At 40.5% G+C, this 72,089-nt stretch overlaps 1 protein-coding gene across 1 annotated transcript; it reads right to left on the bottom strand.

Annotated features, from left to right (window-relative positions):
* Positions 1-29,051: 29,051 nt before the first annotated feature.
* On the bottom strand, positions 29,052-54,197 carry TM9SF2 (transmembrane 9 superfamily protein member 2). Its single transcript, XM_080283924.1, has 15 exons — positions 53,946-54,197; positions 48,294-48,361; positions 44,696-44,792; positions 43,796-43,931; positions 43,376-43,497; positions 42,777-42,900; positions 41,656-41,801; positions 40,084-40,263; positions 39,286-39,430; positions 36,876-37,053; positions 35,434-35,593; positions 34,645-34,908; positions 33,121-33,292; positions 30,873-30,993; positions 29,052-30,037 (listed from the first exon to the last, which is right to left on the bottom strand). The coding sequence occupies exons 1-14, from the start codon at positions 54,090-54,092 to the stop codon at positions 30,926-30,928; spliced, it is 2,007 nt and encodes a 668-aa protein (XP_080140050.1). The 5' UTR covers positions 54,093-54,197; the 3' UTR covers positions 29,052-30,037; positions 30,873-30,925.
* Positions 54,198-72,089: the final 17,892 nt, after the last annotated feature.

Here is a 72,089-nt window from a genome sequence, read left to right as displayed (position 1 = left end):
ACTTGGATTGATACAGTTCCATGCAGCACAGATATAAAAGAGTCAATATCATTACTGTATACAGTACATTAACATGGACACATCATTCATCAAGCAGACACAAGCATTCCATCAGCACATCATCATCGCAATGAGAGCTGTGACAATGCTAAAATATGAGGGCTGATGAATCAAGGTCAACTGCAGCATATGGGTTACAGCTGTATAATGATACTGGTGCAAATGAGTATACAGCTTCACAAGGATATACTTCCATCCATTAGACATTACTATCAGAAACATGAGTACATGTTGACAAATCCTACGTAAATGAAATATTGCTCAAATTTGGTATTTCCTGTTATAAGCAGGACTGCCAACTGATCTTGAATGTGTTTCAAATTTCACTTCCTGTGTGTGATTAAATCTGACACAAATCTGTATGATTACATTTGGTCCATTGTATAAGGAAGCAAATACCCAAGTGAACGTAAAATGTACCGGTAGCGTGAAGGATGAATTATCAGTATATGATGGTATGTGTAGCAAGAGAGATGAATTATCAGTATATGATGGTGTGTATAAGGGATCTGTTTTTAATTCCTGGTGTTTATTATCATGCTTAATGCACTAATGAGAAGCTTCAGGACAGCCTCCCTTGGGAGTTGTAAGTCAACAACTTAAGAGTTAAGGATGAAAGGGAGGTGACAAAGAGATTTAGGTGTGGAGATAAAACAGAGCCAGAGACAAGAATAAATGTTGATAAAACAAAAGCGATGATCACTCAAGGAGAAGGGGGCACTGTGGTGATGGGAAGTGTGTAATACTGTGCTGTGTTGGAAGGGTGCTGGGAGAAATTTTAATTTTATGTAATGTATGCTACACCTGGAACACAAGAGGTGCACCAGAGTCAGAAGGCTGTAAGATACACTTGGTTTAATAAGCACTGAGTTATGGATGAACTTGGAGAGAAGACCAGATGTATCAGGACTGACTTTTCAAATATGAAGAGGACTTATGTTACTAGTGTGATTTTGGCTATCTATTTAACAGGGGAAACTAAACTTAGCTTCACTGCTTGGGTTGGAGTGAATGAAAATGTTTAGGGAACTGTTACCTCTCGTTACATAAGAGAGAGAGAGGGGGGGGGGGACTGAAGCACCAGCTGATCAGGTTGGTACTGCTGAAGAGGATGGGAATGCTGGTGGCAGAAAGAATTGGAGCTCCTGTTTCACTAATCATCAGAATATGCTGACCTTTTCAGTGTGACACTAACATGGAGAGTTGGCAAGCATACTCTCCCAAACACTTGTTCTATATCTTGTGCACTACTCTCCATGCACCTAACATACCACACAACATACCCCACCATGCCACAGGGGTTGACACCAGCAAGGGCATGCGGCCATAAAACTTTGCCCCCATTACCGAGTGGCTGACCTGAGGGGAGGCATGACACGGCCTTCGCCAACATAATTTTTGGAACCAGGGTGGGATGGGGTTTGGACCTGTGCCAAAGGGTACAGGGCACTGTGGTTCCCAGGCTGCCACTTCAACCCAACAGAGAAGAGACTGAACCTAAGAACTGCACCCCAGGAGGCTGCCCATCAGTGGGTGCATGATGGTGGGACAGTTGCAGTGCCAAGGTATGCTTGGAAGGTGTCCCTGCAGCTGTCCTGGCAGGGTGCCCTGAGGCCATTGCCACACCCATAGCCCACAGCTGGTGGGCTATGGGTTCCAGGTCCCATGCATGGACTTAAGGCTGAGCACGTGGGTGGGGCCTGTGGTATATCTCTCCCTTTTATTTTATGACACTACAAAAAATGATCACAAAATGCACAAGCCTGAGAAAACTACATCACCCAAAGAGAATAATGTGGCATCTTGGAATATGGGTAGTTTGAGGGGTAGGGCAGGGGAAGTAATTGAGGCAATGAGTAGGAGGTAGGTGGATGTTGGTTGAGTACATGGAAGGATCAGTCAGAGTGATTGCTGGAGGGGATTGTACGTATGAGCTATTTTGACAAGGAAATGCAGATGGATATGATGGTGTGGGTGTGCTAGTTATGGAAAAATGGATGGAATGTCATGAATGACAGGATTATAGTAGTGAACATTCTGTTCAGTAGGCTCACAATTTCATTTATGTCGATGTATGCTCCACAGGCTGGCTTGGATAATGTAGAAAAAGATAGATTCTGGGTCAATGAATTCATATGTGTAGTAACTGGTATGAGGTATGATGAGACTGTAGTTATGGGAGGGGACTTACATGGTCATGTGGATGAAGTAGCTCAAGGATATGATAGGGTACATGGGGGAATGTGCCTATGGTACAAGGAATGTGGAAGGGGAAAAGATCCTCAAATATGGGGAGGCAATGAAAATAATTGTGTGCTACATGCATTTTGGGAAGAATGAGGGCTGATAGGAGATAGGTGATGTTAAAGTTGCAGGGAGTGAAGAGTCTGCGCTGCAACACAAATTACTGATAGTGACATGGTGCTTAACTAGCAGGTGAAGAAGAGGACCTGTGCACTTAAGAGGAAAATATGTAAGTTCAAAAACCATGCAGTGTGGAATGCCTTCTACAGTGAGATGACCAGGGTGGTGGCTGAACAGGGATTTTGACATAAGTGTTCATGAACAGAACACAGCTCTCAAGAACAATCTCCAGAGAGTTACTGATTCAGCAAGTGGATGGACAAGGGGTTCCAAAAGACATAAGGCAACATGGTGGTGGGATGAGGATGTAGAAGATGCAGTTATGGAGAAAATAAAAAAGCGTGGTAACAAAGAGAAATGCTTAGCTGCTAAGCATACAGCTAGAAAAGAGGTATACAAGGCATCATCTGAGTCTCAGAGACTCTCGACTGGATAACCTAAAAGCAGTGAAAGGAAGAATATATTCAAGGTTGCAAATCAGGTGAAGAGAGAAAACAGGGTTACCACAGGTGAGCAGTGTGTGAAGAATAATGAAGGAAAAGTAGTGGTAAACAGTGAGGATATTAAAGATGCCTGGAGAAAGCATCATAACTGGTTGCTGAATGAGGAGTCTGACTGAAACAGGGAAGGTTTGAAGTCAGATGATCCAGTGTTTGCCCCTCGGTCTCTCACTGATGCTGCTACTGTGGGCAAGGCAATAGGCAGGATGCAGTTGGGGAAGGCAGCAGGTGTATCTGAGTTCACTGCAGAAATGCTGAAGGCCTCAGGAGATATAGTAGGGTTAGTTACTGATTTGATATGATTATATTGTATCGTGTTGTCCCAGATGATTGGCTGAGGAGTGTGAGTGTAAATGTGTACAAGGGGAAGGGTGATGTCCTGGAAAAAGGAAATTGTAGAGAAATAAAACTTTTGAATCAGATAATGACGGTAATGGAAAGAGTTCAGTACTGTATGATTACATAAAGAGTGAATACGATGAAATGCAGTTTGGGTTTATGCCAGGCAAAGGGACCAATGATGCCATATTCATTGTTTGACAGCTTCAGGAAAAATATATAGGAAAGAAAAGGGATCTGCACTTTGATTCTGTTGATCTGGAGAAGGCCTTTGACAGAGTCCCTAAGGAGGTGATGAAGTGGGCAATGAGAAAGCTTGGAATCAACGAGTGGCTGGCTGGAGTGGTTATGGCTATGTATGTGGGTGTTCGCACACAGGTGAGAGTGAATGGAGATTAGAGTGATGAGTCTTCCATGAATGTCAGTGTGCATCAGGGGTCTGTCTTGAGCCCCTTATTGTTTATCACAGTGCTTGAAGCCCACTCACAGGACTTAAGAAATGGACTCCTGTGTTAGATGTTGTATGCTGATGATTTGGTACTGATTGCACAGAATGAAATGGAGGCAGAGGAAAGATTTAGGAAGTCAAGGGATGGTATGGAGCACAAGTCGAAGGATGGTATGGGACACAAAGGCCTGAGAGGAAATGCGGAAAAAACAAAGTGATGATATATAGGGCTGGTGGCTGAACTGTCAGAGAAGAGGGAGAGTGGCCATGTGTGCTTTGCCACAAGGGTGTGGGAAGTAATTCCAACTTGTGCAGCATTTGTGATAAGTGGGTGCATAAGAGACGTATTGGTGTTAGAGGCAGGCCGTGAGATGATGCTGATTTCACGTGTGCGGTGTGTCAAGGAGCGCATAATTGTCAGGTGTGAAAGGATTGATCTTGCTGGTGGATCTCTTTAGTGTGGGGAGTTTCGTTACTTGGGAGACACATTATGTGCTGGAGGTGGGGCTGGAGTGGTGGGTTGGAAAAAGTTCAAGGAGCTGTTGCCTCTTCTGACTTTGAGAGTGCTCTCCCTCCCTGCTAAGAGATCTTTGTACACAGCATGTGATTGGAGTGTAATGCTGTACAGTAGTGAGACCTGGACAGCAAAAGAAGAGGAAAGTCATAGACTCACACGTACAGAAACGAGAACGATTAGGCAGATGTGCAGTGCGTCCTTGAATGCGAGGCCTGGGGGGCTAGGTTTAAGATGGAAGAGTTGAGAGGATGGATGGGACTGGAGTATATTGGTATGGTGATGAGGAGGGATAGATTGAGATGGTGTGGGCATGTGGAGAGGATGGGGGATGACAGTTGGGTGCAGAAAGTGAGAAGTGTGAATGCTGGGGGTATGGTTGTGATACGTAGACTAGACCTGGAACCAGGTCATAGAGTGTGACCTCAGAGAGAAGGGACTGAACAGAGAGGCTGCCAGAGATTAAGCAGCGTGAAGAGCCGCCATTAGATGACCAAGGCCGACACATGCAGGCATGCTGGAGCCTTCAAAAACAAATGAAATTTCACACACACACACACACACACATATATATATATATATATATATATATATATAAGGTAGGGTAGTGGATGTTGGAGTGGCCCGGGTGAGAGAGGATAGTGTTTGGAAACTCCCTGTACTGTTGTTTGCAGATGATACTATGTTGTTGAGTGAAGACGAAGGGGAGCTGCAAGGCTTGGTGGATGAGTTTGGGAGAGTGAGTAAGAAATGGAATCTAAAGGTGAATGTAGGGAAGAGTAAAGTGATGGTCTTTGAGAGAGGTGAAGTCAGTGAATGTACAGTGACGTTGGATGGTGAGGAACTGGAAAATGTGAGTACATTTAAGTACTTGGGTAGTGTGATGAGTAAGGATGGAGGTTTGGAGGGTGAAGTGCTTGAAAGGGTACAGCAGGGAAGAAAGGTTGCTGGTTCTTTGAATGCAGTGATAAGAAACAGGGAAGTGAGCATGGAAGTGAAAAAGTTACTACATGACAGTATTGTGATACCAACTCTAACGTATGGAAGTGAAGCTTGGACGTTGTTGGAAGGACACAAGTCAAGAGTGAGAGCAGTGGAAATGAGTTATTTTAGAGGAGCCTGTGGAGTCACATGGAGAGACAGGCTGACGAATGACGATATAAAGGAGCGTTGTGGTGTGGATGTGGATGTGATAGGAAGCGTTATGAGGAACACACTGAGGTGGTTTGGCCATGTGGAGAGGATGGAGGGTGAAAGACTGACGAAGAGAGTGTATGTGAGTGAGGTGGAGGGGGGAAGAGGGAGGGGGAGGCCGAGGATGAGATGGAGGGATGGGGTGGAGAGGTATATGAGAGAGGGGGTGTGAGTTGGGAGCAGGGCAGTAAAATGGCGGGGGACAGGGCGACTTGGAGGCGATTTGTTTGTGGCCACCCCAAATGGGATTGAGGCGTCTGGCAATAGACAGATAGATAGACAGATATATATATATATATATATATATATATATATATATATATATATATATATATGTATCACTCTCATCTTAAATGTCGAGACCAACTGCCTAGCCCCGGGCTCCTATGCTTCTCATGGGGCAATGTAGGATTGGATGATGGATGGATGGATGGAGATATATATTGTATGTATATATATATATATACGTATACATATATCCATCATCCAATCCTACATTGCCCCAAGAGAAGCGTAGGAGCCCGGGGCTAGGCAGTTGGTCTCGACATTTAAGATGAGTGACCAGCCTCACTCATCCCTGAGTGGCATTACATGAGCAATCAACCCCAACCACCCCTTGCATATAAACCTTCACCGGCTCAATCCGACCGGAGTGCAATATTTACCCACTAAACCACCAGGCGCCAAAATTTGGCTAGATGGTTACCACCCAGAGTGGTAAATGGTTTCCTGGTGTACAGGAAACCATTTAGCTTGTCACTCAGTGTAGAGTCTCCCACAGGCAGAAGGAAAAGGAAAGAATGAAGGAAACAAAGACAGAAGAGGGAGTGTAAAGTCACCCGTAGGCAGAAGGACAAGGAAAGAATGAAAGATAGAAAGATAGAAGAGGATGGAAGAGAGGAAAGGGCAGACACCCGAGAGCAGCAATATATCGAGTGAGTGGATGGTGAGCGCCCCCACCTACCACTATATATATATATATATATATATATATATATATATATATATATATATATATATGGTATATATGTATACACAAGATTCCTTGCTATTACATGTTAAAAAGCACCACTTAAATGAAGGTAAATAACTCAAGAGCTAGAGTTCTAGAGGGAGGTTTTCATCAACGATATTCTGGCACATGTGGGGAATAACCGGGAAAAGTTTGGGAGCCTTCAATCTACAGAAAGCACAGCATCACTACTGTTAATACCATATGTTTTCTTGACAGAACTGTGTCAACTGCTTAACTTGCATACTATTTTGTAAACGATATTCAATAAGCCTTAGTTATGAAGTCAGAATGAGTCTACTTGGTCAACCATCAAATCAACCCTCCAATCCTACTACACTGGGCCATCAACTGAGGTGAAAAGGGGTTACAGATCTTTGTCAGGTAAAAAAGCAGTATAACTGCTCTCCCACACTGAAAATACCAAAACCTTAAGTATCACTGCACAGAGATAATGTAAATGAAGTGGTTGCATCCCTATTCTCTCTAAATACAAATAAAAACCCATCCCATCCCTATTACCCACACAGGGGTGTGGAAGGGCCCGAGGCAAGGCATGCTGCGGTCCAGACTACCTAAGCCGTAGGAGACCATCCTGCGTCCCTGGCAGTGTTATACTGTACATGATAGGAAACCTCTGGTCACCTCTGGGATTGGAACCATGATACATCCAGCACATGGCTTCCTCCGACCAGAGCCCTACCACTGTACAATTGCTTCCCTAATTATGAATTTAACTGGTTCTGACAGCCATTTTATAAAATGAAAATTCTAAAGCCAAATTATTATTTTTCATCAGACACAACTGGGTCACTAGTTTAACTTTAATATTAAATCACAGTTGTATGAAATTTGATAAGTCATAGTTATACAGTAAGAATAAGTTTCCATGGTTACTAGTGAAATTTACCTTATTAGCCGTCAACTGATTTCAAAGATGTCTGGTATAAAGATAGAGCAAATGCACTAAGAATACCAATGGCTTACTAAACACTTGTGCTCTTTAAGTTGAAGCATTCATTCATATCAAGACTAACAATACATATCATTACCGTAGTTAAATGGGTTTGTATGGGAGACAAAATATGGTAATTAGTACTGTGCACAATAATTTGCAGAAATGCTTCTCAAAAAACTTCTTATATCTGAAAGTTCATAACTCACAGGTTCAGAAGTAGAGGAACAATTGTACAACACCCATTAAAAATAATAATAATAATAAAAAAAATAAAAAAATAAATAAAAAAAAAGGTATTGCAGCCTTGGGATCTAAAAAAAAAAAAAAAAAAAAAAAAAAAAAAATCATTATTAGCATAGAATTTTAAGATACAGTTACAAGGCAATATGTGCACTTAAGTCACAAGGTGGCTTAAACGTTACAATTATTCATCCTGTCTCAAAAAATTAACTCCCTTCAAAATAATGAGGTACAACTTTTTTTTATTCTTTATCTCCAGATGGTTTTGTTCAGCTTAGCAAAAACTTTTCAACATTCATTACATTACTTAGTTCACTTTAAATGTAAAAGGTCGACACTAGAAAATCATGCTAATCACAAAAACTTATTATGGAAAGATGCTGGACCACATCCTGCCACAGAGCTGTCAGAAATAGGCTGCAACGGACGAAAATTTCCACCCAGTCAAGATGAACAGACCACAGAGTTGAATAAAATCATTTGGTGGTATGTGATTTAAATAAGTAAATTTATCCAATCGAAGGGGCTATGTCTGGTGTAATATTTTATTTCTTTTAATGGGTGAATGAAAAAAAAATCTAGATAAATACATATATAGTTACACTTCTCTACTTGTGTTCCTATCACTGGCTATTGAAAAATGTGTTAAAGTACCTCTTTTCATTTTCTCTCGGACGTAGAATGAGGAAGATGTGTTAATCTTGGCTAATACTGCTCTTGGTGTGGCAACGTAGCAATCTACAGCACTGCAGTCCTGGAAGATGTAACAAGCATTAGTGGCAACTCTTTAAGAATTCATTAAATACAACATCATCTGTGTTGTTGTCACTATCATCATTCAAACCTCTTTTACCCCCTACGGGTGGGGTGAGGTAGAGTCCAGAAAGCAAGAATATATTAGGGTTCAGAGAACAAGAAAAACTAACAGAGGGAGAAACTAAACAAAAGTACTGTGCATTCAATTAAATTGGCAACACTCTCATTCACTCATAATTCAAACTCCCAGAATCCTGACTCCCTCCCACAAGTATAAACATCCACACTTTGTGCACTTCACACCACCCATCAGCAAATGCCTATTCCAATGACTATCATTCATTGACATATACAGTAATTTACATACAAATGATATGCTTCTCTTGGTCCTGCAATGTTACAGTCCTGAGCAATATACACACCTGCAAAACATCCCACTTGTGTACCCTATGTCTGCATTCACTACTGAAACTTAGTCCTACCCACATCCTTCCAATAAGGAGCATACCAGGTATACCCAATTACCTAAATACATTACCAGCCAATGCCATACCCATAGATCATGAGTTCTGTAGCTGATCTTTTGACTCTATACCTTTTCTCCACTTCTGTACCTTTTCAATCACTTTTTCCATACTCTCTGCTATCAATGAGAGAACATACACATATAGGTGTTCACACAGGCAGCCTTCCCAAGATCTTGTGATAATGCTTCTATTTCTAGCCTAAATGGCTCAGGGTTCAGGACTGATCCCTGATATACCCTAACTTTAATGGTAAACTCTTTACTCTAATTTCCATTAACCTTAACACTACTTCTAACACTTACGAAGATTGCCATTAACCCGCCAACTCCTGTTGACGTATATATACGTCAACACATTTTGTCACTGTGACTCCCGTTGACATATATAAATGTGCAGCAATTGCAAGGTCCCTAATTTGCACAATTTTCAAATTTCGCACGTGATTTTTGGTACATATACACGGGACACCTTCCTCTACAAGATGCCAGGCAGGGTCAATGCCTTACCCCGCATGACCTCCCCTCCTCCACATGCCATTGTCTCGGCAATTCACCTGTTACCAGTGACCTGGCCAGTAAAGACATGTCGTGCCACGGTACGAAATTCAAGGCCAGATTGATTCCCCAATCGATGACAATGTGAAGGACAAAGTTTACGTAGTATTAGATGAGACAGTCAGAAATGATGATCAGATAATTTTGCCAAAAAAGGTAAGGTATGCTGATGTGTTTGGTGAGTGAAACAATGCTTATATTGCCTGTATTACTGTGTGAAAACCAATATACTCTCGTACTACATATAAATTCGTACCAAATGAATAAACAAATACCGTTTATGAGTGGTGTGGAATAGTTACCCTCCCATAGAACTCATTTTCTTTGGAGCCAGCCTGATAGAAAATACAGTAAGGTAAGGGGTACTGCTACCTGTATTCGGTATTTTAAACCTCAGGTGAGCGATTTCTCTATGAATTTTCGATGTTTCTCACCAAAAGTGGAGGTTTGAGGGGGGGGGGGAAAGGTCAGGATTGGGGGGGGGGGGGCAATGGTGGAAAATTGGTCGGGACAGGGCGGGTTAATACCCTAGCAACCAATCCACAACTTCCAACACTCTCACTGGCCACCTTTTAGCTTTCCTAGACTGTCAAAATATTTTTCCAGGTAAACAAAAACACAACACAATCTCTCATCCTCAGCCAAGCACTTCTGCATTTCCGTAACTACACATGTAAATACTGGTACCGTATTGCATCCATGGTTCCCTTGCTAGGCATGATACTGAATGCTCATTAATATGTTCTTCTGATATCAACCTTTCCATTAACATTCCATCACTTTTATTAAATGATCCACCTACTTCAGTCACCATCATTATCATCATCACCATCCTCCTCCTTCTGAACTCTTTTCCCACCCAAGGATGAAGTAAGGTAGGATCCTGAGAGTAATAAGAAGCCTGACAAAAGTAGAACTATCAACTTCATGCACTAAGTGACAAGCCAAATGGTATAGGAAACCATTTACTATGCTAGGTGGTAATCATATAACCAATTTTGGCACCTGGTGGTTTAGTGGGTAGTTATTGCACTCCAATCGGATTGAGCCGGTGAAGGTTTATATCCAAGGGGTGGTTGGGTTCATTGTTCATGTAATGCCACTCAGGGATGAGTGAGGCTGGTCACTCTCATCTGAAATGTCGGGACCAACTGCCTTGCCCCAGGCTCCTATGCTTCTCATGGGGCAATGTAGGATTGGATGATGGATAATGGAGCAACTTCATGCCCAAGTAAATGAGCCACACTCTCATTCACTCACCATTCAAGCTCTAACCCAATGTACTGACAGCCTTAACATCAACTTCAGACTCCTGTAATTTCAACAGTCTAAGCCATCACCCTTACTTTTATAGCAGGTTACGAAGTAGCTGGTCCCCCAGTCCTTGGGCAGCACATTACTGTATTATGTTTACTAGGTCGGTAATAAGTTCAATGCATAGCTCGCCAGAAGCTTGTAAGATTTCAGTCACGGTGCTAGATATGCCTGCTGCTTTACCACCGTGCATTTTAATTACGGTACTGCCTGCTTGACACATTCCTGCTCAGCCAACCTGTAGACAAGATTAGCTACATTAAAATCAAGCTTTACTATTAATTTTGGAAAACAGTGCATGTATTAATAATACGGAACTTCTAGAAAATATAAGAAACATTACCGTACGATTAGCTCTGGTGAATATATATTGAGAAAAAGCACATAAATGGGGTGCCAAAGAAAGTTTGTGAAGGTGAGATAAAGGGTAGTGGTGGGAGAAGCATACTTCATGTGATATGGAAGAAGAGAATGAAGCAGTTGCACTGGTAAGAAAAAAGAAAGAGGAAGAGAAATGTCCGAGAAACTAAGAGGTTTATGGGGACCAAGTAGCCTGAAGGAATTCTGTCAGAAATTAAGCAAAGCACTTGGTATAAAAAAGATCTCCACCACTATAAGTCTATGTTAAAAAAAAAAAAAAAAAAATGCAGTAATTAAGAACGTGCCCAGATTAGAAAACAAAGTAAGAATAGGCCTGACTTTAAAAAAAAAGTATCCTTCTTTCCTTCCATCCTCGTGTCTTTCTTTCCTTGTCCTTCTGCCTATGGGTGACTTTACGCTCCCTCTTCTGTCTTTCTTTCCTTCATTCTTTCCTATTCCTTCTGCCTGTGGGTGACTCTACACTGAGTGACAAGCCAAATGGTTTCCTGTACACCAAGAAACCATTTACTACACTGGGTGGTAACCATATAACCAAATTTTGACACCTGGCAGTTTACTGGGTAATTATTGCACTCCAATCGGACTGAGCCAGTGAAGGTTTATATCCAAGGGATAGTTGGGGTTGATTGCTCATGTAATGCCACTCAGGGATGAATGAGGCTGGTCACTCTCATTTTAAATGTCGGGACCAACTGCCTAGCCCCGAGCTCCTACGCTCCTCATGGGCCAATGAAGGATTGGATGATGGATGGATGGATTTCCCAGATTATAAAAAAATAAAAATAAGAATACAGTAAGCCAAAATAAAAATCTGATTACAAATATGCCTAAGATAAATTGACTTACAGGATAGGCCTAGGCTAAAAAAAATAGTGATTAAGCCTATGCTAAAAGGACCTCGAGTGCTTAAGGATAGGCCTAGATACCAAAAAACTATAGGTCAAAATAGGCCTCGGATAAAAAAAAAGGGATTGGAAATAAGCCTGATATTTAAAATATATCTAGTTATAAAGAATAGGCCTAACAATAAAAAACCTCCAATGATTAAGAACAGGCTTAGATTTAAAAAAAAAAAAAAAAAAGGAGGCATGATTAAAAATAATCCTAGTAAAAAAAAAAAAATGCTGCAGTGATTAATAATAGGCCTATGAAAAAACCCACAACAACAGTGATTCAGAAGTCATGGAGTAAAATGAAGACTTAAAGTGATGAAGAATAAGCCTAGGTTATGGGGGGAGAAACTCAAGCCTCTCTATCACCAAACAAACAGTGATAGGCATTAACTATCATAACTGTTTAGCTCTTATAAGCACACTCAGTCAGGTGCTGGTGAGGGATGCCTTCATGTAGTGGCACTGATATAGCCAAATGGCTCAACATAAACATTCCTCAACTGCTTGTGCATCCCCAGAAAGGAGGATGGTGGATTGCAGGAAAAGGGTAGCTAATGGCTGATGTACACTAAATTCATGTTTCAGATGAGCCTGGGGGTGCAACTACTGCTACAACTATTAACACACACACAATTAACACACACACACGCATGCACGCACACGCACACGCACACACACACACACACACACACACACAGGAAGAGGAAGAATGTAAAACTTTTTTTTGGAGAGTGATGGATATGAAAGGATGGAAGTGGTATGTGAGGAACTAGAAGTGAGGGAAACAAGAGGTATGGATATGGCAGCGAATAAGAGACGAATGAGTGCCGTAAATCTAAGTATCATGTATAGTAATGTGGATGGGTTAATATCCAAGAAAGGGGAAATTGGAGACTATATAAATGAAAAGAAACTTGAAATTGTTTGCTTGGTGGAGACCAAAATGCCCCAAGATGTTGATACTAAATTATATGGATGGAACAGTTATAATATTTGGAGGAAAGATAGAGAAAGCAAGTTTGGGGGAGGTATAATGATTTTAACCCGCAGTGACCTAAGAGCAAAACATACAGAACCTGAAAATACCATGGCTGAACTTTGGGGAGTTGAAAGAGAAGAGAGTTATGGAGAAAAAGTAGATATAATAGTATTTTATATGGCTCCTAAAACTAAGGCATGGACAAAAGATTATGAACAGTTAATAAGAGAATCCATTATTAAACTAAAGATGATACTGTACTTGAACAAAGAAATAAAAGAATAATAATGGGAGATTTTAATTGCAGAGAAGTGGACTGGGAAAGTATGGATGCTGGGAGCAATGAGGAATCATGGGGAACTAAATTAATGGAACTGGTGATGGAAAACATGTTAACCCAAGTAATGAAAGAAAATACAAGAATTAGGGCTGACGACGAACCATCAAGGCTTGCCTTAGTATTCACAAAGGACCCAAATGATGTGAGGAACATAACCTACCAATGCCCCTTTGGTAAAAGTGATCATCTGGTTATTGAGATGGAAGTGGTGGGAGTAAGGGAAGGAGAAAGGGATGAAAAACACAGGACGAATAGATGCAATTATGGGAAGGCAGACTTTCCTTCCCCGAGGAACTTTTTCCAAAATGTAGACTGGAGTAAAATGAATACGATCACAAATGTTGACGAGAAATATGAGTTTCTGATACAAGTGTATAAAACAGGAGTTAGTAAATACCGGTACTATATGTTCCAAAATTTTCCGTAGCTATGGAAAGGGAGAAAGAATGGTTTAACAACAGATGTAGAGTGGCACATGAGGCAAGAAAAAGAGCATGGAATAAAGTGAGAAAAGGTATGGTAAAAGGGCTTAGGAGGAGTACAGGCAGGTAAGAAATGAATATGTAAGGGTGCAGAGAGAAGAAGAAAGGAAATATGAAAAAGATATTGTAACTAAATGTAAAAAGGAGCCGAAACAATTTTGTAGGTTTGTGAATGGTAAAATGAAAGTTAAGGACAGTATAATATGATTGAGGGATGGAGATGAAACCTATGAAAGAGAAGAAGAATTGTATAAAAATAATGAACAACAAACTGCAGTCAGTCTATGTGCTGGAAGAGGAATTGAGGGAACCTGAAATAGAACCCAGGGTGACGGGAATGGCAGAAATTACAGTGAATGTGAATGAGGTGCTGCAGCTGATAAGGGATTTGGATGTAAAAAAAGCAATGGGACCAGATGGTGTGTCTGGATGGATCCTGAAGGAATGTGCAGACCAGTTAGCGCAGCCTGTTTATGTCATCATTAAGACTTCACTGGAAAATGGACAGTTACCTGAAGATTGGATAATGAGCAAGTGTTGTGCCAATCTTCAAGGGAGAAGATAGGGAAGATCCACTCAATTATAGACCTGTATCACTTACTAATACTGTTTGTAAAATCTGCGAGAAAATTATTGGAAAAAGATGGATAAAGTACTTAGAAGAAAATGAAGTGATAACACCAAGACAATTTGGTTTTAGGGAACGACGATCATGTGTTACTAACCTATTAAGCTTCTACAGTAGAGTAATAGATGTCATACAAGAGAGAGGGATGGGCAGATTGTGTCTGTCTTGACCTAAAGAAAACATTAGACAGGGTGCCCTATAAGAGACTGCTGTGGAAGCTGAAGACCTTTGGAGGGGTGCATGGGAAACTATTACAGTGGATGGAAGATTATTTGATAGGAAGGCAGATGAGAACAGTTATAAAAGATAAGGTTTCACAATGGAGAAACGTGACTAGTGGAGTACCCCAGGGCTCTGATTTATGTAAATGATTTACCAGAGGGTTTAAATAGTTACATGAGTATGTTTGAAGATGATGCTAAAATCATGAAACACATCAAAGGTACTGATAGTTGTAAAGAACTGCAAGAGGACTTGGACATAGCTGGAGCCAGACTTGGAAAATGGATTTTAATGCCAAGAGGTGTCATGTATTAGAAATGGAAATGAGTGAAAAAAGACAGCACTGGACATATACAATGGGCAATGAAATACTGTAATTTGTAAGAACAGATGAAAAAGACTTGGAAGTGACTATTCAGGATGACCTGTCACCAGAAAAACATAGGAACAAAATCAGTGGAGGAACTTATGGATTACTGACCAATATGTGAGTGGCTTTTAATTATATGGACAAGGAAATGCTGAGGGAGTTGATAGTGACCATGATAAGACCAAAGCTAGAGTATGAGGTTGTGGTAAGGTCACCTCATTTGAAGAAACATATTGATAAACTAGAGAGGGTTCAACGGATGGCAACAAGGATGATACCATGTTTAAAGGAACTCACCTACGAGGAGAGACTGGAAAAAATGAAGTTACCAACGCTGCGTGAGAGAAGAGAAAGAGGTGACTTGATCACGATATTCAGAAATTTATGAGAATTGGAAAGAGTCGATAGAGAGGATCTTTTTGTGTTGGATGATGGAAGAACAAGAGGTCATGACTTCACATTGAGGAAAAGTAGATGTCTTAATAATCTTAAAAGGTTCAGTTTCCCGAATAGAAGCATAAGTATTTGGAATGACTTAGACAAGGAGGTGGTGCAGGCAAAGAACATTCATGTGTTTAAAACTAGATTGGATAAATGTAGATATGGAGACAGGACAACATGAGCTTAGCTCAATTCCTGTATACTACAAATAGGTAAATACACACACACACACACACAAAGTACCATATCTTATCAAGCTGATGCATGGTTACATATTGAGAGTTCCTGCTGTTTAATGCATCCTGCAGGGCAAATGGTGGTGCTAGCAAGGGACACCTTCAGGCAGCGGCAATGACTGCCTGGTTATGTAAATGTCCCTTGACTCCTTCCCTATCCCTTGAAAGGGGGACATTGGCCTGCAAGATGGGGAGCAATTTCAGTCTTCAGTCTAGTAGGTTCCCTTTCAGAAAAGCCTGGGGTTATTTTTACTACTACTAATATGACTACAACAACTGTATGGCAAATATTTCTGAATGGATAGTGGATTTAATACTGGTATGTATTTGAGTTCTCTCCTTGTCATTACTGTTGTGACCCCGGGCTCATCTGAAAGTGTACCTGGTGGACTGCAGCCCAATGATGCTTTCTCTCCAGCAGTACACCATCCACCTTTCAGGTGATCAAGGAAGGAGATGAGGGGCATTTATATAACTGGGTAGTGGAGCCACCCATATACCACTGCCACCATAAGCAGGCATCCCACTCCAGCACCTGAATGATTGTACATGTAGCTAAATAATGATGAATTCACAACAAACCTTATACGGTACTTAATGGAGATATGTTCTAACCCCTTCATCCGGTGAGGTTTATCCAAATTAATCTGGCAGCAATTTAGAAAAATCAAATGACATTCTCATCATAGATGCCACCATCAACCACAATTACAATCATCCTTCACCAGTTGTATTAGAAATATTGGCAGAACTTCAGGATTCAAGACACAAGTTGCTCCCACAGGACTGGGGGTACCAAGACAGCCACCAGCCTCAGCCACACTCATCTTTATGCTCCCAGACACAGAGATGAGAGTGACCTGGGGAAGAGTACATGATGAGTATTGTACAGGCTGCCTCTTTTTATGTAGGTTTATTTATAGAAATGAATTTACAGTCTGTAATCTCTAAAAATGGTGTTCAAAAATACTTTTTCAAAAAATTTCCTTTTACGTCTCTAAAGTATCTTTACTCTCACCCTGCCCTAGGGTGGGAAAGGAGGTCCGAATGATGATGATGATGATGAACTATCTCTAACTCAGCATTATTTTCTAGTGTTTTTCTTACCTACACAAAGAGGGATGGGATCTTAGGTGTAACTGTATAACTATCTTTTTTTTAGGATTTTACATTCATTCATTCATTCATTCATCACTTAATCCAGTGTTGCCCTATGAGAAGTGTTGGAGCCCAGGGCTAGGCAAGTTAGTCCTGACATTTAAGATGAGAGTGACTAGCCTCACTCATCCCTGAGTGGCATTTTGTGAGCAATAAACCCCAACCACCGTTGGATATAAACCTGCATCGGCTCAATCCAATTGGAACACCTTAATTACCCATTAAACCTCTAGGTGCCATAATTTGGTTTTATAGCTACCACCCAGCATAGTAAATGGATTCCTGGTGTGCAGGAAACCATTTGAATTGTCACTCAATGTAGAGTCACTCACAGACAAGAAGGATGAGGAAAGAATGAAGGAAAGAAAGACAAAAGAGGATGGATGGAAAGAATGAAGGAAAGAAAGACAAAAGAGGATGGATGGAAAGAAGGAAGGAAGAAATGAATGCGCAAGCACCCAGGAGCAGCACTACTTCGAGTAATTGGATGGTGTGCACCCCCACCAACCACTAAGGATTCTTCATAAATCAGTTTTTGCACAAAATTCATGATGTAGTGTTTCAACAAATCTAAGCTTTACATCAGTAGGAGACCTAAAGTTCTTTGTCCTTTGGCAGCATATTTACTATAGGTCAGAGGCAGAAAAAGAATGCTATGGCTCTATATCCTTTCCAAAACACTTCTTCATACTTAGCACCGTATTTTAGTGTTAATCTGCTGCTGCAACTCAGCATACAAAAGTTGGAGAGATGACAATTACTGGCCCAGTTTGAGAAAAAAATAAATAAATAAATAAATGGTTAGCTACCTGGAAACACACTGAGGTGGTTTGGCCCTGTGGAGAAGATGGAGGGTGAAAGACTGATGAAGAGAGTGTATGTGAGTGAGGTGGAGGGGGGGAGAGAGAGAGGGAGGCCAAGGATGAGATGGAGGGATGGAGTGGCGAGGTATATGAGAGAGGGGGATGTGAGCTGTGGGCAGGGCAATGAAATGGCGGAGGACAGGGCAACATGGAGGCATTTTTTGTTTGTGGCCACCCCTTATGGGATTAAGGAGTCTGGCTATAGACAGATAGATAGATACCTGTAAACACATTGGCAAGCTGATAGAAGGGTAAATGGCTTTTAACAATGATAAATTTGCATCCATAACTGCAATGATCACTTGTAAATTTGCATGTTATTTGTGGGATGCTGGTGGGATTCCAGGCCACTACAGCAGCACAAAGCGGAACAGACAGTACCAGACACCAAATTGCCTCAGCCACACACAGTTTTGAACGTCCACACACAAAGTTGAAAGTGACCTGGGGAATGACCTAAAATTAGTATTGGTGGTCAAAGAAAAGTACAGTATGGTACAGGAAGGACAAAGAGAGAAGTGTCCAGAACCTTTCATATCGTATCGATTATAATGATTCGTCCTTGCACGTGTCAGCCTTGGTCACCTAATGGCAGCTCTCCATGCTGCTCATTCTCTGGCAGCCTCCCTATTCAGTTCCTTATCCTTGAGGTCACACTCTATGACCCTGTCCCAGGTCTTTATCAGTATGCCTCTCACACCCCTACTGCCAATGTTCACACATCTCACTGTCCACACCTACCGGTAATTGTCATCCTCCATCCTCTCAACATACCCACACCATCTCAGTCTACCCCTCCTCATGACAACATCAGGAAACTCCAGTCCCACCCTTCCTCTCAACTCTTCAATCATAATCCTAGACCCCTCAGGCCTCGTATTCATGGATGCACCTCACATTCTTCTAATCAGTGTCACTTCTAAACAGGTTCGGTACAATTTTGGTGAAAAAATACTTGCATTTTACTACCACTGAGGTGGTTTGGCCATGTGGAGAGGATGGAGGGTGAAAGACTGACAAAGAGAGTGTATGTGAGTGAGGTGGAGGGGGGAAGAGGGAGGGGGAGGCCGAGGATGAGATGGAGGGATGGGGTGGAGAGGTATATGAGAGAGGGGGGTGTGAGTTGGGAGCAGGGCAGTGAAATGGCAGGGGACAGGGTGACTTGGAGGCGATTTGTTTGTGGCCACCCCAAACGGGATTGAGGCGTCTGGCAACAGATAGATAGATAGATTTTACTACCTGCCACAGCAATATCAAACTAAAACTATTTTTCTCTTGCTACTTTAAAATGGAATACTCAATTCCATCGACCATCATAGTATTAAAAAAAAAAAAAAAAAAATCCTTAACTGTGGGTTGAAGATGAACGATTTTTTGTCAAACTGCCTGAGTTGGGAAAGCAGTGCTCTCCTACCCCCAGCATTTGAGTTATAATTGAAACCAATACATATAGTTAGAAAATATATAACCAATACAAGTCTCAACAATACTTTGCATTTCTTCACATTTATCTTACAAAATATGACAACTCAGCATCAAAATATTCTTTTTGATTCAAGATGGCTGGGTGCTTGGGTATTTTTACAGTTTTGGACACTCACATTCATTTTTTTTTTTTTTTTTTTTTTTTTTTACACTGAATAACAGAATGGTGATGATTATGAAAATGTAAATGATGATATCCTGCTGGGGAATTTAGGTGAGTAAGGATTATGATAGCAATGATGACAAAATAACTGACAATGCTCGCAATGATGATCCTGTGATAATCCCATAATGACAATAACTAGGCTACTGCTGTTTTCACTTTGACCCTGGCTCAGACTTTCATCTTTTTCCTGCTCAGTGGCAGAAAATGATTGCTACAGCTCTACATCCCTTACATAACACCTCTTTGAGACTAGCACCATGACATTAATTTACTACTACAACTCAGCATACACCATGGACAGATGACAATTTTATGCCTAGTTACACACGAGTGAACAGCCCAAAAAGACAATGCTAACTGTGGCTTTACATCCTTTCTACAACACTAAATTTGACCAGCATCAAGTTCTAAAACAACTCCGCATATAGGATGGAATGATGTTAGTTCTGGGCCAAGTTACAGTAAAATATGAATACCAGGTGCGGACGTCCATTCACTTCATGACAGCTCTCTATGTTCCACGACTTTCAGCCATTTCCTGATTACATCCCACCTCAAAGGCCTTATTTTCTGATGACCAATCTAATTCGACAACATAATTAAAATTTCAAGTACAGCTGACAACGAAAGACAAAGCCAAAAATTACTAAAAACAAACCTCTCTCGGATGACAGGACAGAAGGATTGCTTTGAAAGATGCTGAATTGCTGATCTCATGAAAAATGAGGATAAATAAATAAGACGTGAAATACAGTAAAATAATAGTTACCTATTTTCGTGGATGCACAGAATAATATTATAGTGAAATCATATACGAGAAACTGATGAATTAATGTTTGTTTACACGTGCACCGCATGGCGGGAGATTTAAAATTAAGATCACGTGGTTTAAGCTTTTCTCTTTTGTGCTTTTCATATCTTTTTATATACAAATAAACCTTTCATCAGTGTGTATATGGAGATACTGTGGTGGAATATGCAGAATAAATCGCGAAGGAAGACGTGTTACTAAATCTCCAAAATCTCCACGTGAATGCGCGGGGCATTTAAATTTTTACTACATGATTCGCATTTAAAAACTTCCTAACTCTTCTTCCTACGTAATTTTCTCTGCGTATTGCAACTCAGCGATCGTTTTGCATGCCATGTGTTTAGTTTCAGCATGGATATGGTTTGAATTGATAAAATACGTAAGGCTACTGCGGAGTATTTTCTTCCGTGGCGATTTATTAGCATATTACATACTACATATTACACATTAACATTCACTTGCGTAATGTACAGTACCTGTATACTTAAATAAAATATAAATCTCTTAATATCTGTTATCACTTAACACAGAGTATGATGGACTGATCTGAACATTAAGCAAAGACGTTTACATAAAGCTAATCCTTCCAAGACGGAAAGTACTTAGACTGAACCTCTGCTTATTAAACCGAAGATAAAAGCCACAGTAAAAGAAATTTAAAAGCCAAAATAAATAAATAAATAAATAAATAAATCTGGCGTGACAAATTTAGGAACTAATTAAGGTAATGACAGCAAATCCACATAACTATTGTAGCCAATAAAACTACCATATTCTTAATTAATTAAATGTACCAGCTACACAAGAGTAAAATGTTTAAAATTATAACAATAATCATGTCAGTCGAAGAGGAGAAATTACCTTAACAGCTAAGAATATCCCTAAACTATTCCTAATGGCCAGGAAGTCACTCGTGGGTTAAATAACTGGACTTTTATCTGATTTTCGTCCTTTTCTGGTTATTTCACGTCGTTCAATAAAAACGAGGAAGGTTGAACATCCATTCCATATCAATTTATTTCACGTCGTTCAATGAAAACCTGGAAAATTGAACATATTACTCCATGCATGGTGATAACTCCATATTACAGTGCTATTATTCCAACGCGGATCATTACCGAAGTGTGAGAAAGATATAGATATTAAAATTATCTGGTTTAAATAACGACCGGGTAGTGTAAGATAAGATGGTGGAGTAGCATAAATTCATATATTATCCATCCACTAGGAGAGCAGGAACCAGGATTATGCTCCGGTCAGTGAAGCCGGGAACGAGCAACACCAAGAATGAAATTCCATTCCTCCACACTGAATTCTAAGCTGTAGCAAAATATTCAAAAGTGTGGTAAGATATAACCAGTAAAACTGTGCTGCTATGGAAAGGATGCAGCGCCATATTAATCTAAAGTGACGAAGCTATTGATCTGTGGGACCATTAGGGACATGTTTTAGCAGTTTTACACGGAGCACCATATCCATCATGCCTGTGGAAATCCTTAGGTTGCCACAGTGATGCACATATTTTGCTAGTGAAATGCCTTGAACTTGAAAATTCGAGCTAAAAGAAACCCTCGCTCATGAAACATACGTTAAATTCCTTTGCATGCTGCAAGGAGGCACCATAATTCGCTCTGGCGGCGCCATGCCTGCAAACTTCCTTAAGGTACGAGTGGCCGTGACCTAAGCCTGTGCACAGATGCTCCGCGTGCTTCCTCCCAAAAACAAGACTATTTGAAGGGCGTCGGTCTTTAAACAACCATAAACGCAGCTAACGTGGTTCTTGCGCTCAAAAAACATGGACATTTAAAATGCATCGGTCATTCAACACCATTAACAACTTCCATGGTTTTGAAGCCCGAGAAACATGGCCAGCTAAACAGTGTCGGTCTTCAAAACAACCGAACAATCTACACTTACCTTTCTTCCCGTCAATTCATCCTCTCCACGAGTTCCTGGATCATTTATGACGCCAATTACCCTCTGGAGTAGCTGGATGGTTTCTAATTAACGCAGAAACGAAGGATATTAATCACAACACCTTCTCAAAGTCACTAGCGACGCATAAGAGAGGGAGACTAGAACAGGCCGCCCGCTGTTGCACTACCGAATAAACCCAAAATATTAATAAGTTGCCTGATTACTGACTCAAGTAATTAGAATACTTTACTAGGGTTATCAGCATATAATTAATGACATTTATTGCATTTAAGACAATATAAAGCGTCCAAATGCTGGCATATTTGACAACACCGCAGTCACGTGACATCGGGCGGTAGTGTCAGATTACGCTATTTTCCTACTTAATATATGGCCCAGAAATATTGTAACATAACTTAATTACTTGCACTCCAGCTCACAATGTGAATAAAGCATAAATAACGAGACTCTGTGATATAAATACATATACACGAACACCTTACGGGGTTCTGTGCTTGTACATTTGGCAACACCGCAAGACGTAACGAAGGAAGCCGCAGTTGCGCCTTGTGGGGACCACCAATGCTTATGGCTTCACTTCATAAATGTAGCCTATTTATGAGAACTAGTCGACAATCATTTGAATCTAAAGGTTGAAAATAGCAGAATACTTCGAAGCTGCGACGTGAGAGACTCGAAGGCTAAACTAGGAAAGCATTTAGCAATAACCTACTGTACATTAGACCTGGGAAGAGGCTAGTTGGAATGAGAGTAATGAAATGGAACGCGGACGGCGTGGAGAAAATGAGGAAAAATCAGAGTAATGCAGGAGGTAAGGGTAAGAGGAAAGAAAAAACGAACGGAGAGAAAGGAAAGGAATATAAAATCTTGAGAATAAATAAGAAGATGTGGGAGGAGGAACGATGGAGATATGGATAGTGGTTTTGGGTGGGGGAAAAAAAAAAAAAAAAAAAAAAAAAGGGAAGAAAGTTATACTGGAGGAAGGATGATGGGGAAAAGTGGGAAAGACGAAGTGAAACAATTAGGAAAGGACAAGGTGAAAGTTTTGAAGCGAGATGAATGTAAAGGGAAATGTGTGTACAAGAAAAGATGGATGAGGGACGATAGGAGGGAGGATGGAAGGATGAATGTATGGATAGGAAGGGCGGAATGTGAATTAGGCTATCAAGAAAATGAAGGAATATATAAGGAAATAGAAGAGGAAGAAAGATGCGAAAAAAAAAAAAAATGTACTGAAGAAAGCTGAAGGTATGAAAGAAATTCTGATGGAAAAAAGACAAAGATTAGGAAGGTACAGAGAGACTGTATGCACAAAGAAAGGGAGAGAGGGAAAGTGAGAAGAAGGGATGGAAGGGCTAGACAACTTTCATAAACCCCTGAACTACTGGAGACTCTTCTGGGAATAAAAAAATCATCTAACAGTGGTAAGAATAAACCAAAAAATACATCATCCAGTTCAAAAGGTTAATAGTCTCAACCCTAACTACCTCACATTTCAAGCACTACTTTTAAACACTTTCTTTTTTCTTTTTTACATCTGATTTTATTCAACTTAAGGGATGCTTCTCACAGTGAATAATTTTAGTCTCCATCAACCCCTTCAGAATGAAATTACACTTTTTCATTACATATTGCTACTACAAGGCCATTTTCTCCAGCTTTCAGGAGGCCTCGTGTACTGAAAAGGCTAAAAATTGTCAATTCTACCAGCTTCAATGTATACATACATTAGGTAACTTATGGTAAGTCTAAATAACATCTTGACATGTCTATTAACACTCAGGCTCCTGTGACTTACTTTCAGCTGTATAAAATCATTTGGCATTAACTGGAACATAATAACATAGATGTCATGATCATGAAAGTGTTAGAATGATACCAGCATTAACTCTACAAAGCTATGACTCTCTCTCAGCTGCATATAATAAATTTTGATATTTGCTGGAGTAGAATACACTATAATCCATTTACCATAACTTGACCCAGGTTTTTGTCTTCTGCTACTATTTCACACAGCTCGGTGGCAGAATATGACAGTGATGTGGGTCTACATTCTTTCCACAGCACTCCTTCATGCCCAGCATCATACTCTGGCAATATCTAGTTCTATCTATCTATCTATTGCCAGACGCCATAAACCTGTAAGGGGTGGCCATTTGACTCCGAGTTATTTGTTTTACAGGGAGGGGCACTAACCCTCCACCAACCCACTTGTTGACACGTAGGGAGAATATCTAGTTACAACTCAAAATTCAAAATGAAGAGATGGAAGTTTTAGGCCGAGTTAGAGTAAAAAGTGTACTGTACTACATATTCCCCACCAAGAAAGAACTAATGATACCACTAGTAATGCTCGTACTCCTATTCTGTACGCACCCATTCCCAGTTGAAAAATGTCATCTAACATTTGCCAGAACAGAGTGCATTAGTCATCAACCATAACATGGAATGGAGAAAACAAAGAGAGATAATCATTAATAGAATTCATTATCATCAAACATCAAACATACAAAAATATTAAGAAGAAATGGCCATTATAAATGTGTAGGATCACAAAGGAGAATGAGGAATGTGATCTATTTTGATATATATACTGTATATATGAAAGGTGATGGCAAGACAACCAATAATTTCAACACAAGAACCTTTCAATCAGGAGTCAAGGGCAAGATTAGAATTTCCCCTTTGCTGAATTAACCCATTCAATTCAGTGACAATTTTTTACATTTGATTCTTGTTACCATCCAATTATTTTATTCAATGAAGAGACTTTTGAACTGGAATGGTTAGATACGTCCTTCATCCACCCATCCCCTTTACGAGATCTCCCTGCAGATGTCTTGTGGAGGTACAAAGAACAAAATATAAAATGTCACTGGACTGTAAGGTTAATAACAACAATAATAGCATGGGATAATAACCATAATAAATAAAGTATGATAATAATAATAATAAATAATAATAATAAAAGCCTGACATGCCTAAATTTGTAGGAGAACAATAATGCCAATGATATAAACGTCATTACTAATACAGTATACAAAACTTTTAATACGTGCAATGAAATTTTAACCTGTTACAACAACGACAACTTTACTACAGGGTGAAAGGCAGTACCGAGTTAATATCTGGACCAAACAATCAGTACTGCTTTTTCTGGACCACCCTGTACTTCTCACTATCACCAAAAATTCTATTCAGCGCAGATGCGATCTCCTTGAAGTGAATGCTTTAACCCCCTTCAATCCCATGACATACATACATAGTTCTTCAAGCTACGTCCAGATGATTTTATTCAATTCAAAGGCTCTCTCTCTCTCTCTCTCTCTCTCTCTGGCTATATCTTAATCCGCATTTAAAGTCTCTGCAAAGATGAATAAAACTGTCTGGAGATGGCAAGAATAAAGCACAAAATATACCACTGGACTGATGGGGTATATGGATTTTTTTTTTTTTTCTAACTAGACTGAATAAAAATGCCAGGTGGAAGCAAGCGTAAAACATGACATTGTATTGAAAAGGTTAAAATTTTCACCAGCTGCCCTGCACTAAAATGTGGATAATCTTATAAAAATTCAGCCTCACTGATTTAGCAGACTGAACTACATTGCCTTAACCACTTCACTCTGTTGACATTTTTATTTCATTTCCACCACTTTTTTATTCTGGTTATGAGACTTTTTTAATTGGAGGAGTCAGGTATAGCCTTCATAAGCCCTTTCATTAAAGATTTTTAAGCTGGAAAAAATTGTCTGGGGATAGTCTCATCACAGTGAAAGACATCTGATTATATGCGTTAACATGAAGTTATATTTCAGGGCACAGACCGGCCAATGTGTGTATATGATAAATTAGTCATTATTTATTACTGTCAAAAACTAAGAAGAGAGCCTTTTTTAATTGCAGGAATTAAGCTAAAGTTTCGGTTAACCCTTTCACTATTCAGGGTCCTTCCCAAACTGAATACAATTGTCTGGTACTAGTCTATGTATAATGAAAAATACATCAGAGTGAAGGGTTTACTCATGATAGTAAATAAATTATATTATACATGTACTACTGCATACTAGGGTAAATATAGTATCTCCTGTTGGGTAATGATTCTGAAAAACTCAGTGTGCTAGATTCATGAAAAAATGTTGCATACGTAGTGACTGGAACAGTTATTCAATCCTTCAACTGCATGCTTCAACATCGTCTTAAAAAAAAAAAAAAAAAAAAAAAAAAAAAAAAAAATTACAGCATACGAGCAGCTCAGTTGGAAATGATTAAATCAAAAGTGGATTACAGTTCAAAGGCTGAAAAAGGCTTAGTAGAGAAATATTAACAGCTTGTTATGCACAGGTGCAGTGGAGAAAACCACAGGACTGTACATTCATATGCCACAGTTTTTTCTCACACTTCATCCCTGCCATAGGTTGTAGGGAAGTCATGGCCAGAGGTTACACTGAAAAGAAACCTACTGTTGGCAGTTCTGAGCTTAACAAAGACTTCTTGCTGGCAATTCTGAGATTTTATAGACTTCACTAATACGTCATTGTCAACTGAACCTTGTGTAATGTTACAAGCTTCAAACCTTGCACCTTACACTGGATAACAGATCCTCAGGATTAAATTATGACTACAAATTCCCTCCAACCAGGGCCAGAAATGGAGGGTGAGCAGAAATTATGGCTCGAAGCTGTACAAAGGTGGTACTGAAGAATTACCTTAACTAATTAAAAACTCTCTACATCACTGAACTTCTCCAGCACCCCAAGATTGCTATTATTACTACCAGGTTATTATGACATTATTAACCCCTTCAGCCCTAAGATATCACTGACAGTTCATTCTTCCTACCTCCAGATGATTTTACTCCACTTAGGAAATTATAAGAGGTCTTTTAAACTGGAATATTTAACTGCAGACATCATCAAGCCTTTCACTACTAGGATGCCTCCATACTGCATTCTGAATAAAATTTGGTATGGAAGGGTGAAAAGAGGAGTAATGGAAGAGGAGTGTTAGAGAGAGAGAGAGAGAGAGAGATGTGAAGATAAAACAGTCTAGATGTGGCTCTGTTATGGCCATCACCCACTGGGAAGATTACCAAATGGGATCAAGGTATTCGAGATGATGATGATAATGGTAATAATGATGATGATGATGATAATGATGGGTCAATCTGGTAGCAGCAAGATATAATAAAAATAATATCCTGGGACTGAAGGGGTAAACAAAAAGGAAAGCAAAAGTTACTCACCTGTGCAATAAGCATGAAAATGAAGTACAATATGTACAATAAAAATCACTCTGCACACAGTGAAGGCAAACATACACACACCACAGCCACAACACACCAGTACAAGGTTGCTACAATGGCCAACAGAGCAATCAGCATTACTCTCAATAACAAAAAGAATAACTCATTCACACAATTCAAAGATGCAGACTACAGTATGCTTATATAACAAGATGCTTTGTTCTCCTACGGTCTACCACAATCACTCAATGCCAACTTGTTTTGTGCACTGAAGGCCTTCCCACCTGACTTAAGTGTACAACTTTTCTATGTAAAATCAATAAAATAATATCTCAGGGAGACTTGCATAAAGTAGACAATATATCATACAGGAAGTCCTCACTTGGAGTCTAGGATTTATGAAGGCAAAATGCTACTATGAGTAGAACAATCTTACGTGGGATGCATTTGTTTTGTGATTAAGGGGTAACAGAATTCAAAAACACTCACATTTGATTTAAACACAACTAATGTAAACCATGAGCAATGCTAACCTATAGATTGTGGCATTCTTTCCAGACTGAATGGTGAACAACTGCTACACAATCTCCCAAATGGATGACAAATTAATGTTTTCCACAAGAATTTGTGCTGAGATGCCCTCAGCTGACTATATGTATTAGTATGTCATTTAGTGACATCCATGCTATGACCAAATTATGTGACTGAAACTGAAGGATTTTGAGCCGTGAATAAATAATCTGTGATTAAATTGAAAGATTTTTATACCACATTTACTGTATTTTTACTTCAGTGTCCCTAAAAATTTGTATCTCCTTACAACAGCTGACTATAATGTGCCAATACTAGCCTATGAACCAGCAGACCCATATTAAAACAATGAGCTGTTATCTCAATAAAAACTGTTTGCGGTGAAAATAATAATTAATAACTCATACTTAACACAGTAATTATATAGTGAAATCGCAAGGGACAGGGGACACGGCGACATGGAGGCGATTTCTTTGTGGCCACCTCTCATGGGATTAACGCGTCAGGCAATTGATAGATAATTATGCAGTACAGTATAGTAACAAAAGTAACATAATTACTTCATACTAGACATACTCATACTTAAACATGTGCTGCTGAATTTCATTAGTAAACCTGGCTCAAGATGAAGCTAACAATCCATTATTTTTTGAAAACCAAAGACAGGCAGGAATCCTAACACCAAAGTTTACATGTCGCGTGAAAAACAGGTGCGAATTGGTTATTAACTTAAAAACTTGGAAGTGACTAAGTGAGGACTGCCTGTACTGTGAGCAGTTCAATAATTCTGAACTCTGGGTGGCTTCTGAGCAAGTACCCAACTCTCCCTATCAGCTTATATTATTAATTTAGAATAGGAAAGCAACATACTCTAGTCTGAGAAGAGCTTGGGGCTTACTACATATATAATGTACAATAATTATTACATCACCAATGAATGTACTTCACATGATGGAAAACAAAAAATGGTGAAAAAATATTCTTATGAATCCTGTAACATGTTCTTCTTGTACCCCAAGCTGACATCATCAGTATTTCCCTTCAGTAAATGAACCTGGTATAGTAAGAACTACAGTTCACTCAGGCATAAAATCCGAAAAAAAATAATGAACAATGCTGCAACTACTTGTTATTCTTTAAATGTCCACATTCTTTCCATACACTCTTTCTATGTATGTAGAAAATCCTTAAAGCCTATGTTTCACAAAAACTGAAGATCATCTTCATATTATAAATCCTCACCAACTAATGATTCTGTTTTCCTCATTACTTAAAGTACATAGTTGTGGTAACTGACTTCATATGCCTAGGTCTTCAACCAATTTAAATAAATAAGCAAATGTGTAAACCACTACAGTTTCATAGTTCAACAATCCATTTGTAAAGGACAATGGCATGACTACATCAGGAATATTGTACTCACAATGCCTGTCATAATTATAAATGCAGTACTTTTGTCACACAGGTACAATATTCACGGACCTGAGGATTTGGAAACCTAGCAGCAGCATCTCATTTACTTTCTCAGTAAGTCATCTTAATTTTTTCAGAAATCTGGCAATGAACATACCTTATTGCCCTCGCCCAATCAGATCTTGATAAATATCAGGCACACCAACAGAACTTCTACCAAGAAACAGGGAAGGCTATTACAACTTATGGAACTCTGTGAAATTCCCATATGCTACTTTACCTCTATGGTCAGATGCAATATACTGTACTAATATACAACTCCAACAATATACAAGTTCTGACTGTTTTCAGTCATCCTATTATGAACCATCAATGAAGTACTGTACATACACTGTACACATTATTCACTTCATAATTCTTTATGGCTATCATATTGTACAAAATATCCTTATTCTAGTGATGAATAGTAGAACGTTTTACGAGAAACCAAGCAATAAATAAAAGAAAATATCCGAAAAAAAAAATGGAATCCCACCACTCAATTACCAAGTATACTAAATACTGGTATTAAGCTCTAAACTCTCACATATAATGCCCCCTTGAGGATATCTTCAATTACAGTCCCATTCTTATTCAGCAACTCTCCATGAAGCAGTGACCATCAGTGAAGTATATCTGAGGAGAACAATGTAATACTGTACATTAGCTTAATATGACAAACAGTAATTCATAGAGTACAGTAAATCATTGTAGGTTCCCTTTCCCTGATATTCTTTTTTGCTTCTAAATCCATGATAATTACAGAAAAACTACTTATTAAAGTTACATAATTACTGATGATGATTTGTCAGTTTCCTCAATTTACAGTATCATTCATGATAGGTGGGGGCGCTCACCATCCACTCACTCAATGTAGTGCTGCTCTCGGGTGTCTGCCCTTTCCTCTCCATCCTTCTTTCCTTCCATTCTCTTCTGTCTTTCTTTCCTTCATTCTTTCCTTGTCCTTCTGCCTACGGGTGACTTTATGCTCCCTCTTCTGTCTTTCTTTCCTTCATTCTTTCCACTTCTTTCAGCCTGTGGGTGACTACACTGAGTGACAAGCCAAATGGTTTCCTGTGCACCAGGAAGCCATTTACTATGCTGGGTGGTAACCATATAACCAAATTTTGGCGCCTGGTGGTTTAGTGGGTAATTATTGCACTCCCATCGGATTAAGCCAGTGAAGGTTTATATCCAAGGGGTGGTTGGGGTTGATTGCTCATGTAATGCCACTCAGGGATGAGTGAGGCTGGTCACTCTCATCTTAAATGTCAGGACCAACTGCCTAGCCCCGGGCTCCTACGCTCCTCATGGGGCAATGTAGGATTGGATGATGGATGGATGGATTTAAACGGGAAAAAGCTGCTACATTCTGGAACAAATCATATGCATACAAAGAGAAGATACTGTAACTTATAATCTGAAAATCATAATTCAAATGCTTGAAATTTAATCTCAAAACAATACTTACTTCAAGGAGGGCTTGCGAAGCATATAACGGATTAAACTCTTCTTGGCTACTTTTTAGTCAACCTTGACAACACTGTAGATCTTGCGAACAAACCAGAAGCAGGCCATGAAGCCAATTGTTCCTGTAAGGGAGCAAGTTTAGTCTCTGATCCAAAAATTTCAATATTTTAAACAAAAGAGCTAAGCTGAAGTTAACCTTTCCTATTGTCATTGATGATCTATCTATCTATCTATTGCCAGAAGCCTCAATCCCATTTGGGGTGGCCACAAACAAATCGCCTCCACGTCGCCCTGTCCCCTGCCATTTCACTGCCCTGCTCCCAACTCACACCCCCCCTCTCTCATATACCTCTCCACCCCATCCCTCCATCTCATCCTCGGCCTCCCCCTCCCTCTTCCCCCCTCCACCTCACTCACATACACTCTCTTCGTCAGTCTTTCACCCTCCATCCTCTCCACATGGCCAAACCACCTCAGTGTGTTCCTCATAACGCTTCCTATCACATCCACATCCACACCACAACGCTCCTTTATATCCTCATTCGTCAGCCTGTCTCTCCATGTGACTCCACAGGCTCCTCTTAAATAACTCATTTCCACTGCTCTCACTCTTGACTTGTGTCCTTCCAACAACGTCCAAGCTTCACTTCCATACGTTAGAGTTGGTATCACAATACTGTCATGAAGTAACTTTTTCACTTCCATGCTCACTTCCCTGTTTCTTATCACTGCTTCAAAGAACCAGCAACCTTTCTTCCCTGCTGTGCCCTTTCAAGCACTTCACCCTCCAAACCTCCATCCTTACTCATCACACTACCCAAGTACTTAAACGTACTCACATTTTCCAATTCCTCACCATCCAACCTCGCTGTACATTCACTGACTTCACCTCTCTCAAAGACCATCATTTTACTCTTCTCTACATTCACCTTTAGATTCCGTTTCTTACACACTCTCCCAAACTCATCCACCAAGCCTTGCAGCTCCCCTTCATCTTCACTCAAGAACACAGTATCATCTGCAAACAACAGTACAGGGAGTTTCCACACACTACCCTCTCTCACAGGGCCACTCCAGCATCCACTGCCCTACCTAGTCTTTCTATCTATCTATTGCCAGACGCCTCAATCCCGTTTGGGGTGGTCACAAACAAATCGCCTCCAAGTCGCCCTGTCCCCCACCATTTCACTGCCCTGCTCCCAACTCACACCCCCCTCTCTCATATACCTCTCCACTCCACCAACCTAGTACCTCTATTATTACACCATCCATGTACAGATTGAACAACCATGGAGACATGACACATCCCTGTTTCAAGCCAACCTTCAAAGAGAAAAATTCATTCAGTTCACCATCCACACGCACTGCAGCCTTAGTACCATGCAGTGCGTGTGGATGGTGAACATAAACACAAAGTGTCCTAATACTGTACTCAAATTAATCTGAGTTTTCTATTGATTCTCTGCAACCCTTTTCATCTAACTCAAAAACTCGTATCTAATTCAGTATCATATTATATATGGAGGCAATTTTAATTCATGTTCTTTTACTGTCCTCCCTTCAGATAAACTGTCCCAAAAATGTAAAAACAATTTTGTTTCCAATAAGTACCAGATGAAAAACTGCCTGACTGTGACAAAAATTTAACACTGATTAGTAGCAATACATCTTCACTACTGAAATTACTACTGTTGGCACTGAAACTACCGCCTTCTATGGTAATCTTAACCCTTCTAGGTGGTGACATTTTTAATTTCATTTGTGCTACTTCCAGATTTTTTTAATATAATAAAAGAGACATTAGGAGAAACACATTGAGGTGGTTTGGCCACGTGGAGAGGATGGAGAGCGAGACACTGACGAAGAGAGTGTCTGTGAGTGAGGTGGGGGGGGGGGAGTGGGAGGCCGAGGATGAGATGGAGGGATGGAGTGGAGAGGTATATGAGAGAGGGGGGTGTGAGCTGGAAGCAGGGCAGTGAAATGGTGGGGGACGGCGATATGGAGGCGATTTGTTTGCGGCCACCCCTTACGGGAATAAGACGTCTGGCAAGGGATAGATGGGAAGGACACAGTTTATAGTAAACGTATTAATGAAGACTATACCTAGCCCCTTCAGTATTTACCAAAAAAATAAATAAATAAAATCTCATGCTGAACATAATCATCTGGAGATGGCAACCATAAAATTAAAAATACAACACAGAATCAATGGAATTAACCAAAGAAAAAACATGTAAAGAACCCATTACCTGTGAGCAAGAAGAAGAGGAAGACCATGATGGCAGTGTAGCCAAAATAGAGCATGGTGGAGATGACCCCTTCTATGCTCAGCTTGGTCACAAAGTAGTTGACACAGTAGACAAACAGATAGAATGCAGTGAAGCCTGACGTCAGAAAACTGCGCCACCACCAGTGATAGTCCTGTCATGGGGAAAGGGACTATCTTCAGTTAATTATGCTCTTTCATACAATGAATCAATTTCTAAGTTGTTTTGGACTGAGTTTTGATTGTACATGACTGATGCTCTACCTCTACAAAAAATAATGAGTCTCCTATAATAAACTTCAATCAGTTTAAGACAGAAATCATGTAACAGGCCTTTAAACAGTGGGATATGTCATATGATGAAAAAAAAGGATCACAGTCTCAAAAGAGGATGTCATAAGACATAAGGCATTTTTTCCCTTATGGGGATGACATTACGTGATCCAATCATTAATTACAACCCTCCACCACACCTTACAGAGCTATCCATGTCAGCTCCAGTTACTACAAGGCAGGACACACTATATGTCTTCCATCACGTTTGTATTTATGCTGCTGCACCCTATTGAAAGTCGCGTTTTGCACTGCTATGGCAACATCAAAGAAGCTACTGATGCTTTCCTTCTTGCTACTTGCAGCAGAAAACTTGAATTTTACTATGGCTATTTTAGTTTTCTAAATAACACTTTTACTTCACAGAGTAACTGCAAGTTAAAAAAAAAAAAAAAAAAAAAAAAAAAAAAAAAAAGTCTGTCAGATTAAAGTAGCTCTCTCCAGACCCTGCTGTTTTAAGAACTGAGTTGATTCCTTTAACTAAAGTATGTCTTTTATTTTTTCAGTTATATTCTTGCTTCCACTTGACAGTTTTATTTTGCTCTGGGGGACCTTTCATAATGGCAGAATATAATGGAGATCATTTCTAACCTCCTAACAATGAGTTTTTCCAAACTTAACCTAAACTGTTAGTGGAATGGTTAGCCCCCTCTACTCTGAAAAGTTTCTCCTAAGCCCATTTTTTAGTGAAAAAAAAAAAAAAAAAAAAAAATCTGAAAGAGTTGCTGCAAACTGTTTAACTTTTAAGTAGATTATTCTAAAGTTGAACAATATGTTCTGGTGGTAGGGAAAAAAAAAAAAAAAAAAAAAAAAAGCATCAGAAGGGCTATAAGTCATTAAAATTCTCTAATTACTATACTGTGATGTACCTTTTGTTAACTCCCTCACTTGTAGGGGACTACTCCTAAGCTGGATAAAGCTGCATGGTAAATCATTTCGTTTTTCTTTAACTGCAATACTAAAATTATAATCACATCTTTTGACAGAAGGGGTTAACTCTTCTGTTCATCAAAAACTTCAAAACACACCTAATAAAAAAAGTGCCACTCTTCCTTGTTGGGAATCCTGATACAGAACTTGGCTATGGTATTGTTGATGTGCCAAATCAGGCTTATTTCACTTTCCAACAAAGGCTGGAAACTGCTGCAAGGCAAAAGAAGATATTACTACAAACCTCAGCACAAAGGTGGAAGTAGCAGAGGAGAACAGTGGTCTCTGAGCACGTGACCACCAGAATGAGGAACACCAGGAAGAGGAAACCAAACATGTAGTAAGTCTGTGCGGACCAGATGGAGTTTAGGATGAAGAAGAGCTGGATGAAGATGCAGCCAAAGGGGAGTACGCCCCCCATGATGATGCCGGGCAGGGGCTGTGTGTACATGCTCTGTTCTGGGATCTGTCGTGGGATCTGGTTGGTTCGTACAGGGTTCTCCAGGCACTGTGAGCATAACAAAGGAAAATACATCCTCGATACAGTACCTATTTCCTTTTATTCTTTAAATCCAAATTTTTTATAGTCATTTATGTAACACATGTAAGTTATATTGTGATTAGCCTGCATCCCACATTTCACACTGTAGTTAGTAAAGATACAGAAAGGTTAAATACATTTTAACATCATCACATACTTCAGAAACTGTCAGAAATTAAGGGGTTGTCAATGTCCACCCTCATACATTTAATACAGTCCAGTGTTACTGATATGAAATACTGCACTGTTCTTGGGTACCTCACTATGATGTGGAACTTTAAATTATATTCCTGTATTTCCATGTGATAGTATTTGACTTTAGGCTGACTTTTTTAACTGGAGGGGCTAAATATAACCTTCCTTTGCCCTTTCACTACTACATGTCTTTCCCAAGGTTGAATAATAATAATCTGGTGGTGACTTGATGGATCTGAAAAACAATTAACTGGCTTGAAGACATTAGTAACATGGTCACAAATGGATGAAACCCACTCTCTTCCGGTATCCGAAGAATGAGCCAACAAAGGTAAGCGGGACAGAGACGAGGAACCAGAGAGCCAGTAGGGCCAGCAGGGTGGTGAAGGGGATGGCTGCACTGGACTCCTTGTACCACAGTATCAGGTTCATAATGAAGAACAATGCAAACACAATGCTGAAAAAATGGACAACTTTTTATTACTGCATATTCTTTTCAATTCTCACCCAATTTTTTACTGTCCAACAGGAACACAAAGAGCCAGGGCTAGGCTACTTACTCTAATCATTTAAGGATTATTACAAACTACACAGCTGAGACAGAAGACATTCAGCCATCATTATGAAGTGATGCATATATAGATGTATTCCTAAACACCTGACGCGATAGTACTGGGCTGGATGACAGATGGATGGACAAGTATGGTTATCATACAAAAATGTGAGTTAGAATTGTTTAACTTTTTCTTCAAATAACAGCACAATCTGTTACTGTATTCGTATTTTCTGACAGGTCATGTCAGCTGGCTTTATCCATACTGGTTATCTGCTCAGTCTGTGCAAATCTTCTTGTCTGAAAACAACAGCAACAGCATGTACTCAGACATGCCAGTATACCAAAAAAGTATTTACACACTCTTTCCACACTCAAAGTTACACTTCCTACCAACTGTGACCCATAAGGGTTTCATTCCACAGGCTGGTTGGGGGTTCATTGCTCACATTATGTCATTCAGGGAAAAATGACTGGTCACTCTTGCCATACATGTCTGGACTGAGCAGTCTATCCCTAGATTTCCAAGATCCTGAAGGAGCAGCAAAAGGCTGGATGATGGACGTAGAGTTCTAATTAAATTCATAGCAGGAGAAGTCCATATCAATCTGCTTGCACAACTCTGATATGGTTGTGAAGGGTACTGGCAGTCTTCATAGCTACGGGATGAGTTATACAGTATCACAACTCTTTGCACACAACTCCTAATGTAAATTGGGAACCAGCTTCACAAACAGCATTGTAAGTTAACAGGGAAAAAAGGCACATTTATGGTAAGTGCCAGCCTTTTTTTTCATTCATTCATTCATTACCTAATTACATTCAACTAATCCACATAAAACCATCTTACAGCCCCCTTTTGCATTCAAACTAATCCTGGACACACACAACTATCATACATTTACAATTCTCTTTTATATTCATCTAGCCAGACTATACTCTTAAACTTACAACTCTCTTTTGCACTTAACCAACCACGGTCACATACAACTAACTTACACTTACTGCCCTCTATCCATTCAAACTAATCCAAGAAAACCATCCTATACTTACAACCCCTTTTCCATTGTGACTAACTATGGATATAAACAACCATCTTCCACTTACAGCCCTCCTCTCCATTCAAACAAATTCTGGAGATATACAACCGTCATACAATTACAAAGCACTGTAGCACTTAACTAACCCTGGACATAGCATGGAGGTTAGGAGTACATTGGTCTTCCACTTCTCCCCGCCAAAGCTTTTGTAGAGACGAGCAGACACGTAGCCAGCAGGGAAGCCTAAACACACATAAAGGACCATTGCACAGGTCATGAGTGCACCTCGGTTGGCCGGAGACAGGAACCCAAGGCATGCAAAGACTGTGGCAGAGGATAAATACAACATGTTAACCACTGATTACATCTGATGAAGCTTATTCGTAAAATCAACAGACTCTTTTCTTTTGTCCGGCTTACAGGAGATTTTTTAAACTGAAAGGGATGGATATAATTAATCCATTCACCATCAGCAGTCTCCCTAAAGCTCAATTCAATTACCCAGTGGTAACAAGAACAAAATAAAGATGCCATTGTACTCAGGTGGTTAAAATGGTACTTGTTACAATAATTTTTAACCCCCTGAAGGCAGGGCTCAGTCATCATCTGTTTGTCTGTCATTCTGCATGTCTGTCTGAGTCTCTTTGTTAGTCTGCATGTCTGTCTGAGTCACCATCTGTTTGTCCATCAGTCTGCATATCTGTCTGAGTCACCGTTTGTTTGTCCGTCAGTCTGCACATCTGGCTGAGTCACCAGAAAAAGATATTTTCCTGGTGTTTGATAGGCCAGCGGAGGAAACAAAGGTGTGGCTGTTAGGGCATATGAAGAATGGCTTTATGTGGAGCACTTCACGACTCTTTCATCTCCAACCTCCTCTCAGCCACTCTCTTAGTTTAGTGATCCAGTGTAAGAAATGTGTAAAAAATACTCCAAGACATGAGCCATGATTTTATATATAACTTATACACAGCAACCAACAATGTAAGTACTCCTATATAGTATACTATTAGCTGAATGTCTGACTGGTCTGGTTGGAAGGATTGTAAGTGATTCTCAATAGGTTTGAAGTGTCACACTGTGCACTTGTTTATTATATAAAAGAACCTAATTCTGAGATATGTTATGTAAATATTTGCAACTAAAGTAAGGTTTATTTAAGTGTAATTTCCTTTGATTTGATCCTCAGAGTCAGGAATCACCCTGCACTGTTTGAAACACCTCACAGCAAGGAGTACAATGTAGGTATGGTCATATTAAGAATAATAAGTAACAGTGAGAATGATAGAAAGAGTTATGAGAAATACACTGAGGTAGTTTGGCCATGTGGAGAGCCTGGAGAGCAAGAGACTAATGAGGAGAGTGTATGCAAGTGAGGTGGAGGGGGGAAGAGGGAGGGGGAGGCTGAGGATGAGATGGAGGGATGGAGTGGAGACCTATATGAGAGAGGAGGGTGTGAGCTGGGAGCAAGGCAGTGCAGTGGCATTGGACAGGGGGACATAGAGGCGATTTGTTTGTGGCCACCCCTTATGGGACTGAGGCGTCTGGCAATAGAAAGACAGAGAATGATGCCAAACCCACCACGCCACACCAAAGTCAGAGTGAGCCCAGCCTCATTAACCAACAGCAAACGAGAAAGAACCCAAACGCACCATGCCATCCCAAAGTAAGACAAAATCCAGCCTTCTGTTTTAGTAGGCTATATGAGCAGAGGTCGTGAACTGGGGGGAGAGCAGCGAAATGGCGGGGGACAGGGCAACATGGAGGCAAATTGTCTGTGGCCACCCCTTTGGGGATTACGGTGTCAGGCTACTGACAGATAAATAGATAGACTAATTCTATGAGGCTAGATGACTTGAGTTTAGGAAAGGCTTTTTGTACTGAAGGGAATTTTTAAGGTTACATCTAACCCTTCCAGTTAATAATACCCATCCTGAAGTATATATTGGGGAAAAAAAAGAGGGGGGGGGGCTCAACAGGTTGTTAAGTTTTAGATTAGGCTTCTATATGGCAGATAATGTGAAGTACAATTATTAAGAAAAATGACACCCAAGCTCACCCAAAATAAAGCATACGATTACAGTAGACATGTGAGGTTTAGACAAGATTCCAAGGGTTTGAAAGGTGTCTGAATGAGTGTCTGTTTTATTTCACTGGGTATGCTGTTAATTATTCCCCCTTTCTCTTTCCTTGTTTCTTAGACTCCACCTCACCCCAGCCTCAGATGGGAAAAAGATGTCATGACTCTTCACACATGATACTGAAGCTACAGTAAGTAACCTACAGAATAGGCAAACAGCCATCATACTAAGGATTCCAGGGCCCTGAAAATAGGCTCAGCAAGCATACAGTTTGTCAAGGCCCTACCTAGGAGTACAATAGCTATCCAGGAGTGGGATAGGTGGTTTTGAGTTGACAATGCTTATAAGAATATTAATTTCAAAGGCTTGAATGGTGAGGGAATGGAGGTACGGGCCATTTCACAGTGCACACTGATGAATCTTCAAACTTGCCTCTACTTCCTTATATGTTTTTTACATACTAGGCTAGGGTACTTACATAGAGTGACAAGGGTCATAATGAAGACCTGAGTGCCAGAGCCAACCAACACTGAGAGCAGCATGCCACGGCGAGGGGGACGGAATACATCTCCATGGACAAGCTTCCATCCATATTCCTCCTGAGCATTCTCTCCCGCATCAATCTGGTAACCCACACAGAAAATTACAATACTGTCAACTGCAGGGGAAAATAAAAAATAAAGCTTTACTCCCTTCAACAGTGATTACCCATAGCTAATTCTACTGTGATGTATTCATAATATAATGCAGAGTACTGTGCAAAATAAAATTTTATGAGAAAAAACAAATCCTCCCCAGTTTCACCCCTCTGACTGGTAGCAGTATATTATGAAACTGGGGAAGTACTCATTATGGATCTTGGCTAATTCTTAAATCAACAAGTCTCCACAGATATGAATTATTATAAAAAAATACTTGTAGCCTACTGGCACCATTTTCCTACATTAATGTTCACTCTGATCTGGCTGTGAAGTTTTAGGGACCAGGAAGAATGAAGATGGAAATATAAACATACAATCTCAATCCCAAACAGAACTAAGGCTAAGGAAAGTTATGAAATACAGTTCTGGCAGAGTGTGCATATTACTTCCCATGTACAAATGGAGACAAAAATAATGCTCCACACTTTAATCCAACAATGGTTATGTGAAATTCAATGAGCCTTCACTATGTGGTAGGAACATCTCCATAGTTACAAGTCATATCAACCATATCAGACTACAGTACACCTGAAAGGAATTTGGGATCTTTGTCCGCTTAAACACACTATAGTCACCTGATTGTAGCGGGCAATGTCCTTGTGGAGTGTGCGCAGCATGATCATTGCAACCATACCAGAGAGGAAGAGCACAATGACCAAGGAGTTGAGAATACTGAACCACTGGATGTTGGTGTGAGGCATCGAGTCCAGGATGTAGTCCCAGCGTGATGACCAACGAATATTCTCAGCACTCCTCTGCACATATATAACACCATCAGTATCATCATCGTCATCATCATCAAGATCTCTTTTCCCACCTTTGGATGTGGTGAAAAAGCCTGGGTATCAAATATAACACATTCAAACATTTTTTTGGTAGCATTCTAGTATATCAACATCACTCAAGTTGAAAATCACTAACAGATTGATACCTAAAGATGCTGCAGAAAGAAATAAGTGGTATGAATGATACATACTGTATATTCATCTCATATTTCACCTGTGGTACAGTTACATAGTATTTATTATGGCACAAATTTACAGCTGACCGTTTCTATACAGAAAGTTGGAAAGAAATGATAGAAAGCAATGGACAAAAAAACTAGGATGCAAATTAAAAACCGTGAGTATAGCAACTGACAAAGAATGGAAAAATCAGTCACGTGAACATGTCAAGGGTTCTTGGATTTTACAATACAGTGGTCCCCCCTTATCTGCAGTTTCAGTTACCCATGGTCTGAAAAAATTAAATGGAAAGTTCCAGAATTAAACAATTCTTAAGTTTTAAACTGCATGCCATTCTGAGTAGTGTGATGAAATCTTGCCCTCTCCCACTCCGTCCCACCCGGGACATGATTCATCCCTTTGTCCAGCGTATCCATGCTGTATATGCTACCCACCTGTTAGTCACTTGGTATTCATCTTGGTTATCAGATCGACTGTCGCGATATCGAAGTGCCTGTGTTCGAGTAACCCTTATTTTACTTAATAATGGCCCTAAAGCACAAGAGTTGTAATGCTAGCCATTCGAATATGCCAGATAAGCCATAAAGTGCTTCCTTTGTGTATATGTACGATTCGGTACCATCTGCGGTTTCAGGCATCCACTGCAGGTCTTGGAACATATCCCCTTCGGAAAATGGGGGACTACTGTACACAATTCTGGGAAAACACCTGCAAAGAAAACTCTTTCAAAAATTCACAAGAGTATTTTAAGCTGAACCATAACCAGGCAAACAGCCAGAGGGGGGTCGAGAGGATTGGATGACCCTTCCACCCACCTAAAGGTTCACTTTCTCACAGTCTGCCTTTTATTATCAGTGCGAAAAGAGACACTCTCCGTTGTTCAAGTTTTGGGCTGCTCCTCCACATAGCTTATGCATACACCCAGACCTCCATTGCATGCAGGCACCAGACCTTTGACCTGCCAACTGCTATACAAGTCCAGATTCAGCAGAAAACAACACACCCCCCCCCTCCCTTTGAAAAGTCTAGCTATGGGCCTGATAACATGGGTTTATTATTGTCAATTTCCACAAACAGCTAATGAACATCCAGGTATACATACTGTAGTTAAACATAACATGATTGGATATTTCATTTCAATACCCATGCAGGCTGCAAGAGCAAGACACTTATAAAACTTACGGTAAAAGCAACACTGTAGGTGTATGTGATGGAAATTTCATCCTTGAAATCAGTTGGAATTCCCAGTACTTCATTGTTAGTTAAACAAGATTCCTCATTCAGTGCGCCAGGTGGATGCTTGATGCTCCTTGGAGTCACACGCACGGCTGTAAGGAATTTGGTCGTCAGTGAAATGTCTCACCACAACAATACAGGGAGTTCTCATTATATTACTAAAAAATTGTCAACAGTATTAAAAAGTTCTGTTTCTATCTACCAAGTTTATTTGCCAATTATCCTTGATGTACAGTAACAACTATGTGCTAAAGTTGATACTTTACACATCTATCCTTTACTTACAACAAAGACTGTCTGCAACTGCCACTGTCATTAATCATGTTGCTAGAATATGCTATGAACAGCCAGGGTTGATACACTACCGTAATATTTTTTACCACTTAATTCACTAACTGCTAATGGATTTGATGAAATCAGGTGCAAACTGATACTTATTTGCTGTCTTGAATCACTTTTTTTTTTAATGTCTGAGAAGATAATCCTTTATGCAAGATCATAACCTTCTAAGCCCACACTGAAGCACAGATAAAATATGATGTGCCCCTGGTGTGTGTGTGGGGGAGAGGGGGGAGGAAGCTTTTTGGTCACAGTGGTTGACTGAGAATCTGATGAGGTATCAATTTTTAGGCTCATATGTGCCCTAGTTTAGCTGTTACACTCCCTGAGCTACCAAAAAAATTTTCAGGGACAAAATGCACATAGTGTAGCTGGTATACCTATTTAATCAAAGAACAATTTTACAGCTATGGGATGGAAAAGGGCATGATGAAACATGAGTATGCAAACTTCACGTCAATATCTGCTCTAGTTTATCTGTAAAACGTACCAAAACAATGCAAAGTTCAAATTTTCAGCCCAACTTCCAAGACATATGTTGCGATTCTTATGGAAACATCTCGAGGCATGTTGTAGTTTACAAGGTAAAACGGCTTTCACTTAATGTTACAGTCTTTAAGAACATATCCACAGTGTTAAATGATGAATTACTGTAGCTCTAATGATAAAGACAGAGGGATTACTAAGGGAAAATGCATTCAGGAACAGCAAGGTGAAATACCACTTACAAAGAATGCGTCCCCCATCTCCCTGGATAGATGAGCCCCAGTCCTCTCCAGCGCCACTATGGTAAGTGACATTCAGGTCCACATGGTTGAAGAGATAGTATGTGTTTCTTTCCTTGTACCGCTTCTATTTATTGGGGGGAAGGGGTGGGGGAAACTTAGTGGACAGTTATAAATCACACACGACATTAATCACTGTGTCCTGTTTAACAAATGCTAGAACACTTATCTGTCAGTCTTATTTACTGCCTTATGTTAGAACACTTATTAACCTGCCTTACTAATCAGTTTACATGTGTGAGAACACTTATCAACCTCTCTTTTTACTACCTTATGTATGCTATAACACTTACCAATATCTAACTTACCCCCTTCAGCTAGCCACTGTCTATCTAAATATCTTATGTGGAATGGTACAAATATCTACCAGCCAATGAACAATTAAGTATCCTGCAGCACAATTAACTATCTGTCTATTTAATGCTCTACAATAGCTAACAAAACATTTCACCTGGGATATTTATTTATTTACGGATGAAGCATGCTGATATTAAGGCTCATAATACAGTTACACACTGTACAATACAGAAAACCTTACTTACATCCATTACACACGCATCCTTAGGTCGGCGAGCAGAGTCAACAAAGCAGCCGACAGGGAAGCCTGTGGCACAGAACACACTACCACCCTCCACTCTGTAGCACCAGGTGACAGGCATGTTGTCTGTTGAGGTAATAACAAGTTACACATTGCTGCAACACAACAGCCAATTAGATTGCCTAAGTAACATCAAATGCAGTCAGGTCTGTATTCTAAGTGGCTTTGGAGATTTCCAACACCTTTTCCTCAACTATTTATTTTGTAGCATTACAGTGAAGGCATAGCAGACTGTTTGGGTGCTGTATCTGTGCTTAGCTAAAGTTGTGGTATACCATATCTGCAGTTCAATGGCTTATGTCTTGATGCACCTGGGAGCACAGCAACAACAAGCTGAACAACAAAATAATCACCAAGAACTCACCAACTATCCAGTGGTGGTAGTAGTTAAGGTTCATGGCTCTCTTTAGTTCACTGAGATTCTGTTTGGCTTCCTTTGAGCCGGGCTTGTATGTCTTTTCACATACCTTCGCACACTTCACATTTTGCTTGAACTCAAGCTGAAATCAACAAGCATAACTGAAGTGAGTACAACTATTATACTAACATCAATGTAAATACTTAATGCACAACACCTCCTTGAAAACTCCTGATCAACAATATCAACAAAAGAGACATCAGCGGCAAAACTGACAGTAGCTATTCATTATATGCCAAGGATGTCCTAAAAAATATTGCAACTTTTTATAAATAACTGTTACAGTATATCAGGTGAAACTGATAAATCAGCTTTAAGGTAACAACGAAAATTTAACAGGCAATATTTTCAAAACTTTCCAAGGACTTAAAAAAAAAAGGGGGGGAGGGCTACCTATAATGAGGACTGCCATGTATTGTGAGCAGCCTTGCATTTCCTATAACACTAGAGGGGAGTGACAGGAGAGTACAGTATATGAAACTCTTCTAACTCATCACTGGGGAAAAAAAATAATAACAATAATTAAAAATCTACCATCCTTGCACATACTGTGCATTGGAAACTGATTAAAACACTGAAGATGACTGACAATGACGATGATGATGATGATGACGACAATGACTAATGATAATGATGATTGATGACAATAATGATGCTGCTTCTGCTGCTGCTGCTGCTGATGATGATGATGATAAGGAGGAGGAGGAGGAGGAGGAGGAGGTAGAAGTGCAGGATACAGTTTATCAAAAACTGAAACATGAAGTGGGCATGTTAATTTCCTTATTGCCATGTGACTGTTTGCAAGGTACTGTTTGCAAATAAGTGCAATAAAGTTTATCTACTTACCTGGTAAGGTGACGGCTGAATACGCTCTCCAAAGACCACTTGGCCTAAGTTTTCAACAACTGTTTCAGACTTATCATCTGCTTGACAGAAGTCAAAGCTGTAAGCAAAAGACAGTTTCTACTAACAACTTACATTAATAACTACTGAAACCAATAACAACACAAACTGAACGAATTGTGGTATACCTGTGCACACAATGAGTGTACAGTAAAATCCTATGACAGATGTCTCAGCACTTTACTCAAAGCTCAATGGAACATTTAACACAATGCTGCACCCCACCTATAAAATACAACACTGTAAAATACACCTGCTATTTTTACTTCTTTACAATGTTATATGAACCAACCAACAAATGTTGACACACAAGTGTTTTATATAGATCCGCATTAACTTATAAAATTTTTCCACACTGTGGTCATATAATGCCTAGTGCAAAAGTAAAACACCTAAAAAAATATGGCCAATGGAACAGTTAGAAATATACCAAACGTCTGATTAACCCCTTCACTACAACAGGCCCTTCCCTTCCAACCTAAGTTAATTATGGCTGCTAGCTGATGATTTTACTCAGCATCTGGGAGGAATTTTGTATTAAAGGGATTACTGGAGGCTATAAGTAACCCCACCAAAGGCAAATAGTCTATCCTCACATGAATAACCTCATCAGGGGAGAGCAAGAATATAATGAAAAATGCTTTACCGAACTGAATGAGTTAAAATGAAAACTAAGGTAATATCTGGTGTGACAGGCTTATTATCACAATGTGATAATGAAGGGGTTGGCTGAGACTTTCTCATCCTATCACCAGTTATCACTCAGGCACTTTAAAAAATAGCCAGATAATACAAATAGCATCATGGTGAAAAAGGTTAAGAAAATGTTATTCAGAAGCTACAGTACAGTATATGGATTATGGATGACACCTTAACACGAAGTAATAAGAGATACTGAAGACAATGGATTATGGAGTGACGCCAGTAGAATGAGTGCTTGATAAACTTTTAAGAGTATATACACTGTACACATGCAGCATGGTTTTATGCTCAGGAAGTGTATGAATAAAACTGCATAAAGTTAGGCAAAATATACAGTAAATACAAAAGTCTACAGTCAGTGAATCGATTTTTTTTTTTTTTTACTGCAAAGAAGAAGGAACAAAGGCCAGGAGCCAGTAAATTGTTCCCAAAAAATATAAATAAATAAATACATAAATAAATTAAAAAGCCGAATTCAAGAACCGTGACAGGAGAAGACTGTGTACATGATACACAGATAAGCAAGAATTTATACGGGTATAATAGGCAGCTTGGATTTATTATTGCAATTAAATCTGTTTATATTGTTAAGCAACTCCAGGAAAAGTACATGGAGTAAAATGAAGTACCAGTAAAGTATATTATGACATACACTGCACCACAAAAAGGATGATTTAATTTTTTTTTCGTCAAAATACAGTAATCCCCGTACTATCTAGACACCAACTTTCCGGACTTTGTGGCCCTGGACCTTCGGAACCCAAAAATGGCCAAAAAAAGAAAAAAAATCCCCCCAAAATCTGAATTTTTTCCCACCCATACAGTGAATATACAGTGAGGTTGGATGGCGAGGAATTGGAAAATGTGAGTACGTTTAAGTACCGTACTTGGGTAGTGTGATAAGTAAGGATGGAGGTTTGGAGGGTGAAGTGCTTGAAAGGGTACAGCAGGGAAGAAAGGTTGCTGGTTCTTTGAAAGCAGTGATAAGAAACAGGGAAGTGGGCATGGAAGTGAAAAAGTTACTACATGACAGTATTGTGATACCAACTCTAACGTATGGAAGTGAAGCTTGGACGTTGTTGGAAGGACACAAGTCAAGAGTGAGAGCAGTGGAAATGAGTTATTTAAGAGGAGCCTGTGGAGTCACATGGAGAAACAGGCTGACAAATGAGGATATAAAGGAGCGTTGTGGTGTGGATGTGGATGTGATAGGAAGCGTTATGAGGAACACACTGAGGTGGTTTGGCTATGTGGAGAGGATGGAGGGTGAAAGACTGACGAAGAGAGTGTATGTGAGTGAGGTGGGGGGGAGAAGAGGGAAGGGGAGGCCGAGGATGAGATGGAGGGATGGGGTGGAGAGGTATATGAGAGAGAGGGGTGTGAGTTGCGAGCAGGGCAGTGAAATGGTGGGGGACAGGGTGACGTGGAGGCGATTTGTTTGTGGCCACCCCAAACGGGATTGAGGCGTCTGACAATAGATAGATAGATAGAATTTGAAATTGCCAAGAAGTGCCAAACAACTGTTTACACCATGGCCCCTTCACCCTTTCCTTCCTCCCCCCTCCCCTATCAGGGTTGCCATTTGATATTTTTCATTACCAAATGTGGGCCAATCTGGTAATGAAAAATTTGTTTGGTAATGAATCAGAATAATGCATTAAATGGATTTTTCATATGTATGAGAATACACAGGATGGAGATGGTGGATTGTTTGCTCTCTCTGATTAATCTGCTAGCCTACGTACCGTAGCGTGAATATAATCAACATGCTGTTAATTATTTCCACTTGTATATATAATTAGTGAAGAATAAATGCTAGCTTTAAGAATTTTGTAATGAAAAGTTAAATTTGGTAATGAAAATTGAGGGGTTTGGTAAAGTGGCCGAGATCCGATCTGGCAACCCTGCTGTCCCCTCCACCAGTTACTGCCTAACTGCTACCACGAGTGGATGTTTATTACAATGGATGCCACACGTGCTCATTTTTTGTGAATAAACAGTGAATAAACTGCGATACCTCGCCACTAGATCACACGGGACTTTACAGTGTTGTGCAGTGTTAAGAAATTAGAATTTAGAGTGCAAAGGATTAACTGTGGAGTGCAAATTGGCGGTTGAAACTGGTGTGGTGCAGTTAAGAACAAAGTGCAGTGTTAAACAATTATAACTCACAGTGCAAAGAATTAAGTGCAGCACACCACTGGACTACTGTATGTGCTTCAAGAGCATTTTCACCACTGTCAAAGCCTTAGAGAAGGCAGCCACAGATGTGCTGTAAGTACCCTGGCTGAGGTACAGTCACTTCTAATTCCTCATTCTTTGGTTCCTTTTCATTTATTTCATGCTTTATGTCCATTATTGGTGTGAATAGGGTCTTAAATAGGTTTAAATAGGTGCTATGCATGTCCAGTAGGGAGCTGTATAGGTGTTTTTCTGAGTCAGGCTAGGTCAGGGTCCATAAGTACAAGTCCAGGAGGATGGGGCCCACCTTCCGGACGGGACCACTTTCCGGACATGCCTTTGGCTCTATTACATTGGATAGTGAAGGGATTACTGTATATCAACTAAGGTGATACAGTATAAAAAACAGTAGTACACAGAAGAAATGTAACTGGTATCAATGTTGTGGTCCCAGGCTCGTCTAGATTACAAAGTATGTAATCATCACACTGCCAAGGCCTACCATAAGATTTATTATTATATTCTGAGACTGTGATGGGAAAGGTAAATTCCCAATCTGACATAATAAACAAGTATGACAGGAAATAAAAAATGTTTGACCATTCTGCTGTGCAGGAAGGGTTAAAAATGCATACCGAACTGATTAAAATGAACTTACTAGGTGTACTCGTATGGAATTACCGACTCCTCAGAATTCAGCCGATTCACAAAGAGTGGTATCTGACTCTGAAAGAAAAAACATCCAGTTAGTAAAGCTGGACAGATCTAACAGCTGTATTCTATGCAACACACGAGGCAGTCACCTCTAACTTAGCAATATACTGTATTTTGCTTATAACAACTGGGTCATTCCATGAAAATGTCAATCTTTACAGTCAGCCTCAGAACTGATCAAAAATATAAAATTTATATACCACTTTAAAGCTTAAACACTAAATTTTATGATTATTGACAGAAAAAGTTTCTAAACTGTCTACGGGGAGTGAGGCATTAAAAAATGTCGTACCATGTCACTGAAGAAAAATCCATGCAGAAATTAGTGATTTTCTTATCATCATTGACCCGAGTATGTACCTGTTTCAAATGCTGTTGTTGGTTTTTACTGAAATAGCATCTACAGCTGTTTACATATACTCTGCAGTCAAACCGTCACACAACCTTCAAGTGGAAGTACTGCTGGAGAAATGTGTGACTTTTTTCTTACATTTTTCCCATACACAGCAGAAAACTAGCATAGCTTTATATTCTTAATAGGCATCCTTGTACCTTACTAATGTAGCCCTGTGATATCTTGTACAAGACTCTGGTAAGCCATATGCTCCGTCATACACGTTACACGCATAGCGTGAGGAACGTTACCGGAAAAAGACGTGACGTTTCTCACACATAGCTTTAAACAAGAAATCACTGCAGTTACACTGAATGCAGGGTGAGCTGGGTGGGTACAGTGGGATGGATAGATGAGTTGATGTCATGGATGGCATTGTTGGGTGAGCAGGGTGCGTGGGGAGGGTGGGTAAGATGGGTCATTGGAATGTGTGGGTCGCCAGGGTGGCTGAGAAGATTGTGTGGCCGGGATGCTTTGTGTGGGTGGTTGGATGGGTGAGTGGGTTCAGGGTGGGCTGATGTGTTGGGTGGCATCGTCAGATGAGTTTGGTGGGTGGCATCTGTGGGTGGGCAGGGTGGATGGCCAAGATCAGTGTGCTTGGTGGGTCACACAGTGGCTGGGGTGAGTACTGACTGGGTTGAGTGAGCAGGTGGATATGTGAATGGGTGGATATGTGGCTCCCCACATGACATGGCAGGAGTGGGGCTTTTACATCTAGTAGTCATATACTTGTCAGTGTTAATTAGGTTTTAGTAAATCATGTAGAAGACAAAAAAAATATTTGGAATAAAATTCTATACAGCTGGGTTATTCTACTGAAATCTGCCACAGCCTAAATACTGTATTTCTCACTGAGCTGAAGGTGGATGTATACTCGTAATAATACACATAACAGCAAAATACTATGTAACATGTGGCAAGATGTGAGAAAAAGAGAAGCTTCAGAGCTCCGATCCATCTGCCTAACAAATCGGTGGTTTTATGTGGAGTAAGAAGGAGGAGTTCAGGGGTGGATATGTGCGATTAACCTCCCCTCTGGTGGCAGACTACCCTGTCCCCTTATTAATGCTCACTGCTGAACTGGTTAGTTACACAACCAAGAAGTTGTCTAAACATTATGAACCACAGTCACTCAGTCAATGCCTGAAGAGGGCATGATCAAAGTTAATTACCACAGAAAGAGGGACATCAACAGAGTGGGTCATACTCATTTTCATTTCTCTGACAACCCAGACTGAGATGAAATAGCAGAGGATATAGTTGTGCAGGCTTTGCCAACTCCTCAAGAATCAAGAATGGTACGGTACAGTACATACATTCAAAGGGGTGACTTTTCCCTCCTCGATCAACTACCAGTAGTCTATCTTGATGTCATGTTGATGTCACCTAAACAGGAATTGTCTGCTGGTTAGTTCATTCATTCATTCATCATCTAATCCAGTGTTGCCCCATGAGGCACGTAGGAGCCCAGGGTTAGGCAAGTTGGTCCCAACATTTAAGATGAAAGTAGCCAGCCTCACTCATCCCCAAGTGGCATTACGTGAACAATAAACCCAAAACATCCCTTGGATATAAACCTGCACAGGCTCATTCCGACTGGAGCACCTTAACTGCCCACTAAACCACCAGGAGCCATAATTTGGTTATATGGTTACCACCCAGCATACTAAATGGTTTCCTGGTGTACAGGAAACCATTTGGCTTGTCATTCAGTGCAGAGTCATATGCAGATGGAAGAGGAATGAAGGAAGTAAAGACAAAAGAGTATGGATGGAAAGAAGGAAGGAAGAAAGGAAAGGGCAGGCACCTGAGAGCAGCACTACATCGAGTGAGTGGAAGGTAAGCGCCCCCACCAACCACTTTCTGGTTAGTTTATTATGGAAATTTAACATCAGTACATGTTTTGTTTATGTTTGTGATACTTACAATTACTGTAACCATAATAAGAGTTGATTGCATAATCATATTTCAATAAAAATCACACAAGTGTTTCTCACTTTTTCGGTAACATGTCTGACAGCCAACTTTTCCTTAACAGCACAATACTTACCGGTATTAGCAATAATCAAATTTCCTGGGTATGGTTATGATCCTTATCTACTGACATACCGTATTACTGATATGAAGCACTCCCTGACTGAACCACTCAAATCACAAACTTATTGAAATTACTTACCGTATGTCAACTACATGAGACGGTAGCATCACAGTAACGTTCATCACGCAGCTTTTAAAAATCTATTTAACATCCAAATTAAAACGTATAAACAATCCAACTGTGGTAAGATAGAGGGTGAAGTGTTGGTTATATAGCTTGCAAAAACCAATTGCTTATAATGCATACTTTTGCAGATATAACTGAGAGTAGTCCAATAACTTGTCTCCAAATGTAACGTTCCACACAATAGAATAACCCACCTTACCAATTCCTTGTATACCGAACTATTTGCTATATACTGTACCATTTTATTATCAATGTGGTTTTCATCAATAACTTAGAGAGGATAGAGGGATGTAGTATCCTATGTGGCACAGGAGGTTTTGTAGCACATCTTCCTTAGCGATACATTTTGCCTATTACACCTTAACAATCTCTTCCATAGTCTTCATACTGTTTTAATATCAACACTGTTTACATCAACAACATAAATGCGGATACTGAGGTGTGATGTACAGAATATATCACACAGGAAGAGTAGCTAAAAAATTTCATGAGACTCTTTATGACCATAAAATCAAAGCATGTATCAGGGAAAAATGTTGGCTTAAACTGATGGACATGACCTGTTACAACTACAGAGGTATTTACAAAAGGAATCTGGAGAAAAAGAATAACTAGGCTAGTACATGAGCAAGAATCTAACTGAAATAATGTAAAGGAGATGTCAGGAAAGAAAATCAGCTAAACCTGATGGCTCTAATTCGCTATATTTGGAGAAGTACAGTACCGGTACTTAACCCATTTAACTGGTGAGCCACCTGTTTACTTCAAGCCTGCTACCTTCAGACAATATACAGCTTAGGTCAAATCTTTGGTGGTGAAGAAATTAATGAGGGCTATATCTTAAATCCTCCAGTTCAAACAGTAATCCCAAGGCTAAGAAAAATTACCAGTAAATTTTCAGGATTTCACACAACCAACCAACATTAACATGAATGCTGGGTTGCTCACCCATTGGTTTAGCTATGCAAGTCTAAGCAATAGCTCTTCTATAAATATGTGATGGAATACATCCATGATATGGTATATAAGTACCGATACATTAATAATAAAATTATCACTGGTTTTCCTTCCCACCTACTCACACATGCACTAGCTACTACACTATCCTCATAGAAGGATTTTCAATGAATTCCCTCCTGCAGCAAACAGGCTCAGCACATTTCATGTACATATCACTATTAAAAAAAAAAAAAAAAAAAAAAAAAAAGTAAAAAGATAAAGTAGGAGGGGGATACAGAAAGATAACCTGTGGGGCAGCAAGAATGCTAAGGGTATGGTAAAAGAGAGCCAAGGTTAACAATGAAGAATGCTATGGTCAAGGCTCAAGAATACCCAGGTTACATATGAAGAATTATTTGGATCAAGCTAAATGGTGCCAAGGTTAAGAATGAAGAATGATAAGGTTCCAGTCGAAGAAGGCTAAGGGCTGGGCTGAAGAAAGCCAAGGTTATGACTAGGCCTAATGAATGCTAAGGTAAGGGCCAAAGAGTGTCAAGATTATAAATGATGAATGCTTAGTTTAGGGCCAAGGAGTATCACTGTTATGATGAAAGATTTCTAAGGTCAGGGTTAAATAATACTGGGGTTATGACTGACAAATGCTAAGGTTAGGGCCAAAAAGTGTTAAAAATGCTAGAAGTATTGAACATTAAAGGTAGAGCTGCAAGAGGCAGACTGAAAAAAAACTTCAGACAAGATCATACAGTATGAGCTCAATGATAACAGTGATGCAGGCAAGCATGTTGGGAGCATAAATGAACTATTGAGAATACTCATGCTTATCTACATTGGAAGCTGCAACTCATATGGAGGCTGCCATACCAGCCCTAGGTAATGAGACTAGATAGGGTTAGATTGATATCTGTACCAAATGCACTGGATTCTCAAGTCAAACATACCACAATAATAGCCAAAGGATAATGACAATTTAAATGTTTTAGGGAGTCTGGTGTAAAAGAAATAATTTACCACTTACAAGAGGAATATAGCCAACTGATAGCTATACCGGTACTCCTTCATGGTTTATTATAGTTTGTGGCTCAAGCTGTCGACATTACTAAAGCTAATAATGATGTCAGTATGAACCAGTAATGCCCCTATGACTCTGATGACTGAAAATACCGGTAATAATAATTAATTACCAAACGGGCACGGCCTTTCCAGGTTTTCTATTGAAATGAGTCTTTCACAGGATACTTGTTATTACTCCTAGATTACCACAGCTACTGGGCAATTTTATAAACTTTCCTCTGAAAGCTATAAATGAGGATTTATAATGCGTAAATATTCTGCTGACATCTACAAGTAGCTGGCCTAACAAGCATTCTTTAATTTGAAAGCTGGTTGTTAAATGTAGGTGTAGTTAGGTTTGGTTGGCTTAAATCATTAATTTTCCCATAGCTCTGACACAGGATACACTGATGCGTCCAGTAGTAACAATGATTAGTAAACAACACAGCCAGTTGGAGATTAATGGTAAACACTGCTGCGGGCGATCTCCGCTTCCTTTAATACTCCCAAATAGTTATACGGTACTTTGTATTTTTCCAATTACTTCTTGCTGTCACAATTCAACAGTTAACTGTGTGTTGCATACCGTATGTACCAAAAGTACTAGCCTTGAGATAGTTTGTTTGTTATAATATGGGTGGAATCAACCTGCCCGTTTGGTAAAGAACTAGCCTTTCAAAATAACTTAGTATGCTAATTAAGAAAACTTATCACACTGTCCTCATAATAAGGTTATAATACAGGTGGTACATGCCACTTAATACGACCTACTGCCAACCTTTGCAAATTATAACTTAGACATGAAGATTCTCAAGTTCATGTAACTGTACTTTCTGACTGCCGTTACCGTCAGATGAACTGAACGCTCGGCTACGCCACGTATTAACTGTTCGGGTCTGGGACGATTCACTTCATAAATCCTATAACCTGACTGAAATAACACTGCAGCTGTGATGTACAATACCCACCTGACATTTAGTGGCATCATTCGATCCCTTTTCGCAATAATTGACAGGCGCTAAGCCGGGGAGATAGAATGCTCCAGTGAAAACAATCAGCTGTGCCAGTAGTAGTAGTGCTCTCAGAATCATTCCCGACGGCTTGATTGCATCCATATCGCTAGTAGTATGTTCCTGAGGGGCCCTAGGTAGACATTAATGCAATACTGAGCTCTTTTCTTCAATTTTAGGATCTAGCAGCGGCCGAGAACACGAGGTTACGAGCGGGTGTTATCGCTGACACGTATACTGAGGCATGCTGGGTAGCCACTCCGTACCATTGTTGCCAACCAGTATGACAAATTCTTTTTAACGTTTCCATTTCTCCTACTTTTCCTTAAACGTTAACCACAATAGAACCTAGTATAGAATGAAATACTAGCTAGACTTTGATTTTGTGAATAAAGAGAATTCAATTTCTTATACTAATTGTTTTATTGTAGTCACCTTTACCTGGTAAAAATGTAAAGAAAAACATACGCAACGTCGGCTATGTGTCCGATTCTCACAGATGTGCCTTCGACTTTATTATCGGACAAGCCCATTATTATGTGGCTTAAAAAAGTGCTTTATGAATTTTTTATTATAACATTAATCTTAATATGTAAAAGAGGATAATGTACAATAAAGTTCTCAACACATAGGTTCTTATGTTTTTCACATGAAACATCATCAAATGTTTCGATGAACAGGCCACACGTCAACAAAACTCGGAGTAAATTTTATTTTGGGGTTTACATACGTAACATGGCGGAAAGTACGATGTTTAGCCTACCAAGCACATAAGAATGCATGAAAACATTACAGATATGGGCGTTTTTACTTCAATTCATAACCTTACAAACTGTACAGCGAATCTGACGTGGCTAATGTAAATCTAACGGGAAAAGGGAGAGGGACATAATATACACCTATTAATGGCTCCCTTATCATTAAGCATTCCTTGTGTTCGAACTCAGAGACATGTAAATGTGGTTGATCATCTATCTATCTATTGCCAGACGCCTCAATCCCGTTTGGGGTGGCCACAAACAAATCGCCTCCAAGTCGCCCTGTCCCCCGCCATTTCACTGCCCTGCTCCCAACTCACATCCCTCTCTCTCATATACCTCTCCACCCCATCCCTCCATCTCATCCTCGGCCTCCCCCTCCCTCTTTCCCCCTCCACCTCACTCACATACACTCTCTCGTCAGTCTTTCACCCTCCATCCTCTCCACATGGCCAAACCACCTCAGTGTGTTCCTCATAACGCTTCCTATCACATCCACATCACAACGCTCCTTTATATCCTCATTCGTCAGCCTGTCTCTCCATGTGACTCCACAGGCTCCTCTTAAATAACTCATTTCCACTGCTCTCACTCTTAACCTGTGTCTTTCCAACAACGTCCAAGCTTCACTTCCATACGTTAGAGTTGGTATCACAATACTGTCATGTAGTAACTTTTTCACTTCCATGCTCACTTCCCTGTTTGTTATCACTGCTTTCAAAGAACCAGCAAGCTTTCTTCCTTGTTGTACCCTTTCAAGCACTTCACCCTCCAAACCTCCATCCTTACTCATCACACTACCCAAGTACTTAAACGTACTCACATTTTCCAATTCCTCACCATCCAACCTCGCTGTACATTCACTGACTTCACCTCTCTCAAAGACCGTCACTTTACTCTTCCCTACATTCACCTTTAGATTCCCTTTCTTACACACTCTCCCAAACTCATCTACCAAGCCTTGCAGCTCCCCTTCGTCTTCACTCAACAACACAGTATCATCTGCAAACAACAGTACAGGGAGTTTCCAAACACTATCCTCTCTCGCCAGGGCCACTCCAACATCCACTACCCTACCTTGTACCTCTTTTATTACCCCATCCATGTACAGATTGAACAATCATGGAGACATGACACATCCCTGTTTCAACTCAACTTTCAAAGAGAAAAATTCACTTAGTTCACCATCCACACGCACTGCAGCCTTCGCACCATCGTACATACTCTTCACAGCATTCAACAACTTCCCATCTACTCCATATATTCTTAACACACAATCCTGGTCTATCCACCCTGTCATATGCTTTCTCCAACTCCATGAAAGCCGCATACAACTTCTTTCCCTTCTCTAGAAACTCTTCCACTAAAGATCTGAGAATGAATATCTGATCTACACAACCTCTTCCCTTCCTAAAGCCTCCCTGTTCTTCTCCAACTAATTTCTCTGTTCTTTCTCTAACTCTGTCAATAAGTATCCTACCATACACTTTTCCTATTATACTAAGAAGACAAATGCCCCTATGATTACCACACACTTCTTCAGTATATATATATATATATATATATATATATATATATATATATATATATATATATATATATATATATATATATATACTGAAAAAGCACAGGTGTGAGGGTGGGACAGGGGTGTGAGGCTAGCAGGTGTGTGTGGCAAGCATAAAATACAGGACATTGCACTGTAAAAATATACTGAAAAAGCAAAGGTGTGTGAGTGTGAGGCAGGACTAGGGGAGAGGCAAGTGTTTAGGATTAGGCAGGAGTGTGGCTGAGGCAGGTGTGCAAGGTTCTTTAAGGTGCTTGAGAGCAAATGTGTGTGTGTTTGTGTTTGTGTGTGGAGCTTAGATGCAGGTGTTCATGTATCGTAATTTACTCGCTCAAGGTACGGTGATGAAGTGAAACCATGAGAGTTAATAGTAACAGTAATACCAATCTCAGGCTCCTATGACTACTCTCACCTGAATAAAATCGTCTGAGGTTAGCTAGAATAAAATACTAAAGTATTTTTTTAACCACAGGAAGGCTAATAGAACCAATATGAACAATATCAGGCTCCATAATAACTCAGCAGAAAAATAATATAAAAAATCGATGAGAAAAGGAAAAAGAAAAATGCCTTGAAATTGCTAGAATAAAACACTAGAGTTCTTCCTACCTTGAGAGGGTGAATGGTATCCCTATTAACACTACCAGGCTTCAATGACTCACTCTTAGCTGAATAAAATCCTCTTGTATCACCTAGGAAAAAAAAATCGGACGGCAACCATGAAAGCATCACCTATTGATTCCGTTTCTTTTATTTTTTAATTCTTGCTGCCACCAAATGAGCTAAACTTAATAGTCCCCTGGTTAGTAGTGGTAGTTGTAGTAGTAGTAGTAGCAGTAATAGTAGTAGAAGTAGTAGTAGCTGCAGCCCCATGTTCATTTGGACGTAAACCCAGTGGACTGCAGACTATAAGTTCTCTTCCTGCAGTCTACCATCCTCCTCACGGGGGATAGAGAGAACGGTAAGGGACGTGTGTATAACCGGGCAGTGGAGCCGCCTGGTTGTCAGTGCCACCACATGAAGGCGTCCCTCTCCAGCACCATGGCAGCGGAAGGATTGAATTATAGCAAGCGTAATTATTGTCGTATCAGTAGGAAATGCGAAAGATAGAGATGACAGGATGTTTTACTGATTGGCTGTGGTGGCGGTGGGGTAATTCTCTCATCACAGCAACATACAACTCTCCGTCTCTCTCTCTCACGTATTGAAGAAGCCACACACACTCTCCATTTACGTTTGTTTGCTTAGGTGTATCTCCATCTGAATAAATCGCCTGTCAGCAGCATGAACGAAATGAAAAATGACGTCCTCGTAGTGAAAAAGTTAATGCTGATTACTGTGGCTTTTCTGATAACCTAACACCTTTTCCTTACCGATTTATTTGCACCTTAACCTCAAAATCCTCTTCAATGGTACTTAAAAATACGAAAAGGATACAAACCGGATACATGGGAATACTATGGTGTAACATGCAAAATAAATCGCTAAGAAGAAGGTACTACTAAGCCTCCCACGCCCTTAATCCCTTCACTACGAGGATTTTTTAAGAGCCTTTAAATTTTACGGGTCAAATATGGCGTCATTAACCCTTTCGACACCATGGGAGCTTAGCAAAGACGTCTGAAGGTAGGAAACACACACACACACACACACACACACACACATCATCATCATCATCATCATCATTTTCTACCAGGTCTTGAAAGTGAATAAAATCTTCAGGCATAATTAACCCCTTCACTCTGGCGACGTCTTTTTCCATTTTATTCCTCCTACATCCAGACGATTTTATTCAGCTTAGGAGTGTCCCTGCGTGGCGGAGGGATTAATCTATCCATCTATCTACAGCCAGACGCCACAATCCCGCAAGAGGTGACCGTTTGTCTTCTAGTTGTTTTACGGGGAGGGGGCGCTAACCCTCCGCCAACCCACTTGTTGACACATAGGGAACATGTATCGATTGGTTATAAGGTAATTACCACCCAGCGTTATGGTTTCCTGTAAGCCAGGAAACCATTAGCCTTGTCACTCAATGTAAAGCCACCACCGTAAATGGAATGAAAAGCAATATAAAGTGACAGGAAAGATGGAAGAAATAGGCAGGCACAGAAAAATGGGGGTGAAGGAAGAAATAGGCAGCAGTACATGAAGTGAGTGGATGATGGTCGCCACCACCTACCACATATTCTTCATTTACCTATACGGTTAAAATATTGCAGTGTACTGAAAACAGGAAACACAATCTGATGACATGAGCACATAAAGGCCTTGGTGAGAAAATAAAGTTACAGGTATTACGATCAGGAGTGCAGCTAGGCTAAAATAAAATAATAAATGAAGTGGTCAACCAATGGCCAAGTCTAATCATGGGATGGCCCAAGAAGAACTCTTTAAGGAGAGCCCGGGGGTATTGTCCTGTAAATCTGGGGTAGCTGGTGGGGTGGGGAGGCATCTTTCAGAGGTGGCAAGTATCAGTGCCTCCCCCGCCTGGCTCTGGCACTGCGTCCATTTTCTATCACGGCTGCTGGAAGAGAAAACGAGAAAATAAAACTATAACTTATACAAGATCCATTACAAGCGGAATGTTCCCCAGTGTGTCGGGGCTTGCACTGAATGGTAAATAAAAAACCTAAATAAAATATACAAGTGGAAATGCTGGGTGGGAGGGAGACACTAGTTAGATTTTGATTTTTTTTTTTTTTAACGTTTCGGACTGCTTTCTGAAGATGGGTTATGTGTTGCCCGAAACATTAGAGAATGAACTCAAGCTCTAACCTGTCTCTCCACCATATCCAAAACCATAACTAGAGGATATAACAACACAATACTTGGCGGTAGTGGCCATTTATTTCCTTTCCATTTACATTATGATACAAGAGAACGCGAGTGACGCAAAGGTGAGTGCCAGTGCAACACCACACACCAAGGTACCGGTTGTATAAAAGTGTTCACCTTACATGCTTCCTTAGACACCTGTTATGCTTCCTCAGACACCAGTTACGCTTCCTTAGACACGTTATACTTCCCTAGACACCTGTTATGCTTCCTCAGACACCTGTTATACTTCCTCAGACACCTGTTATACTTCCTTAGACACCTGTGGCTATGTAAAGAGAGAACTATCCTCTCAATTCCATCTCAAGAAAATTTACAACTGACGAGATCCATTTTTTTTTTTTTTTAGATTATTCGACTTTTCCGCTATGTATTTGTCAAATTTGGAGGAAGATACTTATTTCTCTCTCTCTCTCTCTCTCTCTAGTCGTCTCAGGCCTGGGGTGGTATGCTCGAATATATATTGTACGATCAATTTCCTTTCGTAACTTAAGATTTGTTTTATGCGGGAAGAAGTAGGGACATGTAGAGATGGTCTACACTCTCCTGGAAAACAAATAATACTTACTACAGGATTTTGATCGTAAGTTTCTCGTCGTAAGTTTCTTGCCAATCCTGTATTCATTCAAGGAAACGTAAAAATTCTTTCCTCCCGATTTCTGTGCATATTTGACGTTACTGTTGAACTGTGTGTGTGTGTGTGTGTGTGTGTGTGTGTGTGTGTGTGTGTGTGTGTGTGTGTGTGTGTGTGTGTGATATCGACACTACATAAGTACCAAACAAGAAGACATTAGAGTGTCGTAGGAAAAAAAACAAATCGCTAAGGAAGAGGTGTTACGGAAGTCCCACACCAACTAGAATAGGTTCCATAGAGTAAACAGATCCATCGTGGTGGGCGTGTGGGCGTGGCGTGACGTGTGTGGGCGTGGGAGGCCTCAGAACACATCCATCCGTGGCACCTGTGAAATAAAACATGATTACGTAACACCACAGGTAAGGGACAGGTGCTGTTTCTCTCTCTCTCACACATAGCAACACAAGTACAGGGAAGGTGTTGTACTATCGCTAAGTGAAGTCCTATTCTCTCTCTCTCTCTCTCTCTCTCTCTCTCTCTCTCTCTCTCTGGCCTTGCAAAATTACTCGTGTTTTCGTCGATTATGGAAGCTCCCTAACACCTCTTCCTTAGCGATTTATTTTTCTATGTGGGTGTTTAATATCCTCTTATACGTTATTTTTGCAGAGGATGGCGATATTGGAAGGATTTATGTAACACAGAAGACGACAGTAAGGTGTAATAAGTAAATCACTTAGGAAAAGGTGTTAGGGGGCCTCCTCAATTGATCAGCATACGGATTTTAGTCAAATCCGATCCAAATGACACCGATAACTGTTCTCTCTCTCTCTCTCTTCCTTTTTTAGGGGTCCGACCCTGGGCATAGGTTTTAGTAACCCGTACCCTGAGGCCCAGCGGTCCCCCTACGTACCATACACCTTCACATGTCACCAGAAATCAGTGTCAGTTGTTTTAGAATCATGAGACTTATTTTAAAACCCATGGAGAGAGAAGTAGGAGGGGTGACAGGATTTTTATTATTAAGTGTACAATCAAAGACAACTATTTCCCCAAAGTTTGACGAAAATATGGCGGAAAATTGAACCATTTGAAACACGCACTAGTAGAGATAGGAATTTCATTGTATTTTGCCAGGTGTAAATTTTCTTTGGACGGAACTGGGAAGATAACTGATTCTTTGATTGTACTGTTGCCTCCGAAACTTCCATTCCTCCTTCTGCCCCTCTGTAGCACATCTAAAAATACCCCCGCTAATATCAATACACCAGTCCAGTGTGAGACTGCCCTGGCATGAGTTTAATATGGACGGCGGGTGTTAGCGCCGAAGTGGGAATATGTGAAGGTGCATGGTAAGGAAGACTACTGAGGGCTTGGGAACAGGCTGTGAAATCTATGCTCAGAGTCGGACACACACACACACACAAGTAACAGCTGGGTAAAAGTAACTGCTTAATTGACCCAATAGACTGATTATATGCAACTTTACCCTATTAAAACATTACAACAGATCGATGTAGATATTTTTCCTCATCGTTAACTTTTATATATGAATCATTACAGAGATTTATGGGCGAATGGTCATACTGTAATACGTGTTTGTTGAATAGATGGTTACTGAGCAATAACATGGACACCAAAATCGTTTAATATTCATTTGTTTGTGAATTTCGAGGTCAGACTTATAAAAACCTGAGTTAGGAAATTAAAATTCTTGGCTCAAACTGTCAACCAGGACATAAGGTTGTATTCTGTAAATATTGTATAATTTTCTTGGTCAATAAACCTTTCATTATCATCAATATTATTATTGCTGCTGCTGCTACTACTACTATAACTACATTACTACTACAACTACTAACTACTGCTACTACTACTACTGCTATTATTTTATTATTATTATTATTATTATTATTATAAAAATTTAATACCACTCACGCTGGCAAAGAGATGAGCCGAAACGAACTGGCGCAGCAGAACATCAACATTCTGGTTCTCGAAGCCTCCCTCTCTACCGGTATCTCATTTATGCCGTCTTCCCATAGTCAGCATTTTTCTTTTTTTCATATTTTCAACAGTTTTCTCATTTCTCTACTTCTGACAGTTTTTCCATTTTTTTTTTTCCAACGTTTTTCTCATTTATATTTTTCTCGTTTTTAAGATTTCCAACATTTTTCCAACTTTTTGTCTTCCCAATATTTTTCTCATCTTTACATTTCCAACATTTTCTCACATTTTTATATTTCCATCCATTTCCTCATTTTCATATTCCAACGTTTTTGTCGTTTTTCTATTTTCAAAATTTTTCCCATTTTTATATCGTCAACATTCTTCTCTTTATTTCCAACATTTTCCCCACATTTTTTCCCATTTTCTCTCATCCTTATAATTCCTTGCGATTACTGAGTTTATTGAGCATATTATACCGATTTCGGGCCCTCCACGGTGCATAACACTGTCATAAGGATTCCACTGCATGTCACTGTAACTATAGTCCTCTGCACAACACCACACCGTGCAGTACTTTTCTGTGCAATGCCAGTCTGTGTGATACCATGCTCTGCCACACCACACTGTGACACCATACTCCAGAATACCAGTCCACACCGCAATACTACTCCAGGTAACACCACTCCACACGACACAATGACCTTTTCGTTACACCACTCCACGTAACACCACACCAGGCGACACCGTTCCACAGTACCACTTTATTATACCACTCCATTTCACACCATTCCATATTATACCACTCCACGCAACACCACACCTGCTCCCACTACACCCACCACACGTTTCCTCCTCCTCATCGTCTCAAGAATAAGGCGGTATCTCTGAACGTTAACCCCGAAGACGCTCCACATAAGACACACGAGTCCTTAGGGTTGCATTCCAGGTGGTGCAGGGGGATTTGCAACACCCTTTCCCTTGCGATTAATTCTGCATATTTCATCTTAACACCTTTTCCCTGGCGATTTATTTTGGTACTACACTTTAACATTGCCTGGCGATCAATTTTGCATATTTCACCTTAACACATTTCCCCTTGCGATTAATTCTTCATATTACATCTTAACATTCTCTTGCACGTTTTATGTACTTCGTTTATATAGGCTCCAAAATGTGTGCATATGTCGGCCTTGGTCACTAAATAGCGGGTCTCCACGCTGCTCGATCTCTAGCAGCCCTCTACTCATAGTCTCAGAACTTGTATAATTTAAAAATCGATATAATTTTTATTAGCAACATACTAATAGGACATCAAGGTGCAACAGGCAAAATAAATCGCTTAGGAAATGGTGCAAAGGAACCCCCAGACTGCAACCCTTACTGGTAACGTTTCATACTGGTGTTTTTTTTTTTTTCATACTGGCTTAACTTATATTGTCAACGCGATATGAACTGTTGTAGATAATGATGTGTTGGTTCTTTTTACATGTGTCTTTTGGTTGCTATGGAAACCGCATCATACACACACGAAAAAATGACGTAACGAATAACGAAAACTTAAAATTCAATGAAAGGTAACGAAAACTTAAAATTAAATAGCGGACAATGAAACCTTAAAATGAAATAACGGATTTCGAAAACTTAAAATTAAATAACGGATTTCGAAAACTTAAAAATACATAACGGATTACGAAAACTTAAAATTAAATAACGGATATGGAAAACTTAAAATTAAATAACTGAAAATGAAAACTTAAAATTAAATAACGGTTAACGAAGACTTAAAATTAAATAACGAAGAAAAAATTAACTAACGGATATCGAAAAATTAAAACTAAATAACAGATAAAGAAAACGAAAATACGATGGCTTGGTATACAGTATGTCTTTTAGGTGCTTGTGTGCGAGGGAGTGAAGTCGGTGGGTGAAAGGTGTTAAGTACAGGACATCTCAGCTATGTAGGGCCCCACACCGCCCCCCCACGCCCACCACACGCCGCCCACACTGATCTGCAAGGAAAAGGCGGACTTAGAATAAAAAATAATATTCGACACTTCAAGATTTATTTATTAATTTAATTATTTTTCTTGTGGCAGCAAAAACAAATAAAAACTTAATATTCGGTACTTAAACACTTTTTTTTTTTCTAGCGGTAGCAAAATAATAATAATAATAATAATAATCATCATCATCATCATCATCATCGGTAAGTCAAGATTTTTTCTATTGGTAACAAGAACAAATAAAAAAAAAAAAAGAACGTTCAGTACTTTATTTTACTTTCCCAGTGGCAACAAAAACAATTTATAAATATTCGACACTACATTTATTTCATTTTTTTTTTTTACAGTGGTATCAACTTTAACCTGTCCAAAAATTACTCTCTCTCTCCATCTTCACTGCTCAGGTGTAACAATACATTAACACCAAAATATGATCCTAGTCACGAAGAAGTGCTGTGGAAAGGATGTAGAGCCGCGGCAATACCTTCTTCCTCCAACGACCTAGGAAAATTTTTTTTGGGCCAAGTTAAGGTGAAAGCGGTACAGAAACACAAATCCTCCCAGCAACATACCCGAAGAACACACCCCGGACGCCGCAACACAAGTGCTCGTCGGGTGGGTGAGTGGGTGTGGGTGTGGGTGTGGGTGTGAAGGGGGGTGGTGGGGGGATCTGGAGGTGTGTGAGGCGTGATCCCCGTCCATCCTGCAGATCACAACACTCTGGAATAAAGGGTACAGTGAGGGACAAAAGTTAGGGTATTTTTTCTCTATGCCTACCTCTCACCTAGGATTGTCAAGTAATTTTTGCTCATACCTGTAGATAAATGAATAAATGCAGAGAAAGAGAGAGAGAGAGAGAGAGAGAGAGAGAGACTGTCACAAAAACCGACAAACGAAGAAAGAACACAAAACAATCAGACGAACACATCTATCTATCTATCTATCTATCTGGGTAATAGAAAAACAGTTGGGCTTATCAGTGTAGGGGCACCTGAAGATAGCACTACATCGAGTGAGAGGATGGTGGCCACCCTCCTCTATCAATAATAATCAATAACTAGGCAGAGATTTTCGACCATTGACACTTCCAAATGCGATAATATTATGGGAAGATAATTATCCTTTCCATCGCACTTCTTCGTGACTAGCATCATATTCTCTTGTTATTATTACTACTCAGCATTCAAGATGGAGAGGTGGCAATTTTAGGCCAAGTTAAAGTGAAAATGGTGAAATAAAAACTAATTCAGCACTTCTTCATGACTAGCATCATATTCTACTGCTATCTAATATTACAAAACAGCATTCAAGATGGAGAGGTGGCAAATTCAGGCCAAGTTAAAGTGAAAAGCGTGAAGTAAAAACTAATTCGGCACTTCTTCGTGACTAGCACTATATTCTATTGCTACAACTCAGCATTCAAGATGGAGGTGGCAATTTTGGGCCAAGTTAAAGTGAAAGGGGTGAAATAAAAACCAATTCATAAAACTGACTTATACCTTGGCTGGTGGTAGGGTGAGGCAGGGCGGGGTGAGGCAGACGAGGCAGAGGATGAGGCAGAGGAGGAGGGGGGTGTGGGGAGCGGCGACCCCCTCACTGCCTGAGTGGATGGCTGCCGGGGTCTCTCCTCCTGCCGGTAACACAACACCTTAACACAGAAACACAGACAGACAGACAGACACACACACACACACACACACACACACACACACACACACACACACACACACATACATTCATACACACAAAATTAGATAGGTAGGTAGATATAGAGATATAAGCAGATACACAGATATATAAAGGCTGACACAGATCGATAGATAGATAGACAGACAGATATAGATAGGCAGACTGATATGTACATAGATAGATACATGGATAGACAGACAGATATAGATAAACAGAGAGATAAGTACAGTATACAGACAGACAGACTGAGAGACAGATAAGTAGAGCGAGAGAGAGAGAGAATGGGAGTCAAGGCTGGTGATTCTGACGGCCAAAAACCTTCCTTATTTTCCCAAGTCAATATTCGAATCAAACTTTTATCAAAGAAATTAATGTTCCTCGACGTGTGTGTGTGTGTGTGTGTGTGTGTGTGTGTGTGTGTGTGTGTGTGTGTGTGTGTGTGTGTGTGTGTGTGTGTGTGCAGAGCCATGTTCATCCGTGTATGTGTGCGTTCATAAACCGTGTACGCAGAGGCAGGCGAAATGAAATTCTTGGACCGGAACTTGAGCGGGAATGAGGCTGAGAATGACCTCACTCTTCCTACACCGTTATTCATTCTCCTTCATTAATATCACTCTTCCTTCACCGTCATTCATTCTCCTTCATTAATACCACTCTTCCTTCACCGTCATTCATTCTCCTTAACACCACACTCTTCCTTCACCGTCATTCATTCTCCTTCATTAATACCACACTCTTTTCAAATTCTTTCAAAAATTTCTTGCATTAGACAGCTTCGAAGTAAATAAATAAATAATAATAATAATTATTATTTGTAGTAATGATAATCTACCGATCTATCTATTGCCAGACGCCTTAATCCTGTAAGGGGTGGCCACAAGTAAATCGCCCCCATGTCGCCCTGTCCCCCGCCATTTCACTGCCCTGCTCCCAGCTCACACCCCCGTCTCTCATATACCTCTCCACTCCATCCCTCCATCTCATCCTTGGCCTCCCCCTCCACCTCACTCACATACACTCTCCTCGTCAGTCTTTCACTCTCCATCCTCTCCACATGACCAGACCGCCTCAGTGTGTTTCTCCTAACGCTTCCTACCACATCCACATCCACACCACAACGCTCCTTCACTTCCTCATTTGTCAGCCTGTCTCTCCATGTGACTCCACAGGCTCCTCTCAAATAACTCATTTCCACTGCTCTCACTCTTGACTTGTGTCCTTCCATTATTATCATTATTATTATTATCATCATTATTATGATCATCATCATCATTATTACGATTATAATTAATATTATTATTACTGTTATTATTATTATTGTTATGATTATTATTATTTTTGTTGTTGCTGTTGTCATTATTATTACAGTTATTATTATTGTTATTATTATTATTATTATTATTACTATTAGTAGCCGTAGTAATATTATTTTTGCCATTATTATTATTATTATTTTCATCGTTATTATTATTACTATTATTATTATTATTATTATTATTTTCATCGTTATTACTATTATTATCATTTTCGTTGTGTTTGTTGTTACTCCAGGATTATCTGAAACGTGAACCCAGTGGACTGCAGGCTTAAAATGACCCCCTATCCTGCAGTCCACCATCCTCCTTTCGGGGGATAGGGAGGGAGTTGAGCGTCGTGTGTATAACCAGACAGTGGAGCCGCCCAGTTATATCAATGCCACCACGTGAAGGCGTCCCTCTCCACTGCCCAAGCGTCATGATGAAGGAATATGGAAAAGGATGATGAGTAATGAAAAAAGCATTGATTTCTATTTTTTTATCTGATTCTTTCGTTATTTTTCAGTAATTTAGATTAACAAAAGTGACGCTACGTTTTCAATATAAAATAAATAAATAAATAATGAAAGAAAAATAGCTTAACGATGTCCTTTTATGCAGGCTGGAGAGAGAGAGAGAGAGAGAGAGAGAGAGAGAGAGAGAGAGAGAGATCAAAGCTACTCATTCGCAAGGGAGACGAAAAAGAAAAATTTAATATATATATCGATTATTGCAAATGTAAAAAAAATACATAAAATCAAAATGGCCTCTCCATCCACTCTGCATAATTGAAAAGAGTGATGTTGCTTATAAATGAATTCCTCGCACGCAGGTGTTAAGGTAGGCGAATACGCATACACATACATACACGTACATATACTTTTACATATACATACACTCTTACACACACACACACACACACACACACACACACACAGAACAACAGACAGAGGAAAGACAGACAGACACACAGCCTACACATACAGACGCAGATAGATAGATAGATAAAAATATATATACAATGAGAACAGACAAACAGACAGAAAGACACACACACACACACACACACACACACACACACACACAAAGCAGACACATAACTACTGAGCTAACTGCCGAATAAGTACTAATTATTACCGTGATAATGGCGAGAGAGAGAGAGAGAGAGAGAGAGATACTGTGTTCTAACTAGGGTACTGGGGAAAGAGAGACACTGGGGAGGAATTGGGGAAGATCTGGTGGGGAGGTGGACTGGGGGTGACAGGGGTGAATGTTGGGGATGAAGAAGGGGAGAGTGAAGTGGTGGAGAAGGATACTAAGATGGTGGGGTAATGCGGAGGTGGGGAGAAATGGGGAGTAGGTGAGGAAGAGGAGAAGAAGAGGAGGAAGAGAGGGAAAGAAGTGTGGATTTGGTGAGGTGAAGAGGAGGAGGAGGAGGAGGAGGAGGAGGTGGGGAAGAGAAGAGAAGATGAAGAGATGAGGAGGAGGAGGTGGGGAAGAGAAGAGAAGATGAAGAGATGAGGAGGAGGAGGAGGAGGAGTCTGAAGCGATAATGGGAATAAGTGGGATGGAGGCAAGATAACGTAGTAGGAATTGTCAACGTTATGGAAGAGGGGAGGGGGAAGAGGGGAGAGGGAAGAGGAGGGAGGGAGGGAGAAGAGGAGGGGAAGTGAAAGGAAGGAGGGGGAAGAGGAGGGGAAGCGAAAGGAGGGAGAGGGGAGGTGAAGAGGTGGAAGGAAAGACGGTATGGAGAGGAAGGGAGGTGGTGGGGAAGAAGAGAGGGGAAAGGGAGAAAAAATGAGAAAGAGGATCGGGAGAGAAATAAAGGGAGAGGGGATAGGAACGAGTGTGGGGAGATTGGATAGGGAGAAGCAAAGGGGGGTGGATGAAGAAAGGGGGAGAGGGAAGAGGGGGAAGTGAAGGAGGGACGGGGAGAGGAAGGAGCAGAACATGAGGCAGGGAGCGGGAGACAAGAGGGGGAAGTGGAGAGAGGGAGGAGGAAAATGAAAAGAATGGAGGGGAAAGGGGGAGAAGAGGGAAGGGGGGGGAGAGGGATGAGGGGTAGAAAGAAAGACGAGGGGAGACTAATTTTGGTAGGACAGTCAGTCAGACATCCCCCTCTCCCCTCTACTCGCCGCACCTTCTCTCTCCCCTCTCCCCTCATCCTCGCCATCACCCCATTCCCTCTCTCATCCCCCTCCCCTCACCATTTTTTTTTAATAGGATGGTTAGTGAAATGAGAACTGTTCAGAAGAGACATCGGATGAAACAGAAAATGGTGTTGAATATCCTCTATCTTCAACCTCCCATTCCCCTTCCTCGCTCCCCCTCCCCCTCCTTTCCCTCTTCTACCCTCCCCCCTCCCCCTTCACTCCTCTCCCTTCCCTTCCTCTCCCCTCCCCTTCCCTCCCCTCCCCTGGCAGCAGAAAATGAAGTCTGCGATTACGACTCTCCGACACACGACCCTTCCACAAAACATTACACGGATCCTGCTTTTTATCCCCCCTGACGGAGACGCCCCTGGGGATGGAGATTGAGGATGAGGAGGGCTAATGAGAGGCTCGCTGGGGAAGTAGCCGTAAATATAGGAGGTTCTGAATGCCTTCGAGTGGAGGGGCGTGGTTGTGGTGGGGGTGGGGGGGTGGGGAGGAAGGTGTGGTCAAAAAAGAGGGAGAGGATGTGTTGTGGTGGTGTACTGTGGTGGATAGGAAGAGGGTGTGGTTGTGGTGTGTTCTGTGGTTGTGGTGAGGGGAGTGTGGTGGTGAGCTGTGGTGAAGAGAAAGAGGGTTGGTTGTGGTGGACTGCTGTGGTGAAGAGAAGAAGGTATGGTTGTGGTGGGGGGAGGTGTGTGTTTGTGATGAAGAGAAACAGGGGTGGTTGTGGTGGTGGTGTGTTGTGGTGAAAAGAGTGTGACTGTGGTGGGGGAAGGAAGGTGTGTGGTTGTAATGACTGTGGTGAAGGAGAGAGAGGGTTGGTTGTGGTGGTGGTGTGGTGAAGAGAGAAAGGTGTGGTTGTGGTGGGGGGAGGAAGGTGTATGGGTGGTGGTTGTGGTAAGAGAATGTGTGGTAGTGAGGGTAGGAAAATAGTTGTGGTACTGTGTTGTGGTTAGAAAGAGTTGTGAATTATAGTGCTAGTGAAGGTATGGTGATGGATTAAGTTGTGGTCAGAATAGGAAGCAAGATTTTAGTGCTTATGGTGGTGGTTGTGGTGGTGGCTGCGGTGCTGTGCTGTGGTGAGGGGACAGAGGCGTGTGGTGGGATGTTGTGGTGAGGGATGGAGGCTGTGGTAGTAGTGCTGTGGTTAAACAAACAGGGGGGTGGAGTGTGGTGTTTGTGGAAGTGGTTATGTTGGTGAGGTTGTTTGGGTAAAGTGTATAGTAGTGTAGACAGTAGGCCAACACACACACACACACACACACACACACACACACACACACACACACACACACACACACAATCCATCCATTTTCCCTCAAGAACTTATGCTAACCCGTAAAAATACACAAGAGGGCAAACCTATTACTAAAAATAAGTACCTTGTTGGCGGTGGTTACGAATTACTGCCTTTCCTCTCATGCGTAGCGGGGATGAATAACGTAGGAATGATGTAGTGGATATAACAGACCCGAGGCGTGTGTGTGTGTGTGTGTGTGTGTGTGTGTGTGTGTGTGTGTGTGTGTGTGTGTGTGTGTGTGTGTGTGTGTGAATACCTGTACTCTATGTATGTGTATGTATGTATGTAAGTGTATGTAAGCTATGTATGTATGTATGTATGGGGGAGGTGGTGGCTGAATCGGTAGAGAGGCGGCCTGCAGTCCTAATGGACCCAGGATCGAATCCCGGCTGGGGCAGGGAACAGTTTAAGGGTTTGAATTTCCTAAAAGCAGACTTTCCTGATCTACCAGATGACCCGCCGACATGTCGTAAAAATACCCCCGCTAATACCAGTACACCAGTCCTGTATGAGACAGCCCTAGCATGTATTCAATATGGACGGTGGGTGTTAGCGTCGAAGTGGTGACATGTGGAGGTGTAGGAGGACTACTGGGCCTTGGGATAGGTCGCTACCCCCGAGAAATAGGCCCTGTAGCCTTTGCCCGGAGTCGGACACGTAAAAAAAAAAAAAAAAAAAAAAAAGTATGTATGTATGTATGATAACGCGGCAGGGGTCAATGAGAGAGAGTGGGGGGGTCGTATAATTCTACGGTTCTTTTACCTGAACATCTTTTCCACAGCACTTCTTCGTGACTAGCATCATATTCTAGTGTTAACCTATTTTTGCAACTGAGCATTCAAGATGGAGAGATGGTAATTTTAGGCCAAGTTAGAGTAAGAAGAGCACTATTATTATTATTATTATTATTACTATTATTATTATTATTACTATTATTATTATTACTATTATTATTATTACTATTATTATTATTATTATTATTATTATTATTATTATTATTATTATCATCATTACTACTACTACTACCACTACTACAGCATAATTTACACCTCCACCACATCACTATAACACATCTTAGAGCTTTCAACCCATCCAAGAAACCCACTTTGTCACTATACCCTTTTCACTCTAACCTGGACTAAAATTGCCATCTCTCCACCTTGAATGCTGAGGCGTAACAACAGATTAACGTTAGAGTATGCTGCTAGTCACGAAGAAGTGCTGTGGAAAGAGAGCTATGGTATTGTCTTTTTCTGTCACTGCGCTACGTGCAATACGCTGAGGAAGGACGAAAATCTGGGCCAAGTTAGAGTAAAAGGAGTATAGTAAAATTCCTATCTCTGACCTTATCTTAGTGCCACAAGGGGGGTCTGGCTTATCATCTACCCTTAAGTGATTTGGGGGGGGGGGGAGAGAGAGACGGTCAGCCTAGCCACGGGACCCTACGCCAAGAAGGGGGGGTTGGGGGTGGGGTAGCGTGATAATTGTTGCCTATAATCGCAGTCCTTCCATGGGCGCAGTGTCCATTTGGTAATTGAGAGAGAGAGAGAGAGAGAGAGAGAGCTGCTGATGTGATGACCGGGGTGTGCCTGGTGATATGTAATGTAGTAATGGTGAGCCGTCTGGTTGTGTGATGATGAGGTAGGGTGTCACTGATGTGTGGTGAAGTGTGATAATGTGTGGTGGGGTAATGATGAGTTTGGTGGTGGTGTAATAATTCGTGAAGTGTGATGTGTGGTGAAGTGTGATGAGGTAGTGGTGAGTGTGTGGTGGTGTGATGAGGTAGTGGTGTGTGGTGAGGTGTGACGATGTATGGTGTGGTAGTGGTGTGGTGAAGTGTGGTGTGTGGTGAAGTGTGACGATGTGTGGTGAGGTAGTGGTGAGTGTGTGTAGTGCAGTGGTAACAAGAGAGTGATTTTGATGGTACGTGGTGAAGTTTGTAGCTGTAAGATAAAGTGTTAGTCTTACAAAGTGAAGTGTG

Source organism: Coenobita brevimanus, chromosome 99 (genome assembly GCF_032717465.1).
Source record: "Coenobita brevimanus isolate Jiangsu-jjx chromosome 99, ASM3271746v2, whole genome shotgun sequence".
NCBI classification, from domain to species: Eukaryota; Metazoa; Arthropoda; class Malacostraca; order Decapoda; family Coenobitidae; genus Coenobita; species Coenobita brevimanus.
This window is presented reverse-complemented; position numbering and strand designations above follow the sequence as displayed.

What these genes read in the sequence shown, in the direction of transcription:
- TM9SF2 (XM_080283924.1), bottom strand. Translation starts at nt 54,092, where the DNA reads ATGGATGCAATCAAGCCGTCGGGAATGATTCTGAGAGCACTACTACTA. An exon ending in ATGATGCCACTAAATGTCAG is followed by an intron (nt 48,362 to 53,945) that starts GTGGGTATTGTA and finishes TTTTTCTTTCAG; the next exon opens with AGTCAGATACCACTCTTTGT. An exon ending in CTACCACCACTGGATAGTTG is followed by an intron (nt 43,498 to 43,795) that starts GTGAGTTCTTGG and finishes TTACCTCAACAG; the next exon opens with ACAACATGCCTGTCACCTGG.